This window comes from Lytechinus variegatus, chromosome 10, assembly GCF_018143015.1.
Source record: "Lytechinus variegatus isolate NC3 chromosome 10, Lvar_3.0, whole genome shotgun sequence".
NCBI lineage: Eukaryota > Metazoa > Echinodermata > Echinoidea > Temnopleuroida > Toxopneustidae > Lytechinus > Lytechinus variegatus.
The window spans coordinates 30,699,967-30,766,840 of NC_054749.1; the positions used below are offsets into that span (position 1 = coordinate 30,699,967).

Below are 66,874 nucleotides of genomic sequence, written 5' to 3' on the forward strand. Positions count from 1 at the left end.
AGTGAAGTATTTAATAAAATGCACGGGACCCTAGCGCTAGGCAATGATTTTGTGCAAATTAATTTTCCCAGTAAGCTCTAATATCCATGTGACCTGATAATTGAAATGGCTGAATAATTTTGCATAATTTATCTTTGGACAGTGTTGTACGTAAAAGAGGTCAAAACATCTGGAGGCAGGCTGCTATAATATCAAACGAAGGGACCCTTACGACATCACTTCTCTACTAACTAGTCCAGGTGCAAAAACCAATTATACCTTGTCATGATGCGTAATGAGAGGCATGTATATGGACTATGCAATGATTTCACAATGATGATACATAATCTACTAGATATCATAGCCAGAGTTTTAGAGTATCTTTTCTATGTTGATTAGTAGGTACATCTTAAGGAAATCATAATTCTACCTCACAACAGAAATACCCTACTTGCAAAGAAACCTTAATATGCAACCTTGTTAATTCTATAATGACAAGGTAATGTCAAGGATTTACAAACACCATAAATTTGGCACACAATGTTTACGCCCGGTTAATTCATATGAAAATTGATGAACAGTGATTCTGAAAAAATTTACATTTCAAAAAGATCTTACACGGACATGACGACTTTGACATCATAATGTTAAAGATATCAAATTTCTGTGCTACGACTAAGAAAAGAAGAAATAGTGTATTTATCCTTCTCACATAAATGCCAAATGTTTGAATTCTATCTTTATTTCCTCAAAAAATGATCAAACTTTTCAAAGATTGTCAATTTTTTTATGTTATTTGAGTCCTCAATTAGTGACAGCAAATAATTCTATTTTTGCTTTCAATTATTGAGATCATATCAGATGAAAGAGCAATTTTGAGATGTTGAATTGAAATTTGCTTCTATGCCTTTTCTTAGGCTCGACTACGCTAAGTAGTTGAAAAATCACTTTTGTATGGGATTTGAAAATGATTAACATTACCCTGTCAAGGTTTCATCCTGAATAAAAACTAATATCCTAGCATTCATAGATAACAGTGCATTCACTAAGAGGGATACTAATGAAGTAATGTTTGTATACAGGTTCAAAATTACTCTACTAAAATTACCATTCAAAATTTATGAAAGTGGGTTACAAGAGATCTCATTCCAGACTTCAGAATAAACAGCGAGCCTTCCGTGGCCTTTTTTATTTTTCATTTGATAATTGTTTTAACATACATATTCCATGTGAGATATAAGAAAAGTAAGCTATACTCAAGGGCACTAAGAGTGCACATTACTACATACTCATACTCACCTGTAACATATAGATTTCTATCATCTGGTGAATCGGTTGATTGTAATGCATGTTTGATGTATTATTTTGTTGCTGTTCTTTTCCCTTAAAACAGTTATGGCAATACTTACCAGTCCTAAGTTTAAATTACATTAAGAAATTGGAATTTTAATAATTGCATCAATTTACTTTAATATTTATTTCTCATTACAATTAATTGGAGTGGTATAAATGTATACATATAAAAATAATGATGGAGTATAGGTAAATAGAACTTTGTCTTTTCTTAAATCATGCATTAAAATGTAAATGAGCTAAGCTTATAAATATTTAATGACTTTAAAAGAAATGAACGACATGCTTTTATCAAACATGGAATATGTTATCTTTAAACCCGAAAATGAAAATGAAAGTACAAGGCAGGCCGTTTCCTTGTTGGAAATAAACAAACAATGCAAAAGACCACAGTCATAAATTTTGAAGGTGTACATGTAACTCTAAACGTACACAACATTAATTCCAGGACTAAGTAACATGTAATAAACATCTGATATTTTGTAGTATTACCTAAACATCTTATTTAAAGTTTTGAATACTGACAAGGGTGGAAAAAAATCCTGAACGGCATTATTGACCTGGAAGTTAATATTCTTATACAACATTTTGTGCAGTATAGCAGGGGAAAAATTACAAATAGATAAAAAACAGATATATATCTACATGGAGATTGAACAACATTTATACGCTATGAAATATCAAAAGGATAAAAGGAAGAGAAAAGAGAAATGTTACAATAAATATCTTTATCTTTATTTCTTTTCTGCATAAATGGAAATATGATTTCATTTCATACCAAATGAAGGTGATGGATCTCTTGTTTCTTGAAAAAGGGCAAACATTTGATCATATCCTATCCGATACTATTGTATGGAAAGTTCATAAAATATATAAGCAAATGATTATGCATTGAACTATATCAGTGAAATAAGGAAGTATCCTAGTCCTTACCAAACTAGGAAATGTCATGAAGCATCAAACAGAATCCCAAATGACAATAAAGTTCTAAAATTGTTAGAAATCATCTGCTAAATTGTATGGACAATGTTCTACTGATCATGTCTTTGCATAAGGGGGAATCATGACATGTGGCCACTTTTTATTTCAGCAATTTAGTTTTCTTTTTTTCAACCCATATACTACTGAAATCTGTAAATCCCATGGGTTTTGCACAGGGTCCATCCCCATTTCCTATCCACTGAGACAATCTGCTAACTACTGACATTTGAGATTAAACATCTGTGATTCAACTTCTGATACATCTTTTCATAATGTAATAGAATGGCTATGATACATATAATGCCCATTGGCTGATGTTTCCTCTCAAAAAGTTCTCCAAACATCAAGATGTCAGTGGCCAGTCATCTCTACCAACAACTTTTTCTTCAATTCAATTTTTGGTTTGATAGATCAATGTTAAAGTCTTTGGATTTTGTGTTCTATCACACTATGCTGTATTTCTAACTAGCTGCAGCAGCGGTCATGGCTGTGGTGCTCTGTTTGCAGTCCACTTTAGTCCTATCTGCATTCAAAACTATAGTGCCCAGTTCGGTGAGGAATTCAATGCATTCCTCGTTGCTGTCAAAAGCTAGACTGTTCGCCACATACTCTACTGACACCATTGGCCGAAACCTACACCGACATATCCAACAGAGACATTTAGCACCCGGACCATCAAGACAGGAGAGGCAGGTTTGCAGAGGGAGAAAAAGGGGGAAAATTCTTGATTAGATTCAACAATGTAAAATGCTACATAATAGCAAGTGATGTGAATGTTTGCACATAAACATGCCTACCTTTGCAGTATCTTAAAAGATATGTTTCATCATAAATGCTGACTTTGATGTTAAGAATAATCTGTCAACAATGGATCTTGGAAATTGTAAGTGCTCATTTGTAGTAAAATTGAAAATTGGTAACTCTTAATGCAAAGTAAAGATTTGAGGGAACAAATTTATCCCAAACCTTATCTGTTTCAATCTAAATATCCATTAACAATATAACTAACATACCTAACACAACTAACTCTAAAAACACTTACCTTGTTCTGTAGGTTTACAAAATCATCAGATAAACAAAATTTTAGGCTTAATGATAAACTAAGTAATCTTAAATATCTGTAAATAATTCAAGACATTCATCGCTTCTTAAACATGAGAGCTTAAGATATTGATGCTCTTAAATATACAACAAAATAAAAACATATGGATTGATACTTACCAAAACTATAAAATTCAAATATTCAGTTAATAGCACAAATAATAGTCAATAATAAAATTTTATTACTAAATTTAGAAATATATACACAAGGTAAGTAGATGGCAATACACTTTGAGAAATAAAGTTTTGTAAACAGGAGTATGTACTTGGATGATTCTATAAATCATCTGTGAATGATTAGAGCTTTTTAAAAATATTTCTTTAAATAATTCACTATTTGATATATTTTGATAACAGAAATTTCCCCCAATCATCTACAACCTGTAAAGCTTTAACATTTAAGAATGGGCAGTATTTCAATAGTACACTATTATTCTTCTTAAAAAAGATAATAAAGGAGAGGCATACGTACGATTTGACAATGGTCTTGATTGCCGCCTTCCGCTCGCGTGCTATAAACATATCAATGACATAAGACCCCATGCGTGGGGCAGTACGATATAACTTGAAAAACTTATGATAGTCTGACATGGCCCAGGCGGAGCGTAGCTCCAGGGCGTGCTTTACCAGGGGATCCTGTCGGGATTCAGGTTTGAGGGTCGCGAGGGCAGTGTTCATTTCTGGTAGAGGGGAAGGAATTAAGGAAAACAAATTATGGAATCGTGTTAACATTTTGATTACTACGTTAATTCAACATATACAATGGTGGACTTTGCACACAGCTTACCAGATCACCAATAGTATTGAACATGCAGGAAAGGGAAGAATGGAAAGTAAAAGGCGCCCAATTTGATTCCAGACAAGAGACGAGGCCTCTGGTTCCTCAAACTTTTGCCTTATTTGATTGGGTAGAATAGGCATGATGCAATACATTCATTTATAAGAACTATTATTAGAAATCAGAAAAGAGCAGGTAGTATTCTAAGGACTGTAAGTTGAAGAGAGCAAATCAAACATGGCAAGGATCGGGAGGTGGCAGGTGGGGGGAAACAGAAGGGAATGGTGGTCGAGAAAGTTCACAAGAGAAAATGAAAGGAGAGCAGGAGGGAGGAAGAGGACAGCGAAGGAGGAGGAGGGTGGAGAAGCAGGAGGGAGGAGCAGGGAAGGGAGGAGCGAGGGAGGAGAGAGAAATATACACAACAAAAAAAGTAAGTCCCCCCCTAAACAAACATCAATGATTTCCGAACCAATGCGAGTTTGTGATATATTTTTACATGAGCGTGTAGGTAATTTTATAAGCTACCCTCTGAGTAAATGTTGTGGACGTATCTTACGTCATGCTTCAGTGAGCACCGTCAAAAGGCAAAAATGTCACTTTTCAAAAGTCACAAGCAAAATATCATGACTTTGATTCCATTTTATTGGAACTAATTCCACATTCTCATCATGAAAAATAGTCAGAAGGCTTGTAAAAGGTACTTTCTAAAAGACGATACAACTTTTTTAGCTAAATTTCACGGTTGAATAAACTCAAGTCCAAATTTGCTATAATTGGATTTTTACGCATTTCTATCAATAGAAATGCTAGAATATGATGACAGTTATTTTGGTGAAGACTATCTTAAACAATTTTCATCGTTTCACGGTTCAATAAACATTTATTGGAAACAAAAAATGCGATTTTTAAATATCGTAGGCAAGTATTGCTTAAGTTTGGTAATTGAAAATGATCTTTTCTCAACTTTTTCGTTATGTTCATGACCAATTAACATGCTTCAATGATTCAAAGGTGTCAAATTAAACATTTACGCTTGAATGAACATGTGGAATGCGATTACCTTTTTTTTACGTTATCGGAAAAAATGCAATTTGTTACTATGGATATCTGTCACAAAACTCCTTGCACAGTTCATTAGATTTGATTTTTATGAAAATCCCGATGTTTAATGCATCAGTGAGCACACAATATTCGAAAATTATGCAAATGAGAAGAAAGTTCAAGGCCTTGGCCCCACTCTGTACCGTATCGAATGGTTATTTTGGTGTGCGCACCTTTTGGATAGTGTTACCCTGAAGCCTTGTGCAAAGTTTCATGAAATTACTGTTGGCAGAAGTAACAAAAACCGTCCATGAAACAAACCCTCATTTCATATTTGTTAAAATTTTGACTTCCTCTCCATAGACTTGTGTACATTATGGCTGCATATGTTTAAGCATACGTAACCCCTTATTCAATATGGTGGAACTTTTTTTCAAGGCTGTCGTTAGCAATGTCATTTTGGCAGTAATGTTTATCAACCTATGGGCAGAATTCTGTGCAAAAATGAAATCAATTTGTTCATTCATGGATGAGTGAGCACGCATAAAAGTGGGAAATTGGTATTTTCAATGTCACAGACTCATTTCAAAGGGTAATAAAGTGAGTATTGGGGGCAAATTTGGTTTCAAATATGTCTTTAATTGCTGTTGATTTTATCATCCATCATTTCTATCACCAAACACTTTCCAAACTTTAACCATTTTCATGGTTGAGCGAGCACATTCAAAAACTTAGGAATGAATACTCTTTATACTGCATAAATGTATTCTTTTCCTAACAATTTCTCAGGATCAGTTGAATGTATGGACAGATCAGTGGTAGATCCAGAATTTTAAATGGGGGAGGGGCCTATAATCGGGGGAGCCATCAACATTTCAAAATTTTAACATGATCTAACAAGTTGTAGAAGATAATACCAAAAAACCTATGATGATACGTCACAATATAGGGGCTGCAGAGCAGTTTTCAAAGTGGGGGGGGGGCTGACCATGCCAAAAATCACAATCGTATTACATTTTTGTATTTGCTTATGGAAAAAAGTGGAAGCTGAAGCCCCCAGTGCCCCCCCCCCCTTCCCGCTTCCGCGGCCCTTGCAATACATCGTTCTCACTCAACCATGAACATACGATATCAAAATTTGGTCTGAAGTGGTTAAATGATGGATAGTAAAACAGCATAACACCATAAAATTCACCTAAAAACAATTTTTGCCCAACTTTGTATTTGCACAATCTGAAAAACGACTCTTGTGACTTTCCAAAATGGTCATTTTAAATTCAATCTTTAATTACTCATGCATGACTCAACTGATCAATCTCATTTTCCCCCAGGAGTTGCCTAATGAGTATAGAAAACCACCCATGAATTATCATATCTCAAAATAATTCGGTTCAAAAGTTACAGCAATTCGATTTAGGGGGGACTTACTTTTTTTGTTGTGTATATATTACATAGTGGAAGACAATACTTAGGCTAAGACGGAAGATTAGAAAGATGACGAAGAGAAAGGAGACAAGAAGGATATGGTGGAAAATAACGAGAAAATCGAAAAATGAAAGTGGAACTTAAAGTAAGAGAAAGAGTAGGAAGAGGAGAAACCTGCCTCTGCTGAATACACTAGGAATTATCAAGGAAACCTTCAAAAGTTACAAGGAATTATCTCAGTGATGTGTCAAAATTTAGATATGTAAACTAGACAATAATCAAAATACATTTATTCTCAGGCATTGTCATTATCATAAAGGATACCCATAGTATTCTCCATACTGATGTAATACAGTATACGGTACGCCTGGAACTCATGGATGTTGCCTGGAATCCCTTCACTGTAGAGAGCTTTCAGCTGGGTCTGGCACTGGTTGAATTCAGGTACATCTCTCTGAATACATAATAAATAACAATGTTATTGATTGATTTTTTAATGTTCAGCCAGATGCAAGGAAAACCAATTTCATAGAAATACAAAGAAACACTAAAAAAAAAAAAAAAAATACAAATGATAATGACATCATTCTGTATTGCATAATATTCATGATGGCTTGAATGCACAAATGTAATGTAAAAGAATTATTTAATTGTTATTTCAACAGAACAATTGATCATGAACGTTTATCCACACATATATGAATTCAAATTGGTTCATAAGACACTAGCTAATAAAAAACCCAAAAGATATACAATTCTGATGGATTCAACCCTATCTATGCCAGGGTATTTTTGGAGATCATATGGCCTGAAGGAGCTAGGGGGGGGGGTGCCTCACAGCCATACACTTCCAAAAATATTGCGTGAAAAGTTGAGGGGGGTCTCTGAGTATTTTAGTATAGATTACGTTGATACCTGCAGCATTAATCAAGCCACTGCAAATAATTTGTAACCTTAGAAATATATTTTTAACTTTGAAGAAGTTCTTATATTCTTGAATAAAGGTTACCAGACTGAAGGTAACATTGGGATTCTTTCTCACCTTCTCGAGTGCTATCCTTCCATGGGTTTCATACACTTCAACTGAGAATTCATTCCTGATGCACTGGATCTGTAATTGAAAGAAAGCTTGCGATTTAATGCCTGTAATCATATCAGGAGAGAACCAAAAGATTTTTTGAATACCACGCAATTGAGTAATGTCACCAAAGTCAATTACATTCATGCAGTTAAAATTTCATATTTTTGGCAAAGACACTAGACTGTTTCAGGACAAAGGGACAGGTGGTGTTCTTCATGGTTTGCCAATAAAATTTGATGAAAACCCCCATAAAAAAAGAAAATAGTGAGAGAAAAAAAAATCATATTAATTGGCAAGGTACTTGTTAAATAGCAAAAAAAAATGGTTATTTCAAAGGATTTAGGAGAAAATATACAAAATCTGACAAACTCAATCACTTTTCCATTGCATTCTGCCAAAAACATCTTGAAGTGTAACCTTTCACAGTATACAAGAATTTGTTCAAGACTATTTTTCGTTTTTGGCAGGGGGGAGGCTGAGTCTATTTTTAGCCTGAAAACCATCTTAATCTCTCTTTGAATCTTTCCCGGAAATTCTCCCACATCCAATTAAGTTGCTATAAATATTTGAAGTGAAAACTTTGGACAAAATCAAGTATCGTTTTGAAGCTTAGAATCTGGCTTTCCAAACAACACATGTATTGAAACATCAGAATTCATTTGTGCCGATTTATTACAGGATTTGAGCTTGTTGGTAACATTCATATCGGGGAAGCAGTCGAATGGATGAGAACTGTGCCTTGGGTTTTCACTCTGTACTTACCGTTAGATCCTGCCTAATAGATTTGAGTTGCTCGCAGACGAATGGATAGTCCTGCTTCTCCTTCCATCGGTCTTTGACCTTCACCAAAGACTTGCGGAGGACTGAGATTGGTCTTACCTGAGATGGGTCTGGGGCCTGGTTTATGAAAGGAGAGATGAAAAAAGAGAAGACGAATGGGAAAAAAAGTGATGGTTATACATTTCATAACACTGATGACCTGAAATGACCTTTTTAGATTTAAAATTTTAGAGTTAGGTATAGATTTGGTAATATTTATACAAGCAACAGATATAAGATAAAGACCAAGACACAACAGAATAGCATGTGAACCAGAGTACACTTTCTGGAAGATGATTATATCAAAATAATATTGCACAATAACCATAAAATGATCAAAGTATCAAGTATAGGAGCGAATACATTTTAAAATTCAACAGAATACATATAATAAATATTTATAAGTGCAATGGACAGAACACTTCATGAGGTGAAAGAAGAAAAGATCCATTCAACGAGGCGTAGCCGAGTCAAATGGATCATTCATTTAATCTTTCACCGAATTAATTATTCTGTCCATTGCATGAATGAATGAACATTTATTATTTGGTTTATATGACACTTAAAACAAGATTTTTTTCATAGGAAATTCAACCCAATTTGATGGTTGTCATTATTCATGAAGATAATGCCTTTAATAATGTACGTGCATGGCAAGGGTTTGCAATGCAGAGCAAATATTTGCATGGCAAGGGTTTGCAATGCAGAGCAAATATTTGCTTTGATGGCGTGACAAATACAATGGGACATTTTGGCATACTTTTGGCATATTTTGGCATTTCCATACGATCACTTTACAAAAATAAGTTGCAAAGGCATATTCTGTTCACCAAGCATAAACACTAATTGCCTATAGAAATGGTCTAAACATTAACCCCATTTAAAATTAATCTTTTTCAGACAAAGTTCTTATGATGGAGGGGTGAGATAAAGTCATACTGACTAGAATGGGACTAATTAGGCATTCTGGAGACCAACATGAACCAATTCATCTTAAATTTGTTGTGTGAAGGTTTTGATCAAACGCTCCTTAAAGGTCAAGTCCACCCCAGTAAAATGTTGATTTGAATCAATAGAGAAAAATCAGACAAGCACAATGCTGAAAATTTCATCAAAATCGGATGTAAAATAAGAAAGTTATGACATTTCAAAGTTTCGCTTATTTTCAACAAAATAGTTATATGAACGAGCCAGTTACATGCAAATGAGAGAGTCGATGATGTCACTCACTCACTATTTCTTTTGTTTTTTATTGTTTGAATTATACAATATTTCAATTTTTTACAAATTTGACAATTAGGACCTCCTTGCCTGAAGCACAAATTGTTAAAATAATGGAATTCCGTGTGTTCAGGGAGGAATGAAACTTCATTCCACAAGACAATGACAAGAAAATGAAAATATTTCATATTTCATATAATAAATTACAAAAGAAATAGTGAGTGAGTGATGTCATCAACTCTCTCATTTGGATGTAACTGGCTCGTTCATATAACTATTTTGTTGAAAATAAGCGAAACTTTAAAATGCCATAACTTTCTTATTTTACATAGAAATTTGATGAAATTTTCAGCATTGTGCTTGCCTGATTTTTCTCTATGGATTCAAATCAACATTTTTCTGGGGTGGACTTGACCTTTGAGTATGGTCATGAGAATGCTGAAACGACTGTATCCTAGACTTACTGTAGTGAGCCTGAGGTACTGTTTCCACTCTTCTTGACTAGTCCCTACGATGGGTTCCATTGACCATTCAACATCATCACCTTCTCCAGTCTGTAGGAATAGAACAATAACAAATAATTGTTTGGGGAAAATCTACTATTAAATGGGATTTAAGAGCATATTTCAATAACTTTCTTTAACATGACCAAGTTGTGTAGGGATACAACAACAATTTAAACACTTTGAAAAGATATCTACCATGCTAGAATGGAGAATATGGAGGACTAAAAGATCTCTTTCAGACCCCCACCTCCCCCCCCCCCCAAATTTTGCATGAATGTTTCTCACCTGTTGATCTCACATGATCTTACTGATATAGAAATTAGATCAAGACTTTCTTCAATTAACCGTAAACTTGATTTATTCTAATTCTTGCAAATAAATTCAAAAGCAAGACTGCTACTAGATGGATGAAAAAATTCTGCAAGTTTGCAAAGATGAATTTCAACTCCGGGGGTATTTCACAAAAGATTTCACCCTAAAAGGCCAGGGGGGGGGCAGATTCTGTTCATGATACCCTGTGCAAGATATGGTGTATATTAATACATTCATAGTTTTCTTGAAAATTCAGTGTACTTCTCTTTGTTTACAAAGGACATTGTGCAAATTTCCAAAAGAAAAAAAATAATGACATCGATGGATTTCCATATACTTGAGGTTGATCGGATCAATCATAACTCTTTGCAAGACGAGACCCAGGTCTACCATTCGGTTACTCAAAACTGGGACTATAGGGCAATCACTGGGATGAAAGGACAATAAATAAGACTAACAGAAGTATTTCGAGGATTATATAATTATCATCTTACCAAGTCTTCATTTATCTGGAGGGAAAGTTTCTGAGTTCTTTGTTTCTTGCCACTTGCAGGACTGTCATCTTCACCAAGCATATCCTGGAATCTTGCTGCACGCTTCTGCATGCGCATCGTACGCTCTCTATCATCTGCATAGTTTACATTACCTACATTCCTGCAGAAATCATAAAAAGTACCGTCCAAACAAGATTATTAAATGACACAAGTCCTTTTCCACTCCGGCAGCTCACTCTTATCATACATACATCCACATATTATAAAAAGTAAGTATCAGGTGCAATATTTACACATGACTACTGTAGAGTCCAAAATGAAAAATCTTCAACAGTTTCTTAACTATTGTGCATCGATATCCTTATACAATATACTTATGTTATACTCAGGTTTTCCCCCTAAAACTGAATACAATAGAATATTTCACACACAAAAATTATCTTGGTTAAGTATCTTAACCGAGAAAATCATAACTGTTTTATAGATTTGTACTATGAATATGAAACACAGTACGACCATCATGGAAATGAGATAACAAAGTATAACAATGAAAGATATTTTTAAAGGATTGAGAATAGAAAAGAAAGCCCATTTAATATTAAGTCTGTAATAAACATAATGGATCCAAACAATAAGAAACCCCATACTAACCCCAATAGCTTAGAAAAGATTAATACTGTTCAATTCTTACTTATTCTTCCCTTTCTGTCCTTTCTTTCCTGGTGTTCTTTCATTCTTTCTGTTAACTTCTGGCTCTTCACTCTTCCTTCCCCGACCTCTGCCCCTACCACGACCGCGACCTTTGCCCTTCTCCTTTCTATCAGCAGACAGCGGAACATAGTCTCTCTCACGGCTCCTATCCCTAGGGCTTCTTTCCCTTTCACTGTAAAAATCAGGGGAAAAAATTATTCAATATTCATTTCTTTATTAACTTGATTAGGATGCTAATTATTAATTTCATATAAACAATTTTTCTTCAAACATACTGATACTCAATTATAGGATGCTCATACCAAAATCTGGATTAATGTAATTCATGAACTTTTGATTATTCAACTATTTAATTATTCAAATCATCCAATTCCTTTTTATCACCCAATAGAAACTAAAGGATTCTATGATCTCATAAAAGGTCAAACACAAATTATAAGAATGCAAGAAATACCTGAATATCATTCATTAAAAAATGCCCAATAGTAATATGATGGGAAATCAAACATTCAAAGATGTAATTCAGTAATGAGAAATCTGTGATCTGTATTTTGTGAATTTCTAATCAGTTCCTACTCTCTGTATCTCCGGTTTCTCCTACGGGAACGTGAAGGGGGAGACCTGTGACGTCCGGGACTTCTTGACCTAGACCTAGACCTGGACCTGGACCTGCTGAAAGAGCTATCACTGTCACTGCTGTAGTCTCTGGAGAATCCAAAGATCTTACGGCCATGGCGACCCTTAGCGGGAGAGGCCACACGGGCAGGATACCTACAGAAGTCAAGTAAATGTGGAGGATCTAACATTAATATTTGGGCAATTCCATAGAATATCCATATATTGGATGCAATTGTGTGGTATGTCGAATTTATTGTATTCACGCTGATGAATAAGATATATCTGAAATACCACAACAGAAATCTAATATTGTTATTATCATACAAACCGCTTTCCATGACAACAGCAATTCAGTTTAAACAAAAATATAACCAAAAATTATCTCGATCAATGAAATGTGATTTTAATGTAGCTCTTCATGACATCATATAGTATCATTGCACATTGAACTGCACTGCTCTTTGCCTGTGTTGTCATTTCGAGCATGTGAGTTAGGTAATAGCCTCGCACAGTTGAATATTGTAACAATATTGCACTTTATTTTTCTCTCTTTTGATATGGATCACGTAATATAAGACTGGTAACAATATGGCATGCCGGCAAGCAAACATCTGGAAGGATGATAAATATACAAAAGGTTTTATTGTATTTTAAAAAAAAAAACAAGGTTGTGAGTGATGATCAAGTTGATTTTCCATCCTACCCTAAAATGTTTTACTTCACCTCATGAAGTACTCAAGCTATGACATTTGAGCACATCACACCTTTTTATATAAAGCAAAAGCAAAGAAAAACATTTTAGTAAGGTTTCCCATTATAGTGGGTTCTATGTACATAGTTTATGGAAAGGTGTTTCTTTATCTGTCAGAAAGAATTTTCTGAAAAATCAGGAGGGTCATCCTCAATTACTAGGGACAGTGATTTTTTGCGATCGCGGAAACAGCCTTTTGAAATGGAAAGTGGCTTTTCAAACAGAAAATCACGGAAAACGTATTTTCCCTAAAAATGCATGAAACAGCAACAGAAATTACTCCAAAATCTCGACAAAATACAAATTCTAAGTGGCCGTAAAACACAAACTCACTTCGCTACAATCATGACAATCTACACATCATGACTGCACGACTCCATCATTGGATCGTATCAAAAATCATTCACAAGCGCAGCGCAAGCACTAGGCGACCAAACATCGTTTGATCATAACCAACGGGAAGGCAGCAACAAGGCCGTGTGTTGCTGCCCTCTACGTTCAGTGATCTGTAACAGCAAGATTGGGGGGACTCCCAATAACCAAAATGGCGGATAGGTGAAAGTCGTCAACTGCTCAAATCGATGTCCAAATTATTGATAAAATTGTATTCAACCCTAAAATAATGCTGATAATGTGAAAGGTAAGGATATATATTTATGTTAAATGTGTTTCTTTCAAAAATTTTCGTGCTCGTATAGATCCGATGAAAGTGGATTGTAAAGTGTTATCAGTACAGTGGTAGATACAAATTTTGACCAGCGCGAGAACATCGCTACTCATTGCGTATTGATTTTATATGTAAACAAATCTTCTGAAACGGAAAAGGCAGTATTTTTATAATGGAAAATGACTGTCCCTCAATTACCCATAATTCAATACAGTTAATCAATTAATCAATCAGGAAGATACCGAGGATTAGTACGGGCAAATCCAGGGAAGCTGATTTTTGCAAATTTTCTTTGTGATTTTCTCTTTTTTCTGTTTTTACACATATAATTTCACAACCAAGGTCGGATCACCCTTTATTTACAGTTTTCCCTACCTGCTCTGTTGGTTCTCCTGATTCTTATTCCACTGGCCACGCCCTCGTCCACGCCCCCGACCCAACCCCTGCTGCGACATGTCAGCATAATTACTGCTGCCGTAGCGGGGAGAGTTCTCCTGGTTGCGGCTTGCGCTCCAGGGAGCTTCGGGGTGGTCATTGGGAGACTTGGGAGAAGGACTGGGGTGCGGGGACAGTGGGAGGGGCTCAAGACTCCAATCCTTGGTCATGACTGTACCCTGACTGTGAGCCTCTGTCAGGATCTTCTTAAGGTGGGACTCCACTTTGTCCTTCTCTGATTCATTCTGGCAAGAATTAAACGCTCTCTGGACATAATCCCTGTTGACAAAATGTGGTAATGGCATGGCATAAATAGAAACATCAAATATCAAAACCCATACTCTCTTTATGAAATAAATTCCATCAAAAGTCTGCTAGTACACCGGATGCAGAAGTTACAGAATGTGAGCGTTGGTTGATCAAGATTAAATTTCAGGTCTTTATTTTTCAAACTGTGAAAAGAGAAACAATAATTTGACTGGACATTTAAACTGGCCAGTTACAGCACATTACCCTATATATGAACTCAGCAAGTAAAGACCTGATGAATTTGAATACCTACTAAATGAATTTGAATACTGACCACATGAATTTGAAGACTGACTGAATAATATGAATACTGACTTGCTGAATTTGAATACTTACTTTAAACTTGGGGGCCAATCAGCAGGACTGACACTGCAAGATAAAAAGGGAAAATGGGAAAAAATTGTAATTTTGAAGACACCTAGAAAACTAATTTTCAAAGTGTGGATTCATTGTCATGTGAAAAAAAGAATACAAGTACATATACATTGGATTTCATAAGGTACATGCTGCATATAGGATGCAATCTACCCCTGCCCCTCCAGATAAATATATAAAAACAAATAGTTAGATAGATATAGATAGATAGATATTAAATACACGCAGCTGACTCCCATACATGTATATGGTAGCTACAAGTAATCCAGGTGCGTAATCTATTATAGCAAGCCTACACGGACAGTATTCACTGCAGTGTCAGTGCAAATTATAGGCATTTTTACGGAAATTAAATCAATTGGTTAACAAAACTGTTGGATAATTTACCTGCTGAAATGATTGAGGTATACATTGAGCATACCTCAAAAGAAAGAGAATGATAAGATGAAACTTAAAACTAGATCGTCGCGGCAAGCATCGCAGCTTCGCAAAGTCAGCCACTGTTATGACTGTAGGCTCAAACGTGATAGATGGTGCTGTACGTATTGAATAATTATAAAATTTTCGGACCGGATTTGATAGAAGTCTTTGTGTCATGAAAATGATATTTTTTCCCTTTCTTCGTGTCAGGGGGCAGTATTCTTGCAAATGTACATTATGCTTTCATCACAGATTTGAAAATATGTTATCAACTTTAAATATCAAGTATCTCTTTTAAAAAATTGAAAAAATTGCAATTTTAACCCAGCATCATATTGGAATATAATGAAAGGAAAAGCCAAAGAAGAATATTTTAATTTTGTTTAATAGCACGATCAAGTGGCATGACTCAAACATGCCCAAACAGTAAAAAGGAAAAGAAAACAAAACGTACTGGAGAATATTTCTATTGTTAATCTTATTGCCTAGTTCAAATAGAATTGTGAAATATATTAATACAGAGCTCCCTAAAAATAAATATCACTAGATCAATATTCCAACAACAAAGGTGGTGGGATGGTGGGAATTCCCAATTTCTAAATTCATATAGTACAAGGTATCCCAACAAATTGAGGGTGGAGGGTTTTGTCCATTTCAATGTTGCATACCAACACATCACTTCAATATCTCATATTTTTCCTTAGTTTACACTGTAGATAAAATATATATTAAAAACACAACAAGTGAGGAGAAACCAAGAGAGAGAGATAGAGGGAGAGAGGAAAAGACTATTGAAAGATAAAGACAAGGAAACAAAGAGAGGTAGAGACAAGAGAGAGAGAGAATACAGATCAGATGTAAAACACATTCATTCACAAAGAGGAAAAATATTTTCGCCATGGAATTAATATCAAAGTCTTACAATGATCTATCATTGATGATCTCCTCCACATGATGAAAAATTTCACGCCTGTCTTCATCTTTGGTGCCATCTTCCTGACATCTGTTGGCTCCAACAAAATTTGATCTTCTCTTCTTTCTACCTCTACCTCCTCTTCTCCTACATCTGCCTAGAATGCCTTTATTTTTTATTTTACTACCACACTGCTGAGCCATACGCCCTTTAAGAGGGCCACTCTGACCACCTACAGGGTGTATCTGTTGACGCTTGCCACCTCTGAGCTTACAAATTTGTCCCACTCTTCTTCCATTATTTTGTTTGACTTCTCTAAGTCTCTGAAGAACACTAAACTCTTCCTTCCCCCTTTCTTTATTTCTCCTAAGATCATGACATGGTATCATAGGTTGGGAATGCTGTAGCAGATTCCTTTCTGAGCTTTGTCCAGGACTAGCCCCTGATTTCAATGATTGTAGGTTGGGTCCATGAACTGTTAATTGGCTCATCTGAAATCTTTCAGGCTGTTGCCAGTCTTCAGAAAAGGAAGCGGCATTTGTGGAGTCTTCAGGTCCTAGGCGCCTTGGTAAAATTTCACTCAATGATAGATGCTCACCTACTCCTAAAGAATAACACTGATGTTGAGGCAAAATCTCAACCCTATGTTTACTTCCAGGGTCAATAAAAGAATCATTGTGCAGCAAAGGACCTTTGACAAAAGATGAATCACCATGTCCAGACCTTCTTCTAGTCTCAAAACTGTCGAGGTTCTGAGTGGAAAGGTGTCCCATCTGTTGATCTTGAAAATTTGGGGCAACAGTGAACCTATCTTCATAGAAAGCTGGTGCCTTTTCCAAACTTAGATTTGGATTTGGTCCAAGCCGTGATTTTAAGTTAAGAGGAAGACGTTTAAAGGCTTCACTTCTTCCGTCAGAGTTGCGGGGTGTAAGGAATTGTCTCAAATCATTTTCTTTTTCCTTGTTTTGATGATCAACTGTTGTGTTCTTGTTCTGCTCATGAGAAGCTTCAGCATTACAGCTCTTGCCCTCCATGACAGTCTCATCATCTTGATGCACTTTATGAGGCCCAAGTTTTATTACTCCAGATTTCCTTCTGTAAATGATGCCAACTTCTGTTGGTAAATTTATATGACTCCCCATTTTAGGGACACAGCAAGTGCTGGTGTTAAGTGGTTGACCAAATTGCTGTTCTGTTTGTGAAGGCTCAGTGTCGATGGCATGACCGTCCTGTACCAGACCATCCTGGGAAGTTTGTTCCTTCTCGCTAGTAAACCTGCTGTACCTTGACTTTCTCTTCTTATCTTGTTCCTCATTACTGCTGTCATCGCAAGTTTTATTTCTTCTTTGGGATAGCTCAACAACATCTCGCATGTTATGTTTTGCAACATGTTGGGATGGTATTCCAAAATTCCCTACCAGGGTAGATCTACTCGCTGGCAGAGTCTGTTCTTGAATTCCAAGATCACTTGAGATGCCTGTCGATGAGCAAGAGGCAACATCCTGATGAAGATTGTGTTTGGTCGAGTCATAGAATTCTTGTTGCTGAGCTAAACTCTGAAGAGGAAGTTTTATTTTAGTAACAAATTTCATCAGGTCTTCATGGTGTGAACTCTCAAACCTAGGGCCCACAGGAGCAGCATGTTTAGAATAATCTTCACCTGCACTTTCCCTTTTATCTGCAGACTGAATTTCTAGCATACTTTCCCTTTCAATGTTCTGTTTCTCTCCAATTTTCTCTGTGCTTTCATATTCCTCTCCACTGCTGGAATAATCAGTACTAATGTATATGATCTCATCTTCAGCTTTAGTTCCACTTTCATCATGAATTCCACTATCATCTATATCTACAACTGAAAGTTCATCAGCACGCCTAATGTTGTCCTCACGTTCAGCTTTGTTGACACCTCTTTCTTCTATTTCTTGATTTCCAAAGGAATCATAATTTTCATCAACTGGTCTTGCCTCCCTTTCTTTACCAGTTTCTTCCATGTCCTTTGAGTTGTCTGATCTTTCTGTATAACTCCGGACTTGGCTTTCATTTTCATCCTCTTCTTTTACTTTACAACTTTCATCTTCTTTCCTAATTAGATCAGGCATTGTCATATAATCTTCTTCTATTCCTCCTTCATCTTCTCCATTTTCATCTGCTCTCCCAAGATTGTTACTTTCTCTCATTTTGTATGAGTTATCAGTTTCGGATCTTTTGCCTATTCCATCTGGTTGTCCAATTTCATTTCCTCTTATTTCATCAGTTCCCTCTGTTTCGCTTCCCTTTGTAAATACTTCTACTCTTCCAATCTCATCTGCATTTTCTATTTCAGTTGTTTCGCCTGCTACTTTTCCAATTTTGTCTGCTTCAACACTTCCTGTTTCAGTTCCTGTTCTGATTTCCTCTGCCCCTCCTACTGCGTCTGTGGATCCATTTTCATTACATGTAGGTATTTTTGTTTCAGTTTCCCTTCCAGTGCCTTCTGTTCTTTCATTTTCATCAATTCTTCTTATTTCATCTTCTCTTTCATTATTGGCTTCTTCTTGTCTTGCAGTTCTACCTTCAGCTGGCTCCTCACCTCTCCTTATCTGTTCCCTATCCATAGCAGCGTTCAACATGCAGCACTGCATTACCTGCTGAGCCACCTCACCAGTGATACCAAAGCTCCTCTCAACCCAAGTAAAGAAATCTCTTGTATCTGCTTCACTGTAAGATAAAGGCATCCATACTGTTTGCACAAGAAGCAGCCATCTTCCTAACAAAAGAATTGCTTTCTGCAAGTGGTTGCTGATCACCTCAAAGGAAGTTTCACAATCTCGTAGATTCGCAACGCAGTCTTCCAGTGAAACTACAGTCAAGAGATGATTTACAGAGCTTGATGGGTCAGCAACATCCTCAGGTATTTCTCTGATGCCTCTAAGCAGGTTTGAATCCTGATATCGTTCATAGAGAAATAAATGATTCCAAGCTTGTTCAACATCAATCCGAGAGTTCTGTACGATCCAAGCAGAGAATCTGTCTCTGATATCATCGCTGTCCAGACTAACATCTAGATCCAAGAGCTTCCTGGCAATATGGAGCCATCCACCAAATAAGAACGCATTCTGCAATGACTGGCTCTTAAAGGTTTCCAAAAGAGATCCACAATGGCGTATGTTCAGTTCTATTGAATGCAAAAGGTGCTCATGAACCTCTGTATGTTCCATACCAAAGCTCAGAGTACACATCAGTAAATAGTAAATATGGACTATAACTTGGCAAAAGTTGCCATTAATATCATCAGCTCACTCACAGTATTCAACGGCACCATTAATGATTTCTAAATTACAAAATTCATTTTTCGTGAACAATTTACACGGAGCACTGATGTGGTGTCAAAATGCTTATAATTTTGTAATATTTCCTTCTTCTTTTCCTGCTGAGTTTATCTTCTTTGCAGAATATTGCTGTATGCCACTGAATGTTCAAGCCAAATAAATGACAAAAGACATTGGTTGGTTGGCAATCTGTACCATCAAGTGCCAATGTACATGTAATAACATGCCTTTACACTGCACATGGGGATTCCCCAGTTATTTTTTGGAAATGTGCCAAAAAAGAGGCTATAATGTATTAGAATTTCTATTACCGGTATTTAAATTTTAATTCAAACCTCCCATCAACCCACTATGCTGGAAATACCCAAAGTTGGGTCTGGATTCAATTGTGGACAACATACAATGAAGTAATTAACATAAATTTAGTTCCATCAATTAACATCAGTAAAACATGACTCCCTCCCCCACCCTGGAAACTGTCTTCCAAATGATCAAAAGAAACAAGAAAACACTATAAAATGTAATGCAAAACTATAAAAAGAAAAAAAAGTGTTTCCCGCCATTACAATGAAGACTAGAAACAAAAGGCAACAAATGGAGCGCCTCTGGCAGTCTCACCTGCATTACACAATTCAATATACATGTAGCAGCAGTGCTGACTTTGAAAACTACTAAAAATTCATTCATAACAAACACAATTCATATAATGATATAATACTAAGTTCATTGGCCCTAAGACCTTAGACTTGTGCAAGACAATCAGTGATATTTTATTACCCATATGTCCGAATTTCATGAATTAGGTCCATATACATGTACTTTCTAATTACTTTCTGATTACATTAAAGTAGAAATATATTGAAAATCTTAAAAATGGAGACCGATGAAACTCAGTTAATTGATAGTTTAAAGTTCTCTCTCTGAATGCTTCAAACACGCAGAATTACGTCCGCGAAATTGGGGGTTTTTATGACGTCACTGTCTGTACGAGAGGCGTGATTGGCTCCACTTGCATGCAAAACCTGTTGCAAGGGTACATTTTCTCCATATTGTCACTGAATACTTCGATCCCGAAATGAAAGAAATCCAGAATTTTATCTAGATTTGGATTTTCAAATTGATGATTTTGAGATGAAAAGAATGATGATGAAGTGAACAACACAGTGACGTAGTTAGAGGTAAATTGGGGGAATTACGCCGATGATGATGATGAAAATTCAACTTGCAACACGATCACAAGTGAAGTCATGTACATGCCGATTCGCTACCAATTAATGCTGCTGGAAGTGCTAGCAACACCGCACGGGCCAAATTGAATTCATGCTGAACATGAATAACCACAACCAGACAGAGTCTATCATAAGAAGTAAAATAATGATATAACTGTACTTACAATCAAGTGAATAATCCGAACCTGAAGGCAAATAAACTCAACGAATAGTAGCAGACGATATGGCATATGCACTGACGATAAGTGGCTGGGATAGATTGTCACTCGTTCTGTTAGATGCAACTTTTATCTCATTAATTTGACAAAATTACGAAACTCGAGGAATTATTTATCTCTATAATAAAATGTAGTAACATCTCTTATCATTTTTTGAATTACGATAAAACCTGTTTTGAAGGAAAACGTTGAGGTGAATTAAAATTAGATGTAAAAGATCATCCCATCATGGTAGCATTATGTGATCGTAAACAAACCATCACAACAACACATGCCGTACGTTTGCTCGCCTTGGCTGAGACTGAGAGAATAGATCTATGCACGTGTTGCACAACTCTCAATCAGCAAGGCGAGTAAGGAAGGAATACGTGCTTGTTTGAGATGGTTTGTTTGCAATGACATACAAGCTATGCATGTTGGGGGATGATCTTTTACATATAATTTAGTTTACCTCAACGTTTTCCTTAAAAACAGGTTTTATCCTAATACAAAAAAAATAGGAGATGTTACTATATATTATTTTCCTTCTTATGATAGACTCTGTCTGGATGTGGTTATTCATTTTCATGGATTTACTTTGGCCCGCGCGGTGTAGCTAGCACTTGTAGCAGCAGCTACATGAGTTGGTAGCGAATCGGCATGTACATGACTTGTGATCATCAGACAAGTTGAATTTTCATCATCATCATCATCATCGGCATAGTTCCCCCAATTTACCTCCAACTACGTCACTGTGTTGTTCACTTCATCATTCTCTTCATCTTTAAAATCATCAATTTGAAAATCCAAATCTAGATAAAATTCTGGGTTTTCTTTCATTTCGTGATAGAAGTATTCAGTGACAGTGTGGAGAAAACGTACCCACGCAACAGGTTTTGCATACAAGTGGAGCTTCACGTGGGAGAGCCAATCACGCCTCTCGTACAGACAGTGACGTCATCAAATTCCAGTCAATTCAGAGAACGATGCGAGGCATATTTCGGAGGGGCATTTTAGCGTTTTTTAATCGGCGATTTTCACCTTTTTGTATTATTTTCTGTATTTTTGAATGACCCACTGATGATCCCCACATCATTACCTTTCCATTCATATATAATAAGTCCACATTCATAATCAATATATTTCTCCTTTAAAAAAAAAACTTAAGCTTAGCCTTAGGTCAATATTTTGATGATGATTCCCCTAACACAGTCCAAGTTTACTGAGGCTAAATGAACTCTGACCTTGGTCAGAGTTCAATAATACTTGAATATCCTTATGTCCAACATTTATGAATTATGTCCATATGCTTTCAAAGTTATGATGTTATTTCAAAAACTCAACCTTCGATTCAGTTAAGATTTAATATTGATGTCGCTGACACCGATGTTGGAAAAGCGGCGCAAATACCGGTAGTCTCGCTCTGCTATATGCAGGCAAGACAAAAATAGGTTAATATTGTTGTGTTGGGATCGTTTATATCTTAGTTGGGAGCATCAATAACCACGCAGGAACGTTCGATGTACATTTCAATCAAGAAACTTTATTAATCATCAATCTTCAGCAATATTACATGTAGAGTTGAAAGGCATATCACAACGTACGACGATGTAGATCTTAACTCTGTGATGATCTTAAGTTCTCTCCTCTCAAGCCTTGGGTGTACACTCAATATATACATGTACCCAAATTATAATCCAAGGGTTTGGATATAGGACTAGAGGGGGTTTAATTATTGGGAAGGGGAAGGCAGTTCTTTGTTCTCTGATTGGAGTTTGTTTGACTATGAACGATAAAGGTTTTAATGGCTTGGATTAAATTAATGAATAAGGGTTCTGAGAAGGGGGTTGAAAGGATGGTTCTGAGCATATACATTATGAAGTCTAGACTGTGTATATGTAGTGATTCATACAATCACTACATTACATCCCCTTTCTTTGGAAAATTGAGGCTCCCCTCCTTGTGGAAAAAAAATTCAAAGTAAGCAAAATCAGAGGAATAGATACCCTGGGGTCAATGAACTATATACATTATAAAGACAATACAAAGAAATAAAAAAGAGAATATATACAACATAGAGTAAATACAGAAAAATAGAAAAGAAAACGATAAGTGAAACATTGACCATTGTTCCGTGTTCTCTTACGCTCATTCTCTCTCCCAAACAAATACTTCAAACCTATATACATATTTACAGTAAATTCATATTAAAAATTAGCATAAATCTTTCCATTATTGTGGTAATGATAAACTGAGACATAATGCTAACCTTACTCAAAATTTCACAACATAAATTTCATTTTTCAGAAACCAGTGCAGGTTTATGCACTTAAACTAAACAAAATTAATCACAAATTGTGCAGACTTATGCACTTAAAAGACAAAGTAAAATGCAGGGAAAAGGAAAATTAGATTAACAATCAAGTATCAATAACATAATGTATCAAATATCCTTATTACTATATAGCTAAGGAAATTCAGTAATGGATAACAAATGTTTTTATAATGTAAGTGAAACAAATCTGGTACAGTTGTAGGTTGAAGATATGTAGATACCAATGTCCTGTATATGTAATAATTTACCATCAATATATAAGCCAAGTTTGCTAGTGTGTCTTTCTCTACACCGCTATCTACCATTAATTAATAAATTCCCATCATACTCGGATGATAGACAAACCAAAGATACAAATGTGATATTCCAACATGATTATATATAAGAAAAACAGGTGCGCTCTAGGTATTGAAAGTGTGTCAAATGTTCAAATAGGCCATATTATACTTCATACGAAGCATCAACATAGAAACCTGAGTCACTAACAACCTAACCTGTCAAATATCTCTTTTTACAATCATATTTAATGAAAAAAAAGTTTAACAAGTAATTCAAACTTGTTCAGTATCACTAACAAGAGTATGTTTAAACCTTGTTATGTCATTAAAATGATGATCTTTGATATATAACTTTGTTCATGAACAAAATGCATTCTAACACGTTTTCAATTTAACACATCAACAAACATACCGTCATCAAGATTTTAACTACAAACTGCTTGCAGGTCTTATTCAAACCATTGTGACTTAAAACATTATCTAGGAAGTAAACTCTTCCAGGAATAACAAAGGTACAATATATCTATAAAATTACAATAGGGTATACACTATTATAAAGAGATTAAAGCTTACGCATACAAAGATTTGTAAAATCTTGCTGGGGACCCTGTTATTGGTATTTGTCTATTAGTCAATACGTCATTAATTAAATCATCCATGCCCTTATACAAATCGACATTCCACCAAAATCTTACTTGTTTGGTGGTGTTATTAAAGCTTTGGTCGAATGAGGTCAGTAATTGTAAATGTCCATTCTTAAAACGTCCTCTATGTAGAGTCATGTTCTTATCAATGGGGGCATTTACAAGCATTTCAAACTGTTTTTCCAGGTCGGTCTTTGTCAAAGGTCTGGGGGCAGCTATACCATTGTTGTCCGCTAATGCATGCAAGTAATCTGAATCATGGATTGGGTCTGATAATTGGGTACACATAATTTGCTCAGCATTGAACTCTGGAAGTTTCTCATCATTCTCATTGATGAAGTTCACTGATGGTTTTTCAGTGTTTTGTTTCCCTTGTTCTTGAGCAGTTGTGTTCTTCCCTAAAGCTTCCTTCAGCTTTTGTATGTGTGTAATATGTTTCCTCTCATCAGATGCTTTCATGAAGCAAGGTTTTAATCTATTGAAATTAAACACATCTCGCAAGACTTCTCCTTTTAATGTAGCCAAAATGTAATGTGTTCGATCTAACACATCATGAACAACTAATGGCCCAACCCATTCAGCTGCAATCTTTTTAGAGTTTGCAGTCAATGAAGATGAGGTAGGCTTATACAAATAGACTAATTGTCCTCTGGAGTAAATGGGTGATTTTCCCAGTTTGTTTCCAATTTCTGCATTTTGTTTATCTTGCTGCTTTCTCTGTAAAGAGAGCATTGTCTTCGAGATATGGTCAAATTTCTTTTTCAAATGGTCAACATATTCACTGTATGACCGTGATAGACCAGACATAGGATTGAAAGACAAAGCAGTCAAGTTTGGGGGCTCCCTACCAAAAACAAGCTGATATGGACTGTGGTCACCGAGGTGTGGGGAAGAAAATGAATTGTAGGCATATGATGTAGTAGAAATGTATCGAACCCAATCGGTGCCAAACTGATTTAAGTTGACCTTGAGGAAATTCGAAAGGGTGCGAATGTGCCGTTCTACGTGCAAACTCCCATGATTCTCTACACTAATGACCTTCTGGTCAATATTCAAAGCTGAACACAAAGTCGTCAGTAGTTTGCTAGTCAGTGAGGATGCTGCGTCAGTCACTAGACATGATGGTGGTCCAAAAATGCAAACCACTTTCTGGATCAATGCCTCACATATCGTCTCTGCGTCAAGAGATTTCAGAGGCGCACAGATGACAAAGCGAGATATTTCATCGCATATCACCATCAGATGTCTAAATCCAGTCCCAGAAGTCGGCATAGTCTTAAAGTCGAGACTAATGCGGTCAAATGGTCTGTACGAGTCTGGTACCCTTGCATGAAATGGTCTAGTCTTATCAGGCTTGCCGCGGAATTGTTGGCAACGTAGGCATGCCTTAACGTAGTTATTAATTCGTTCGAACATATTTGGCATAAAGAAGTTGCGTCTTATTGTCAAGTATGTACGTTGGGTCCCTTGGTGATTACTTAGTAGGTTGTCATGGTATTGAGATATAATAGTGTCAGTCAAAGTCTCAGGTATTGCAAGTTGCAGTCTAAAGTCCTCATCCTTAACAAAGAATAACCTAAAAAGAACACCATCACAAAGGATATATTCTTCTGCCTTTAATTTTATAGCCTTTGCTGCCTTCTTGTCATTAGGCAGAATATCATGGGCTAAGAAATCATATACAGGCTTGAAGAATGGTGATGACTGCTGTTCTGTTTTAAGTTCTCTCAAGTCAATGGGAAGGTTGTAATCTCTGATTATCTTTCGTTTTATGATGTCAGTAATCCTATCTAGCTCCTGTTGTTTAGGAATATGTCCAGCTATTATGTTTTCTACCTTTGTGGTCAGTGGCTTAGGTGGGGTGTAAAGATTAGGAGGTACATCTCTGTAGTGGTCATTATTGTTTTTCTTAGTCTCATTGTGCCTGTCAACTAGTCTAGGCTCATGTGTAGTGTTGGAAAAGGGGGGAATTTGTCTAGAATGTGAACTTGCACTGTCTAGGCCATCAAATATTGGCGCCTGTCCGGTGGATATGGTAGGTGCTGGCCTGTGATTGGTTAGTCGTTGGGGTTGACTGATAGGCCTGTTAGGAGGTGTTGGGTTATCTGGTGTTGTGGGCGGACCCACGCGTGTGTTTGTGTTAATGGGGCTCTGAGATTTGTTAGGGAAAATCTCAGGAATATCTATCCCCATTTTCTTAGCATAAGCTCGCGTTACCCTCCTATCACAAGATTGAACTGGGTGGAGAGTGTCCACCTGAACTAAATCACTCTCATCAAACAGGCAGTAAGAAATGGGGACAACCCTGTCAATCTCATCATGGTCCCCACAAGGGGCCCGAGAAAGAAAATCTGCCAAAACAATGTCAGTTCCCTTTTTGTATCCAATTTGAAAGGAGTATTCTGATAATTTCATAATCAACTTCTGCAACCGTGTTGTGCACGGTGCTTCTTTTGATTTCAAAATCTGAACAATTGAGCTGTGATCGACAAAAGCATTAAATTCACATCCCTTAAGCAAATGCTTAAAGGCAGAAATATTGATCAACAACCCAAATAACTCTAGCTCTGTCACACTATACCTTTCACATGCGCTTGGTAGTACTTTTGAGTAATAACCAATGATTCGTTCCTTACCATTGATAAGTTGAGTTAAGTACGAGCCAGTAGCAGTCCGAGAAGTGTCACTATATAAGGAGAATCGTCCTGTACTTTGGGGCATATGTAAGATAGGGGGGTTGGTCATTAGCTCTTTTACTTTATTGAAGGCAGTTTCATGTTGGTCAGTCCAAACAAACTTGTTTTTCTTCCTAGTCAGTTGATGTAGTGGTTTTAGAACAGATTGTATATTTGGGAAAAATCCAGCAACATAGTTAACTGCTCCCACTAGTCTCCTAACTTGTCTTGGGGTCTTTGGTCTGGGCATGGTATGAATGGCAGCGCACCTATCACGTAGGGGCTGAAAACATGCCTCTCCTGTTTCATTAATGGTGATTCTGTGTCCCATATAATCAACATCAGTGCGGAAAAGTTTGCACTTCTTTGGGCTAACCTTAAGACCATTGTCAGAAAGGGCCTTCAATACATCTACTAAATGTGACCGATGGGTGGTCTTGTCACGGCTAAATAGTATAATGTCGTCATGATGAGCTATGCAAAATTGTCGAGAATTGGGGATCGACCCCAAAATATCATCAATCTTTGCCTGAAAGATAGCAGGGGAAACATTCAAGCCTTGAGCTAATCGCTTATAAAAGTAATGTTTACCACCATGATATGAGGCGATGCCTGTGTATTTTTGAGCTGATTTGGATAAGGGAATACAATGGAAAGCTGACTTCAAATCAATCACACTAAGAACTCGTGTATTAGCATTGCCAATGCGTTTGAGTGTTTCAGAAAGTAGGGGGAATGGGTGATTTATTCGCTTGATTCTCGAATTGAGATAGCGAAAGTCTGTCACAACCCTTTTGTCAGTGGTGTTTTTCTTAGAAAGAAGGAGTACAGGTGAAGTATATGATTGATGTCCTACTTCCAAAATTCCCAATTTGACAAGTTTGCTTAGCTCATACTCTATCTTAGTCTTGTCAGTTTCAGTTGCAAAGTAAGGTCGTATGAAAAATGGTTCATTGTCAGTCAGTTCAATATCTACCTCAAAATTTGGACAACTAGATAGCTCGCCATAGAGAGAAAATGCATCCCTATTATCCATCAAAATGCGAACTATTTCTTGCCTTTCATTTTGAGACAGAATGCTTCCAGTCAGGTCAATGTGTTTCTTTATTATTTCTTCTTCTGTCATGTCAACAATGGGATCATTTGGGTCAAGGTGGGGGTATCTCTCCAAGTTATTAATTCTAACAGCATCTGTGTTGGAATTCGTCTGTGTCACATTCAAATTGTCCATGGAGTTTAAAGTCATGTTAATGTCATTAATTGGCAAGTCATGGGTCACATTTATAAGATCGCTAGTATCCAAATATGCAATGGGTCTACCCTTTGCCAAATGGAGTGGTTTGTCTGTTGAATTAGTCACAAGTAGCTGTGTCTGTCCCTTAACCAACTTAACTATCATTGTAGATGGACAATGCCTGCCTAAGTAACTGTTTGCTGTCAATATGATATCAGAATTGCGCAAGTGGGGTGGGGCTTTGCCATGTATTGTCACAAATTTAGAGGTGCCAGGGTCTATGGTCATTTTGCTAGTGGGGGAAAATGAGACCTTCTTAGATTTAATTTTGAATACATGATTCCTAAAATGGAGTGTACCGTCTAAATCAGAAAGGGAATTGTTGCCCAAAATCATGTCTACTCCCACAAGATTGTTCACAACCAAAGCAGATATTTCAAACTTGTGACCTTGAATGAAGACATGTAGTTTGATAGCAGAAAACGCCGTTAGGAACTGACCGTTTCCGATTTTAAACCTAACTGGTCTTACTTTCTGTTTAGGGAGGCTAGAAAGATAGGAAGACGATTGGACATAATTAGTGGAAATTATAGTCTTGGTTGCTCCACTATCGAACAAAATGAACACATTCTTGCCATTTGGTAAGCGACCTTTCACAAAGTTCCTATCTGTCAACTTAAGTTCTACGTCTTCGGTACCTAAATGAGTCGAAGTCAAGTCAATGTCAGGCCTGGTTTGATTTTTAGATCGGGAAGGAAGATAACGAGCGCTGTTGACTCCTTCCCGTCTTAAAAATCCTGTTGCTGTTGGCCGTAGCCCGTCCGTTGTCTGTAGAATTGTCGCTGACCATTGTAGTCACGTCGTGGCTGTGTCTCAATGTCCCTAAGTCGTCGTCGGCATTCTCGCCAGACATGTCCTGGTATGCGACAATAGTTACATGTCAGTCTTGGTTGCCGGTCATTAAAGTTACGGTTATTGCGGTATGGGCTCTTACCGCGTCTAGTATCATGATGATAGTCACGATACCGATCACGACTTCGGTCTTGTCGTCGTTGGGGGAAACCACGGTCGATACTCCTACTATGGTTGTTTCGTCGTGGTGTTGGAGATCGTCGGTTAGGAGCTCTGCCGCGGTCTCTGTCGTTACTGGGGGTGTCGGTCATTTTCATTGAATTGATCTCCTCCCTGAGAAGATCAATTTCTGCCTGGGCAGAAAAGGTCAGTTCTTTTGTCTGTGGAGTCGAATCCTTTCGTAAGTCAAGAAATAGTTGCGCCTTAGCTGCTATTTCATCACAAGTTATGTCAGAGGCTGAGGCAGACATCAATATTGTTGCACGGCATTCATTAGGCAGAGAATCAAGCAATCTGTGCTTAATCTGTGCCTCGCCGTAATTGATGTAAGACGCAGTCTGTCGAAGTCGTTGGAGATACGCCTCTGCGCTCTCCCCGTCAGTCATCGTCATTGTGTTAAAGTCCCTAACATGACTATATGAAGATTTAGCTGGGCTAAACCTCCTTACAAATCCGTCTTTCAAGTCGTCATATGAATTAAAAGTCAGTCCGTCTATCCATAGCCTAGCCTGTCCCTGCAATGTGCGACGGAAAGATCGGAGTATAGTCTGGAATTGGTTGGGGTCGGTTGAGTCTATATTGTGTGCGTCTAGGTAATCATCAAAAGTCAGACAATGTGCGGTCGAGTTGTCCCTATCTAATTGATCGCCAGAAAAACGGGATGGAAGAAAGTCTGTCTGTCGTAGTGTATGTCGTGGCATATTCGATGTTGATGTTGTGGTAGTCATATTAATGGTCAAATTATTCCTGTTCAATAACTTTAAGAACTTTAAGAGGGGAAATCTTCTAGTACACTGTTAATACAAATATAGCGAAATTTAAATTCTAGGATAAGGAATTAAATCTAACATTTGCGTGTAATTGTTGAAATCAATAAATAAACCATATAAGGAATACTTAATATCATCTCTCACTCTCACTCATGGGATGGAACAATGAAGTGTTTCACTTACCAAAGTAACGGAGCAAAGGCAGAAGAATATCGAAATGAAATAATTAAACTGGTTTCATAAAAGTTATTAAAAGTCATATGGCCGAATAACATTCACATCCATCCAACAAAGTAGTCGAGCATCAAAGTCCCTCAGTTCTGAGAATGGTCCGTCCGTTGATGTTAAGGGTGTCGTCGTGCAGTTGCAGTGTCATATATGGTTTTTGTCTGTTGCAGTCATCGTAGCTGTCGAGGTCCTTCTGGTCATCTGTCGTCCTTCTGATCATCTGTCATCCTTCCAGTCATCCGTCGTTGGTGTTTTATCTATTTTTGGCCGTAACTCTCAGCATTAAGAAGTAGTTTGGCTGAAGATCAGTTCATTGTAACTGTAGTCTTGGAGGTTCCTAAATTGGTTCAAACAAGCTCTCTGTCTTTCCTCCTATTTCATTATTAACTTGTGAAGATATTGATGAACATATATGCGTTAAGATGACAAGTCCTTTTACACACAACGCTATAGGCTTTCGACACCTACTTTAAGGGTAAATAAGTGTCAGTCCTCTATTGCTCTATCGAGTAAAAGCCGGGTTCTCCGCCATGTTGTGTTGGGATCGTTTATATCTTAGTTGGGAGCATCAATAACCACGCAGGAACGTTCGATGTACATTTGAAAGGATGGTTCTGAGCATATACATTATGAAGTCTAGACTGTGTATATGTAGTGATTCATACTATCACTAGATTTCGTTAATATATGTACATGTACATAGTGAATAAAAATATGTGCCATCGTACAAAATAATGCACGATGTGAAAGAGTGACTGTTCTCCATGTATTCAACAAGCGTAAGTAGAGTTGTGTAGAATGGCTCTCTTTCAATGAATCCAAAATTTCATGCCACTTTGCCAGTTTATAGAATGTTAAACATTCTACATGTATATCTGTGAGGTACAGCACTACAAAAAATGAAACCTTTATGATAATCAGGAAAATTCTTGTTTTTAATAAAAAGGAGAAAGGATTCCAAAATTCATATTAAAAATGTCAAGAAGGTCAGATTTACATGCATGACCTGTAATACATGTAAGTGCTTATTTTACCACTCTACAAACAACAAAACAAGCAAATATGAACAATTCTATCACAGGCGCAGTTACAAGTATACAAATAACGACATGTAGGCAGGAGCATGATGGTGCGAGATTACGCATAAGGTGAAAGACAGAAATTCAACGAGGCATTAGCGAAATGCAGCACCATGCACGAATAATAATATTTGCTATTTGTGTTCTACAAAACCTCGGAAGTTGGCCAAAATATGAAGAAAAAAAATGATTTTCCTATGTTAATCTATGATAATAAGAAAGAAAATTTTGAAAGGGAAAGGAAAATCCTTCAAACGTGCATCAGGGTACCGTCTTACAAAGAGTTACGATTAAGCCTGAGTCATATCGATTATTTTGAAAACCGGTGTTTGACATCTTTAATTCGATTGCAAATCAATGCATCAATTTTGAAGGCGGGAGTATCAAGTCATTTTTTTTGCTCCGGCCGTCGCGCTGCATGCACTGACCGTATGCTGGCTGGGGGAGTGCGCAAGCAGATGACAGAGCAAAGTTTGTATGCATTTTCCATGATCACAAAACACAAAAAAAGCTGCGGACCAATGCAAAATTCTTCCCAAAATATCTTCAACAATGATATTTGCAGATGACAACATATAAGTTTAAAATGAAACAATATTACAGACATGAATCATGCAGAGTCGATCCGAATGATTTTTGGTCAACTAGCATTCGCAGTCCAGACTCGCACATACCAGCCCCGTCCGCAGCCCCGTACACTCACTCTCCCGAAACGTCAGGCGTGCTTGCCAGCGCCAGCCAGTGGAGAGCGCTGTAACTTGCCTGAGATTGTGTAGTTGGTGGGGTTGTTGGATCCAAAACGAGCTCCAAATTGATGGGAATAAATACGTAATTTTCTCCGGATGGTCATTTGAATTTGTATTCGATGATAATATAACGATTCTGAGCTGTAGCTCGGATTGTTTACCGGGCTGAATCCTGCCGAGTTGGCATTGACCGGCTCGGAGCTTTACGGGCCGGGTTTCACTTTGAATCCCTCGAACCCGGAAAATAAACCCGGATTGTTTGATAATATTTGAGGTGTCATTTGTCACCGCAATAAAAGTTGTGAAACTATTTTTAACAAGCAATCCATCCACCTAGTGTGATGGTCGAGGGGACAGGTCAAAGGCCAACCATCCCTACTTTTTTCATTTTTTCCCCATCATGATCGGACCTCCTGTCTGAGTTATGGCCTTGTGTGTGAGGGATCGAGATGATATAGCTAACGGCGCACATGCACACAGTACCTGCCATGTGATATCGTCTGACTGGTCATGTGATTGGCTGAGAGTAATGGTTTCACTGGGTGAGAATGTCCAATTTGTTTACAAGTAAAGGCCAGTTGGTCCATTAGGCATGGTCATAACTCAAGAAGTTTTCCTTTTGATATTATGACTGTGATGACATGCAGAATATTTCTCTCTTTTTTTGTAAAATAATCTGTCCGGTTTATTGAGATATCTTTTATACCAGTTTTTTCTGCTAACCATAAAAGCCCTCCCTCCCCCAAAAACCCTGTTGTGTTGACATTTTCCACAAAGTCGGTGATCCGAAAATAATAGCTCAGCTGGGAGTGGGTGCAAAACAATTTAATTCCCATTTAAAGGATACATTAAAGAGGGTGGACGAGACGGACGAGAAGAGGAGGGTGCCGTTACCGGGAGAGAGAGAAGGGGGGGGGTATGTGTACAAGAGCAAAAAAACAAAAAACAAAAAAAAAACGTGAGAGATGACTAAATGGATGATATGGATGACCGATTGTCAAAGTTTAATATGAAATAAAAATGTATTTTGATTCAATTTTTCTTATTAAAAATATTTTCATTAAAAATATTATTACCGGTAGCTGAAGGCTAGAATAAGACAGATAAAAATAAATCATACACAAAAAATAGTTTGATTAAAATATTCTATTGCTTCAAAGCAAATATGAAGAATGAAATACGCTCAGAAATTAACTCTTTCTGCCACCTCCACCCCTCCGAAAAAAATCTGCCCTATGATAGACAGAAACAATCTCTGTGAGAGCCTGTTTGAAAATTGGGTCACCAGAATGATAACATAATAAACAATGTGGTTTGTAATCTGCCTCTTGATTTCACACACACACACACACACAAAAAAAAAATCATCTCAAAGCACATGTTTCGTAGTAAATCACTAGCGGTGCACAGACTGTGCTGTTGACCGCTGCACTGGTGATGTGAGGAATTGCGATTTGGCCTTGTATCGTCTCAAACTCTCAATTCCTCTCTACATTACTTCTGGATGATATAAACAATGAATTAAATATTTTGGGGGTTTGTATCGTCTTTTGAGAACAAGGTCAGAAGGTGATGTCGGTCACAGATAAGAGTCAAGTAGGTCAAAACTTTGTACTTTTGCATGGACATAAATCAATTTTAGCCGGACCGGGTTACCGGGCCTCTCCGGGTCGAGCTATGATTCTGATAAGATTTACGAGCCGGGTTCGGACCGAGTTGAAGGAACCGAGCTACAGCACTATAACGATTGTGAGGAAAGATTGTGGAATATGAGTTATGACGATGTTCGAGAATTAATCTTGATGTCATAATGCATCTTTTATTTTTAGACACAGGAGCATGCGATCGAAACAAATACGAATGTCTCAGTTGAGCTCTAAATTCATATAAGTTATTATTGGATGTTAAACAATTACGATTTAATAAGATTTTATGGCCATACTCATATGCAAGTATTAAAACTGTCATTATCTCGCATTATCTTTGTTTTTATTCCATCAAGACGTCTCCGAGCTCCGAGAAAAGAAACACAATGCGCATGCGCGTTCGATGACATATGACATATTTTCCATTCCTAAAATCAGAGCCCAAAGTTGGTCACAAACAGCTTCAAAAGTAATGGGAAAAAATATCAAACACAATTTTCTCTGTTTTGTCATGTAAAATGTTATCATATGGTGATATTACGCTCTTGAAAAGAGTTTCTGCATGTTGACAATGTTCAAGAATCAATCCTAACGTGAATCATTTTTTAGACAAGTGCACTCACTCAAGTCGATCGTCATGTGATGTCCGTCATTGAAACGAAATACATATGTTCACATCAAGCTCTACATTCATATTAATGATTATCATATGCAATTTATTGTTAAATATTACGATTAAATAATGTTCTATGGTCATATTGATATTGTTCATGAAAGCAAGGTTTATTTTACGTTAATCGCATCAATTTTCCAGCCATTTGCTGGTTTGATTAAAGCACAGTACTGCGCATGCACGATAGATGACTTCCATTCATGAATTCCTCGTGCATAAATTATCATGAGCAGACGGGTTAGACTCAAACTATGATCAAAATAAACTTCAAATTAATGGCGAATACATGTAGGCATCATAATTACACAATTGGTTTCATTTTGGGGGCAATATAAATCAAGTACCGTATTTGCCGGCGTATAGGCCGCACTTTTTTTTTATGAGAAAAAGTTGGGGTGCGGCCTATACGTGACGATAGTCAAAAGCCGCGTCCAGCGAACGCTGAACACGTGGTCAAAACATCGCGTGTGCGTACGTATGGGACTACAGTGATGCTTTCATTGTAATGGTAGTTAAAACAGCGCGTTTATAGGATGAAACAGTAAAAATCTTGAATTATTTAATCAAACATTTTCAGTACCGGTACGTGATATCTTACTTGTCAAATTTAATTCTGCTTAGGTGTAAATTTGTTTCCATAAACGCAGTAGAACTCAGAGACCGTGCCAGCGATCTGACTCTGTCTGGGGCTGGCAATGTCATGTTTAATACGTTTGCAATGCATAGCTTCCGCGCTCTAGCGCTAGCTAGCGCTCGCACCGTATACTGCGGGGTACTTAACTTGCCAATTGCAGGCAGCTTGTTCGCGTCGATCCAAGACATGTACATGTATTGGTAGACTTTTGTCGACAAAAAGCATTGTAATTGTAATGAATGTCATTACTATTTATTTATGAAATTATGTGGAACATTGATTTAACATGTTTTCATTTCTATCTTCCTTGCAGGAGCCAGGAAGATTAGCAGCACCAGCACCTCGCTCTACATTTTTCAAATTTATTTTTACATCGTCATCGATCGTAATGGAAAATAAAATGAAAATATTTACCTTTTGATTTTTTTTTTTTTTGCATCTCCAAGTCTCATCGGCCAATAAATACCTACCTTGGTCTGCTGCGGGAAATGGCGGTAGCGGTGATGATCTGATTAGGCTGGTTGGTTGTGAATATTTTGGATGAATTATGTGATGATAATGGTGACAATAATGATATAAGTACGATTGTGTCAATGAATTGCTATTTGAAAATGATAATTAAAGTTACAACATTGAGATGAGTGATTTAGATTTTAACTTGTTAGGCATTCTGGATTATGATGATGATGACGACGAGGATGATGATCGAGCATGTTTATGTTGACAATAGTAAATGATGATGCACGATTTGCGTGCGATAATAATGATGACACGGTGATACACGATGTTTGCATGCAATTTAATATTCTATTGCAGGTGGAAAAATAGCGTAAGTATTAAAAAAAAATATCATGCCGCCTTCAATATTTTCCCGCTCAGGAAGAGATCGAGGGAACATGACAAGGTATGTCATTTGAAATTGCTTTGTGCGTGAATTAATAACGGTCTTTTTCAAGACCACAAACTTCCAAGAAAGAATCAGTGTTCATCTTTATTCATAGGCGGCGGAAGCGGGGGGGGGGCATGCAGGTCCCCAAAAAAAATTGAGATGGGGGGACGATCCCCCCTAAATTTTTAGTTGATAACCTTTTTTTTTTTGCTTGTCAATTTTGTTTCCTGCGTCCCCCCCTAAATTCTGGTGGACCCCCCTTAAAATGTCACTTGTCCCCCCCCCCCTTAAATTTAGGTTGACCTTTTTTTTTTTTGCTTGTCAAATTATTTCACATTTGTTTCATTGTTACAATTTGAGATGAGGACGATCCCCCCTAAATTGATAATTTTTTTTGCTTGTCAATTTTGTTTCCTGCGTCCCCCCCTAAATTCTGGTGGACCCCCCCTTAAAATGTCTCTTGCCCCCCCTAAAATTTAGGTTGATGACCTTTTTTTATTGTTTTTATTATTTTTTTTTTGCTTGTCAATTTTGTTTCCTGCGTCCCCCCTAAATTCTGGTGGACCCCCTTTAAAATGTCTCTTGCCCCCCCCTAAAATTTAGGTTGATGACCTTTTTTTCTTGTTTTTATTATTTTTTTTTGCTTGTCAATTTTGTTTCCTGCGTCCCCCCCTAAATTCTGGTGGACCCCCCCCCCTTAAAATGTCTCTTGCCCCCCCTAAAATTTAGGTTGATGACCTTTTTTATTGTTTTTTTTGCTTGTCAATTTTGTTTCCTGCGTCCCCCCCTAAATTCTGATGGACCCCCCTTAAAATGTCTCTTGCCCCCCCCCCCTAAAATTTAGGTTGATGACCTTTTTTTATTGTTTTTATCATTTTTTTTTGCTTGTCAAATTATTTAACATTTGTCCATCACAAAATTTCAGGTAGACCCCCTCTAATTTTTGGGGCTTCCGCCGCCAATGTCTTTATTTCACTCAGTCTTTACCTCTCTCTCAGTCTTTATTTCTCTCATACGACATCGCCGACTTCAATAAAAAAAAACATTGAGACACCGCCCATGCTTGTGTATTTATTCAACTTTATTTGTAAGAAAAGAAGACGTTAATTGAAAGAAATAAAACATTCGCCGCGCTTGTTTACCGTCGCAGCGCTTGTTTATCTCCGCCACGCTTGTTTACCTCCGCAGCGCTTGTTTATCTCCGCCACGCTTGTTTACCTCCGCAGCGCTTATACCTCCGCAGCTCTTGTTTACCTCTGCAGCGCTTGATTACCACGGCCGCTTCTTCACGTCGATGGTGGATTATTTTCCTTGCGTCGCCTTCCGAAAAAGATGAAATACGGTAGTAAGTTAGAAGAATTAAAGCATGCGTGTTTATTATTTCCCATTCCGCGGCGATTGTTGAACAGTTTTCCAACCAAGATTTTGTCCGACTTCGCCGGGAATTCTGTCATGCATTTTTTTTTTTCAAAGATGATTAGCAAAATCGGGGGTGCGGCTTATACTCCGCCGCAGCCTTTACGCCGGCAAATATGGTAATAGTCAAGTTGGACATTACTGTTTATTTTGATGATTGTGTGAACCAAAGAATAGGCTGGCCGACGTATTTTTTTATTTTTACGATGCACCGATTTTGCAAAATCTGCACGGGCGCTCGATGACATCGATCGAACATCAATTTTAAAATCAATTAGACTCAGGATTAGTTATGATTGATCCGATCAATCTCAAGTATATGGAAACCCAACATTGTCATAATCTTTTCTTTAGAAAATTTGTTCAATGTCCTTTGAAAACAAAGAGAAGCCAACTTAATTGTCAAGAAAACAGTAAATGTATGAACATACATCATTTCTAGTAAATATTTTGAACAAACTTTTTTTTAATGTTGACGTTGCTGGCTTTCCATAGTTGCAATTGATCGGATCAATCGTAATTCTTTGTAAGACAGGGCCAATCTGCAGTGCACGTGCAATGCACTTTCAGCCAGCAAGCCCTACGCATATTGCATCTGCATTTACTAAGTGCATGCAATGCGGTGATTTGTAATTTTTATGACATCACCTTTTGCTACATTTGGGACAGCACATGTGCAACGGTATGAATGTTTGACATTCAGCCTCCCATTTGCTCGTGTACAACGAGCTAAGTTGTACAACACAAAATAATAAATTGTGCAGCTTCAATATTATAATACAGGATGTGGACAGTCAATAGTATGTTGGGAAGGTGCATATATGTGCAATTTGATAAAAGACTGTTTCACGTTTCAGCTCTAATAGGCTTGCATATGACAATCTACAATTTACTTGTCTTTTAACCCTAACCTACAATTTACTTGGCCTTTAACCCCCGGGGGATCATTCCCCCCCCCCCTTTCAAATCCAACTGCACCTTCTTGTAGTTTACATCATCATTATATATCATTACCTTATAGCATAATATTTAACTCAATTTATCTTCAACTTTTTATTTTCTTTTCATACCTGCTACCCTTGAATACATCACATGTGCAGCTTCTCCCTGTCTCATTTTGTGTCTTTGAGAAAACATGAAAATTGAAGAAGCCAATAAGAAAGTAATGATAGAGAACTTACGCAGCACCAGGTTTCTTTGTTTGTTGGCCTCCTGTATTGTCCTGTTTTCCCCCTTTCTTTTTGTTATTGTTAAACTGGTTGTTCTGCTGTCCCTGTCCCCTATTCCCGGGGGTATCGCCCATCGGGGAGGGGTGCATACCAGAGCGCTTGCTGGGTAGATTGAAGCGTATGCCCTGGGTGTCTGAAGGCTCTGTAAATGAGTGGTGATTGAAAGTCAGCTTCATGGAGTGATTACGATATTCGATGGTTATTGTTTGGGCAAAAATTGCTTTAAATGTTCAGATGAGCCAAACCTATGGCATAACCTCAAACCTAACCCCAACCTTTATCCAATTCCCCACATCATTCTGAACCAATATAATATCACAACTCTAATAATAATCATGTGAGTTCCAAGGGATTTAGATGAGAAAGATTGTCAAAGTAGAAAATGTCAGGTCATTCATTAACCCTAAAAGGACTGTGCTCTTTGAGATGTACTGAGGACGAGGGGCATGATATCCCCCCTTTTGATCTTGGCCGCCATTCACGCGATTGCGCCAAAATTTGGCAAACACATTAGATACCACAGCTACAAGCCAGTATAAAAAAAAAAATTCTGAAATAATTTTTTTTCATTCATTATGAATGAAATATGCAAATTTATGCATGAAAAACATTATTTGCTAATTTTTTTCCGGATGTCATCTTTTTAGGTTTTAGGTATCCACAAAGAAAAATAGCTAAAGCTAATTTTTTCTGTACGTATTTCTTTGTTTTTAGAATTTCTTATGTATTTCTTTGTATCAAAATTTATGTATAGATCTTGGCTGATATTGAAGCTTTCTACAGAAATCTTGTTCACATCTGACAGGATGTGATGGCTTTAGCAAAGCTACAAGCATTAAAATTCAATTTTCAGTAGAAATCAAAGAAATCTGTCTTAACCATACACAACCCTGAAACAGTAAATAAAGCAATCACAATAAAATAATAGTTTACATGCTAAACTCCTTTAGCGTTCAGAAAATCTCCCTAACAATCACGACACTGATCGACAACCATTAAGTTTGATTCCTCCGACATTGGCAACTATCGATTCCGTAATATCTATAAAAAAAAAGCGGTGATTGATTACTTAAATACTCACGGTTGAGATTTTTGTTCCATCGCGAGCCCGTGTGCAGCTGCTGAGCTTCCTGCCTGAACTTCATGGTCTCTGGAAAGCCTCGCTTCTCTCCCCCTCTTCCTGCTCCTCCTCCTCCACCTGCATCACTCTCTCCACTTACCTGTGATTTAGACTGGTGTGATGGGTTGGTGGAGGAGGAGGCCTTGGATGAGGGGGATGGCAATGGGGGTGGGGGTGAAGGGTCAGGTTTGCCCAGCAGTGAATGGGGTGGGTTGGGAGGAGGTGGTGGGGGCGGTGCTGGGCCCTGGGACATGGGTCCTCTGGGGCGCTGAGGGGGGAAGCCTGGTCCTCTGTGTTCACCAAATGTCGGACGGGGCCCGTACGGTGGATACATACCCTGATGCAAAAAAAAAAAATTGAAAAAAAAGGAAAAATAATGTAAAGTTTTGAGGCAGACCTACATGTACATTCAAATACGAAAGATGGACAATGATCAGCTTTAATAATTTCAACAACTTTAATCCACTCTGCCTCTCTTATCTGGATCTTTCTATTATCTGGATGCACACTTGCTGGTAATTGTTTTTCAATCAAGTACGCAGGGAAATGACATTTCAATCTCAAATCAAAATTCCTATGCAAACTCACTTTACGAAGCTGCGATGATCCAATTTTCAAACTTAGTTTCATTGAGTCATTCTCTTTCTTTAGAGGTATGCTCAATGTATTCCTCAATTACTTCAACATTTAAATTATCCCAGGGTTTTGGCAACCAATCGATTTCATTTCCGTAAAAAAATGCCTATAATTTGCAATGACATTAGTGAAATACTGTCTGTGTAAGCCCACGACAATAGATTACGAGTTGCTACCATAGGGGAGGCAGCTGCGTGTATTTAATATTGGGTCTCCCAGATTGGGATAAATCCTTTTTCCGGATTGGTGCTGGTCCCAACACGTGCGGATAAGAGAGGTCGAACTGTAGCTGTTTTTTTACTCAGTAAAACAAACAATTCCCTTTCTCAGTCTCAGCATGTAAGGCAAAACGTCATGTAATACTCTCCACAACAAATGGCCAATAAGTTAGATTTTATCATACTAACCAAAACAGACAAGTTGGTGGAATTTTTCAACATTTCCTATTTATATTCAATTAATGTATTCTGCCAACATTTCAGATACCATAACCTGTTAGACCAAAATATTATCTCATGTCTCATTTGCATCATCAATTTGACAGCTGTTGAGTATGGCTCGAAGTGTGTGTAATGTGTCTGTAATGAGGGTGTCATACTTATAAACACAGACAGGGGATTACACTGTGCATGTATTCAAGCATTGCCAGTTACAACATCTTTTGTCTACCTCCATGCCATGAAGATACTAATCCCTTCATAATGGAGTAAGACATTGAATTCAACCTCTTTTGTGCATGGAACAATTAATCTCCATCAACTTCATACTTGAATAGATCCTCCCTATCACATACATGTACATGGCAAGTTATCATTCCCTTCCTGGTTAATCAGCCAGTCTGGGTGTCTAACTTTATGAAGATATTTTAATGATTCTGTTATTTTCATAAAGATATGGCAAGCCAAAATATCAATTTGAATATTACAACCTGCTTTCTTTGACTCTATTTGAGAGCAAAGTATTCAAATAACCTCCCAGTACTTAAAGGTTGTGCTGGGTGAAATGTAATATTAAAGATGAGAGTAAGCCTATCACGAATGTAACTTATTTTCTTTCTTGTTCATTCTTTCTTATTCATAAAGAAAAACAATTACATGTATATCTTTAAATTAAAGGTCAAGTCCACCCCAGGAAGATGCTCAATTGAATACAAATCAAATTAGCATAGTGCTGAAAATTTCATCAAAATCGGATGTAAAATAAGAAAGTTATGACATTTTAAAGTTTCGCTTATTTTTTACAAAACAGTGATATGCATAACTAGGTGAGTCAGTTGATGATGTCCATCACTCACTATTTCTTTTGTTTTTTATTGTTTGAATTATACAATATTTCATTTTTTATAGATTTGACAATAAGGACCAAGTTGACTGAACCATAGTATTTAACAATGCTAATTCCACATATTCAGGGAGGAATTAATAGTTGTATCACTTGACAATGAGAAAATTAGAATATTTCATATAATGAAATAGAAAAGAAATAATGAGTGGATGATGTCATAGTCTCCTCATTTGCATACTAGCCAGGATGTGCATATAGCTGTTTTTTTTTTAATTAAGCGAAACTTTAAAATGCCACAACTTTCTTATTTTACATCCAATTTTGATTAAATTTTCAGCGCTATGCTTCTTGGATTTTTCCTCTTTTTAGACAAATCAACTTTTTGTTGGGGTGGACTTGTCCTTTAAAATTCTTAGAGGAAAAAATTATTATTATTGCTTACAGATACCAAAGTACAGCTGTACTTTAATTCTCTGATAAATATTTGTGTGTATTAAGTACTTACCCCTGGTGGTGGATGGTAGCCATGCATGCCTTGGTAGGGGCCTCCTCTCATATGGGGTGGTGGCATGCCATAACCTTGGCCGTATCCAGAGTAGGGGTACATTCCTCCTCCTCCACCTCTTCCTCCATACGGCGGACCGTAATAATTACCTGTCAAGGAAAAATGAGGGGGAGGGGGGGGAGAAAAGTTTGATTCTTTGTTAAAATAAATACCAACACAACAAACTCTCAATATTGCATCATGGAATGAAGAAGAAAAAATGTAAATAAATTACAGTGGAACCTGTAGAGTCTACATTAACAACCCAAAGGAATTGCTAAATGTGGTCTTTATACTACATGTATAGACAGGTGGCTGCTATCTACAGTTTCTTATCCAGATATTTTGCCTCCCAGAGGAATCAGTTTTAGTGGTCTTTTTACATGTACATGTAGATAGGTGGTTACTTCAGATAGAGCTGCTAACACAGATTGCCTGCAGATGGATACCATTTTCAGAGCCTTACCATGCATTTAAAGCCCTGCCAAGGACTTCTCTCAAAGTCTTATCAATTTGTAAAATGTGAAGCTTTGATTTGCTACCCAACTTCTGTGACAGGGTTATATGGGTTAAAATATTGTTATACCCTTGCTTTGGACAGCCATTTGTAGAGGTGCATACTGTATTTTTGGCAAGCAAGCATGCCTTACAAGTTGCATTGCAAAACTAAGTTTATATCTGTATTCATCACTGCTCACACAACATGTCAACAAAACATGAATTTTAATACAAACTTTAACAGAGTGGACTAGCAGTCAGGAAACACAATCTACACCGGACTTCTCAAAACATATGAAGTCCAAGAAAACCCTGCTCTGTTTAGAGTAAGGCTCCGTCACTCTCTTATCCGCATCGATCACTTACCATACATATTCATCTGATGTTGACTCATGAAATCTGGTCCTTCCTGGGGTTTAGAATCTGATTGCTTCCCACTCCTGTTCTCCACATCCACCGCCTTCTTCTCTGGTGAGCCTTTGCTTTCCTTCCCGCTGCCCTCGCCAGAAGACCCAGCCTCCCCTGAACTGTCCCCAAGCTTTTCCAGTGCCTTACGGGCTATCTCCCAACTAGGGTTGGCTGCACTAGGTACTGAGGCTGCTCCATACTGCTGTGACCTGAAATTGGGATACAGCACAAATCGAAATAGACAGACAATTCAATCAATGCAATGAACAAAATCCTTCCATTTTTACGAGATAGACTGAAACATGGTTCTGAAAGAGATTTAATTGGACGCTTTGACCACAGATCATAGCAAGTTAGAAGGGTATTCAAGGAGAAGGCAATTCAACAGAGTTGAGTTCATTTTACCAGAGTCATTTTCATTTTTCATGAGCCATCTTTTTTTCATGATCAGTCAGCGCATGGTTCCACATCGCGAAATACATGATCTACTGATAGATGTGATAAGAGGCAGTTTAATCCTAAAGAGCCGGGTTATTTTGGACCCATCCCCCCCCCCAGATCTTGGCCTTCGATCCCGCGAGCGCTGTGAAAATTTACACAGTGGTAGTGTGCGATATAATCTACAAGGCTGTAGGCCTACAGTTAATTTTTTTGAAATATGATTTTTATTTAATAAATTATGCTAATTTATGCATGAAATAAAATATATGCTCTAATCAACTATCATACTGCCTAAAAACTTTTTATTCACAGACTTTGTAGGATCCTGATCAAATGTACTCTAAAAAAATTTGGTATCAAATTTTTTTTCTGATGTACATGTATTTTAATGTTTTATGAATTTGTTTTATAACTTTCTTATGTATTTCTTTTACTTTTTGTTTTTTCCATGGAAATTGTTGCAGACTTAATTCTGATCATAAACAAGACAAAATTAATTAAGTTTAATCAGTGAAAGTAGAAATAATAATACGTTCATAAATTTTGGTTAAATACACAATTTCAATTGCATAATACTGTAGGAGCTGTTATTTTCGCGGGGGTTTTATTTTCGCGGATTTCGCGAATTGCCGATCGGCCGCGAATTTAACAACACGCGAAAATATTGACACATTTCTTAGCCAGCGCCAATGCCCCCAACAGCAAAGCTTTGCTATTGAAAACATCCAGCATATTGAGAAAATGGAGATATGCACCTATATATGTACAAAAAATAGGCGTAGAAAGTACAGTTAGTGATTCAAAAAGTTAGCTAGAATTTCACTTTTTTTAATTTCTCAAACAAAATCAGGGCCTAAACTATTTTCTAACATTATTTTATCAATATTTATACACTCACTGTAATATTAAAATGTATTTTCCATGAAACAATTTGATTTTATTGTCATCTGATTGACTCTATACACACGTAATGGTAGCTATTTGCATACTCATTAATATTCATAAGTCACATGACCAGAATTTTGAAGGTGAACATTCTGTTCACAAAATTCCACAATTTTGCACTTTTTACCAACTTTTTGAAAAATGAATCGAATCAAACACAAATTCCAAAGATTGCTTAACCCTATAGATCCTGTGGCATGATGAATTTTTAGATCTAAAGGTTAAAAAAAGTGAAATTTAAGCCACTTTTTCCACAATTTGTAACTGTTTTTACAGGGACATATTTGTGTACAAAAGACATATAAGCTAGGTGACTTTGAGAAGTGTAGATTTGCACATGAATTGCACTTGTTTTGCTTCTTTGAAATGCTGTGGAAATGTATCATACATCTTCCGATCGCGAATTTAACAACCCGCGAAAATGTCGGGACCCCCGCGATTCGCGAAAAATTCTGTACGCGAAAATAACAACTTTTACAGTAAATAACTTTCTGTGCGATCACCTTTAAGGAGACCGCACACCTAGCCTGGAGGCGTCTGGGGAGTAAAAGTCATCTACTCTAGGTAGGCTTACTCCCCACTGACGTAGTCTTGAGGAAGCAATGATGATTACTTTTGACAAACTGACATGTATACTTCTTCATCATTGACGTCTTGACACTTTACTAATACTGTCCTAAGCGAAGCACCATAATAAAGATGGATTCCCCTTGGAAATCCATCTTTTTTATAAAAAATCACGTAATTGCTTGAGATTTTATTTAACTTTACACCTTCCTTCACCTTATGCGTAGGAAGGTTTAAAAAAACATTGGAAAAAAGGGGAAAAAATAAAGGATTCTTACCAGACCGATGTCGCGTAGACCCCTCGATCCACATGTAATACCGATGTAAACAACGCAAATACAATGGCGTCGACCCTTGAACCGCTTATGTATTACGTACTTCCGGTTAGCAATGCCGTTCTAAAAATTAATTTACATCGGTACATCGGTATTACATGTGGATCGAAGGGTCTACGCGACATTGGTCTGGTAAGAATCCTTTATTTTTTCCCTTTTTTCCAATGTTTTTTTAAACCTTCCTACGCTTTAGGTGTAGGATGGTGTAAAGTTAAATAAAATCACGAGCAATTATGGTGCTTCGCTCAGGACAGTATTAGTAAAGTGTCAAGATGTCAATGATGAAGAAGTATACATGTCAGTTTGTCAAAAGTAATCATCATTGCGTCCTCAAGACTACACTGACGCCTGAGATGCCAAGCTATATTCATCCACGTACGGGTACAAAACCTGAAACTTTCGCCCCCAAGATTTCTATTTTGCCTCTAAAACATCTAGCACCAAAACACGTACATGGGGTTCAACTTCATTTCCAACATTTCTGCGATATTGTCTTCATTTTTAAAGAATTCATTAAAACAACAAGAAAAAAAATGAAAATATGGGAAGAGCTTACGGCCGTGTTTACATCACCATCTTGATTTCTTTGTCTTCCACTTGGCGACAGCACGCAAATCGCGCAAGCGTCCGTATCGTAGGTGAAGAACAATAGAAAACAAGATGGCAGCGTAAACATCGGGCAAGTCTCTTCCGTCTTTTCATGACCTTTTTCTCATTTTTTTTATGAATACTTGTTTAGAAATAAAATTCATAGTGTAGAAATGTTGGAAATGAAGTTGTATCCCATGTATGGTAGGGGGTCCTAAAGCTGCGCGGGTCCTAAAGCTACGCACCACTCATCGCGCATGCAGTTTTCAATGGCAAACGCGCACTCTGTGTGTGGAACTGTGACTGCAGAGTGATGAACAATTCCTATTAATTTTTTTCTACAGAGGCTGCAGTAAATCTCTAAATGCAGAGAAAACCAACAACTGTTAGGAAGTTTGGAGTTATATTCGCTTTAATTTTATTTTATCCTATAATAATTTGAATATATTTTAGAAATTGAGGCACAGGAAATACTATTTTTTTGCATGATAAATCGAGTGCGTAGCTTTAGGACCCCTTCTACATCGGGCGGCGAAATCAAGAGGTGTTCGAAAAACACGACAGGATTTTCGTATTAGTGAGTTTTGTGATATTTTCTACTTGGCTAATGATCTTTAGAATGTTTGCCACAAATAAGTGAAATATAATTTGTTGAGATATTAAAATTGGGACAGTTTTTATTGTTTGAAAACAAAGTGCGTAGCTTTAGGTCCCCCCATCATACATGATTTAGGGCTGGGCTAGATCTTTTAGAAAGAAAGTAGAAATCTCGGAGGCGAAAGTTTCAGGTTTTTTGGTGGTAGATCTACACGCGAATGGATAGAATTTAGAAAGGAAGATCTGGCTTCGTTTACATGGTTGAGACTATGAGAGTATTAAACCTTACGTTAGTTGTTCTAATATGATATTTACTCTCTAGTCTCTAGAAGCCTCCTGGCTAATTGAGTCCCCTGTATGGATCGCACTAGAACTTATGCCTCTGGCTCTGTATTTTGGTGAGTGGAGCCAACGTAGTTCACCGGCCAACCATTACCAGACACAGAAGTTTTGGTTTATAGTGCAGTGGACAGTAGAGGCGCACAGCCAATATAATATTGGAGACTGTCTCCAATGTGGGAGATTATCTCCAATATCAGAGACTTTTGTAAAGAATTTGGGTATCCAATTTCAGAGTCTCCAGTTTCGGAGACCAATTTCCTTTGTTTACATTTGCGGCAAAAGGATTACCTTGGCGGCAAATAAAAATATGATAAGCAGATTCCTCATGAAAAATTACCCCTTTTCCCCGTCTACTTTAAAAATTCACCGTCTAGGCCTACTCTTGTTTTGATAAGGATTTTTGTTGTCGATCACACACAAAACAAATGGGCTTCTGACCACAGTGAGACAAAATTTGGGGTGGAAAAATCATGCTTTTGTTGGTGTTGTTTCTTTTATCCTTCTGCAAAGCAAATCTCCAATATGGGAGATTGTCTCCCATATTGGAGAGAGGCCGTGCGCCTCTAGTCTAGGCTCTACTGCCTGCCTGAGTACTGGTGGAGGCACGAACTTCGCTCGGGGTACACACGACTCACCATTGAGCAGCCTGAGCTGCAGGCGAAATTGTCCAAGGGTTGGTCGTCATCGATTGCTTGGCAAAATGTATTCAATTCACTTGGCTATTCCACGTTTTTCCAATTTGACTGAGGATTTTTTTTCTCGTTAAAACAGCAGGGCAAACCACAAATGAAGTACAGTATCCGTTTGTTTTTCTCGCGAATTTGCAACTTAGATGAGCCGGTGATGCGCCGATGAGGCAACGCATTGCGAATCGTCCAACAATGAAAATGCCCAGTATAAAGTGCGGTAGTAGAGATTTTCGCCGCGAACCTCAAAATGAATGTGGTATCTTTCACCAGTTTATTGTGTGCAAAATAAGAGGTACAACTGGCTGAAAACAACGCTAATAAAATGTGGATATTTACGTTATTGGGACTCCTTTATTCCGAATTTTCCTCCTTTTCCTCCTTTATTTATTTTCCTCCTTTTTTTGCTTTTCACCACTCTGTTCCTTCAACACAAACACTTATATGCACTCTATTTTTAAAAAAAATACGAAGCATTCTGATACAATACAGAAATATTTAACATTTTTTTATTTTCAGTTTACTATGTGGAATTCTAATCATCTATAACTTTAACAGATTTTTTCTTTAGTAGTCTCGCTATACGTTCTCTGTTGTTCTATTTTTGTTTGTATATTTACGTAGGTTGTATCCCCAATTAAGTTGTTTTCACTATTGATCAGCCTTACTCCATCTCGTTTATTATGCTATTGTTCTTGTTTTTTTTCTTTTGCCTTCAATTTTAATTGCTGCTTCGTTTCTTTATCTTTTTGTCTCTTTTCTCCTCACCCTTGTTATTCATATTTTCTCATTATCCTTCATCTCTTGTGTATTCATTTATTTAATTTAATCCTTAATTGTACACGATTTTTTTTGCATACCCAGAAGGAAAAACCAGTTATACCAGTAATTTTTTTTACTGGTTTCCAGTATAATTTTACTGGTTTCCAGTATATTTTTACTGGGCCAGTTGATTTTTATCTGGACCAGTAAAAATCAACTGGAGACCAGTTCCAACAATAGCATTCCAGTTGAAGCAATTAGTAATACCAGTTAAATTGTTTTTCATTAAACTGGTGTTACTGGTCCAAAATGGCCCTTCCAGTAGATTTTTACTGGTTTCCAGTATTTTACTGGACCAATTAATTTTTAACTGGAGCAGTAAAAATGAACTAGAGACCAGTTCAAACATGTCAAACAATTGCATTCTGGTTACTGGTCCAATAAATAATGACTTTCAAGTCGGATCATTTAACAAATTATGAAAAATGAATCTTGCAATTCAGAGAAACTTATTATCGTTATCATTTATTATTATTATTATTATGCTCATTGTTGTAATCATTCTTATTACTGTTATTATTGTTATTGATATTGTAATTATTATTATTAATATTATCATAATTATCAAGTATTGATATTAACATTAAAATAATTATTTCCTCTAATTATGATTAAGATCAAAGCAAGATGTATTCCTCTGATATATAGTCAACTGGTCTAAAGTAATTCAATGTTTGAAATTAAACTGGTCAAGACCAGTAATACCAGTAATTCTGATGATGCTGATCAAGTGGTTTACCTCATTTGCATATTTCCTGTTTTTTAAAGAAAAATCAGGATTTATAATGGAATATCCTTGCAATAGCACTCATTGTTGTTTGAAAACCTTCAAAATAAGTGTGTGAACTAATTCACACAATGAAAATGTGTAATTTCATACATCACATTCAAAATAACAGCAGAAAGATTAATTTACTAATTTTTCCATCACATTTCACTGGCCATGGTATATAACAAACCAAATGCAGGTAATAAACTGATCCAGTAAGACCAGTACGAGGACCAGTTCGACCAGTTTGAGGACCAGTTAGACCAGTATATGAAGACCAGTGAGACCAGTAACAACCACCAGAAACAAGACCAGTATAAAATTCCAGTACTTTTGACCAGTTTAATTTTAACTGGACCAGTAAAATTTTAACTGGACCAGTATGACCAGTTAAACCAGTAAACCGATGTTCCAATTTCCAGAGTTACCAGTTAAAATTATACTGGTCTAACTGGTCCAGTGGAACTGGTTTTTCCTTCTGGGTAATTTCTATGTCTCATCCTTTATCTCATGCACATTGATTCTCTGACTTTGTATTTTTTGTTTTAGTTCTGTGATTCTTGTTTGGCGTTAACGTCATATTGAACACATTCTGTCTCGTGATAAGTTTATTTTATGTTTTGTACCATATATTTTGTAGCTTAATTGTATTATGTTTTCGTTGTTATATATTCCACACTATATGCTTATTCCTTATGATTTCAATCTTTTATATTGTAAAAACTTTTTGTAATTCGGCGCTGTGCTGCGATGGCCAGAAGTTTTCATCTAAACAAATCATTTTTGATGATTGAATTCTATACAAATACATAATAGCACGATGATGTCATATTCCTCTATTCAACTCAAATGTAACACGATGTATTTTTTCTTCTTATTTCTTCCTTGTTTCTCCCTACAGTGTGAGTCAGAAAAAATGTTACCATTTTTAAATTAAGTACGTATTTTTCAAGAAAATGTGGAATTCAGAGAGAAATTCTAGCATGTATAAGAATAGAGTAAATATTCCTTTGTCACTTGGTAATTTTTTTCAGTGTTGTTTTAATGGTTGAGTGCACAGCAGCCATTGTTTGAAAAGTATCAAAACCCATTTACGCCAAGTCAGGTGATTATACACGCACCTGCTGAAACAGAGACAAAAGAATTCACACAAACAATGAGCGTAAAGTTTATGCGTATGTTTATTAATCAAGAAAAATAAACAAGAGAACCAGTAATACAATAAATCATCTTCACTTAAAAGTTCCTTTTCATTGTCATTTCGGCCACAACTTGGACAAAGCTTCCCACCTTCAATCTTCCACATGTTGTCCATTTCTCTTGATGCACTTCTGAGCTCGATGGAGCATTGCTGCCATGGCCCTGCAGTGCGAAGTGTCTATAATTCAAATCAGTCGACAAGAAGAATAAGTATTTTGTGTGATTGAAGTCAAAAGTGTACAGCACCCCACCTGCAGATCTGGATGACTTGCAGCAGCGCATCATCAGAGCAACATGTGGAAGATTGAACATGTTGAAGGCGGGAAGCTTTATCCAAGTTGTGGCCAAAATGACAATGAAAAGGAACTTTTCGGTGAAGATAATTTATTGATTTACTGGTTCTCTTGTTTATTTTTCTTGATTAATAAACATACGCATAATCTTAACGCTTATTTGTTTGTGTGAATACTTTATTGTCTCTGTTTCAGCGGGTATGTATATCACGGTACCTGACCGTGGCGCAAATGAATTTTGACACTTTTTCAAACAATGGCTGTTGTGCACTCAACCATAACAACAACACTGAAACAAATTTACCAAGTGACAAAGGAAAATCTACTCTATCCATACATGCTAAAAATTCTCTCTGAATCCCACATTTTCTTGAAAAATACTTAATTTAAAAAGTGTAACATTTTTCTGCCTCGCACTGTATATCCCTCCTCCTATTTCTTCTCTCTTTGATTTTTTCTTCTTCTTCATCTTATTTTTCTTCAAATGTTTTCCACTCCTTAATTCGCTCTCTGACTTACTTTGATTGTCTTAAGGTGTTGATTAAATTCTACTTTATATAAAGCAATGTATGAACATATTCCGCATATATACCGTATTGAGATTAGGGGATATAACAGCGTATACAGTGCGTATCAAAAAAAAGTTTACACTTTGAAAAAATCCTGTAAAATTATACATTTGTAATATCCAGAAGATTTTTCCACATTTTAACATTGGTACAGATCAATTTCAGCAAATGACGATATAACTATCGAAAAATATTTCCGCTTGAGTGAGCACCACTTACTTTTGAAAAGTTAGTGAAAAATGATTTGCGCAGAACTTTGAAATAGCTATGCGAATAAAAGTAAACCTTTATCATGAAGAACACGTAGAATTTAGCAAGTAAAATTGATTTGAAGATATCTTGGACCTCTTTTAACTTGTTTCCTTGCCCAATACACTTCGAAGAGTGCATTGTGCCCCGCCCCACTCCCCCACTCACCAAGGCCATCAAGACGATATTTGATTTACACTGAGCTGTGATTTGCATAAAATGAATTAGGCTTGATTTTCATTATGTTAATCATTGTCAAGCTTTGGAAAAGTGTTGAGAAACAAGTATTAAATGAAAAATTTAATGTCAACCCACTTTCAATAATAAAAACTTAGTGAAAAGGTGCTGGAGATGTCTGATGTAAACTTTTGTTCAGATTCAGTTAAGTCATCAGATCCAGCTGGCACAAAAAGGGTAAAAGTTGTGCTTACTAAGTGTTGAAATTTCAATTTGGGTGGCAAATTTGTTTAAAAATGCTTGAATGTATCTGTTTTATCTTAATTGACTAAAAGTGCAAGGGAAATGTAGGAAAATGTATCGCAGGGTAAGTTTGATTTCACCCTTTCCCCTTGACACTGCGTGAAAACGAGCCTTTCTGCGCAAACAGATTTCTGTGAGCTTTACAAAAATGGACAGTGCTCACTCCAGTGTAGCATTCTGTCAAAACTTTTACTTTCATTGGATAGATGAGACCCAAACCCAAGATTATATGTGAAAAAATTACCCACATGTTGTATATTTTTAAATTCCCAGAGCTTTTTCAAAGTGTAAACTTTTTTTTGATACGCACTGTATATACCTTTTATCTTTACATGTGGATAGTGGTATGAAGGAATTGCAGACAGTTATTAATATTGTATACTGTATTGATTGTTCATGTGAATCATATAAATGCTGTTACAATATACTTACTTATTAAAGCCATTAAAAACCAAATTTCTTTGTATGCGAATACATTGACCAATAAAAGAATCATGAAATAAAGATTAAATATGAAAAGAAAAAAGGAAAAGAAAAAAAGACAAGAAAATAATAAAGGAGCAAAACAAAAAATGTTACGCCAAAAGAAGCTGTTAAAAATGATTATTTTCATAGGTTTGGCAGTTAAATGAATTCAATTCTGACACCAAAGAGTGCGAGAATACAAAATTTTGAACTCAAATAATGCGGTGTGGCTGGATTGGATTGAACTTATTACAAGTAGGTTAATCTTTCGGGTCTCGGGCCTCTTACCGAAAATACACCTATAGGAGGGAGATGAGAGAAAGGAATACAAAAAATTCACAGACGCCCGTAGATCGGAATAGCGGGGAGTGTCGTCCAGGCGCGGATCAAGGAGGGGGCCGAGCCGGCCCTGCCCCCCCCCCTATTTTTTGACAACCTGCAGAAAAAAGTTTACTCTTTACCTTGATATATAGAAACTACGAAAAACAGAAAGAAAAGTAAGAAAGAGGTATTTTACCCATGATGTGTAATTTACAGCCTCGTAACGACCGGCCCGACCCCGAAAGGAAACAAAAAAAAAAGGTGAGGGGAAGAATTGGAAAATAGACTTTATATAAAAATTTTCGCTCGCGCTTCGCGCTCGCATTGCCTGTGTAATGAATCCCATTCAAGAGGGTTAAATGACACTAATATATAACCAACATATCAGTTCTGATATCAATTTGCACACAATTCTCTAGCACATCAAGAATTTATTATTTTGTTTGATTTACACAAATTGTTAATGTGTATCAAAATGTTCGGCTCGCTCTGCGCGCTCGCATTGTTTAATTTGTGAGATACCTATGCTCTTTGGAAATTCTTACCAAAATTTGTCAAAATGCTCCTTTATCATGTCAGTATATCAAAAAATTAAGCTCATGCTTCGCGCTCGCATTTAATTGAGACGCACAGCTTGTTCATTTAAATAAAAACGCGCTTAGACTGTTCTTTTTTTTTAGGTCGGAATATCAGAAATTTTGAGCTCGCGCTTCGCACTCTCATTATTTATTTGGTGATACTTGTATCCTCTTCAATAATCACCAAAAACAGTCCTAATTGAGTCACTTTTCACGTTACTATATGATAAAATTTCGGCTCGCGCTTCGCGCTCGCATTGTTTAGTTGGATCCTTATCTTTGTTCATGATTATAAAGACTGCTCTGAATCTTCAGTTCTAAGGACATAAAATATCAAAGATTTTTAGCTCGCTTCGCGCTCGCATTATATTTTAAGACCACACGAGATACCTAATATTGTTTATAGCAATATACTTAAAACTTCAGTCTTTAGTTAGGACTACCCCGTGAAAAACCAACAACAAAAAAGCCAGATTGTAGCGGCCAATCGAGAAAAATGTTGATCAAAATATTTTTCGGCCCCCCCCCCATTGGCGAAAGCTGGATCCGCCCCCTGTCGTCTGTCCCGTTGGCATATTCTCACGCAGCGTGGGCGGATCCATTCCAAGGGGGGTGGGGGGGGGGCACCACAGAAAAAAAACTTATTCAAAAGGTGTGTTTGTTTAACATATAGGGCCTACATATTCGAATTCAATTAATGTAAATCATGTAAAATATGGAGGATAGCCCATTCTGGCGGTAAAAAATACTACAAAAAAAAGGGTTGGGCAAAAAAAGGCCCAATTTTTAACCATCACTGGGCAACATATCACTGTCCACACATTGGAAAATCTGTCCAAATTTGGTTATAAACACTAACAATTGGGTCATAAATTTGTATAATTGGATAATGATTGCCCCAAATATATTACCCAACACAGTGGACAGTATTGCCACACAGTTTAATGTGCAGTAGGCTTACTATTGTTCTTCCATTAAAATTTCAATTGAAATTTTAAACAGCATTAAAGTGTTAAAACCCGGGGGGATGGCAGAGCAGGAACAAAGTGCCCCCTGGAGAATTTATGCAGATCAATGTCAAAATTAATAAAATTAATCATAATGGGCATAAGTTATGTGAAAAGAAAGGAAATGAAAGCAACAAGGGAGAAAGGGAAAGAAAGGAGAAGAAGGGAGAGAGAGAGAGAGAAACAAAGACCCGAAATTTTTGAGAATCTGTCATAAAAGGGGGCTTATAGAATTAGTATTTAAAGAATCTTATGGAATAAACAAAGACAATAATTAGGCCTACGGCTTGGCAAATAAAATAATGCATAATTTGTATAAATCAAACAAATAAAAGCTCGATGTCCGAGCTGAAATATATTTTGTATGTTGACTTCAAAACTTGAAATATTAAGCTACATATCAGCCTATTGAGCAAGATATGTATCTCATCGACCAGGCTATGCGAGCGCGAAGCGCGAGCGAAAATTTAATAAAGTGATTTGGTTGTGAGACGGCCGATGCATGTTCTCAACTGAGCCAAAACGGCAACACACCCAGCGGCGATCGGGGGGGGCACACATATCTGACCCGTGCCGCCCCCCCCCCTTGAGAGCCATAATCAAAATTACGTAACATATGCCGGTCTTTATATAGTCCCCCCCTGTTGAAAGTCACAATATATATTTTTAATGGGAATGTGTCGTTGAATACAAGAGAGGACCACGTCCTTCATACGCCGGGCTTCGAGACAATTAAGTTGCTAACTGAGCAGGAATTTATACCTTGGTCACATTTGTTCTACGGCGGCCTTACGGCGAGTCGAAAATAGTCGTTTTATTCATTTTTATTCAAACCACCTAAGTATGTAGCTGGTAATAAAATTGAAGAGGCTGTTTTCGACTCGCCGTACGGCCGCCGTAGAACAAAATGTGGCCATGTTATTAGCTATAAGTTACTCAGGCCGTACAATCTTCTCCGAAATTGACATGAACCACCATAGACGATTTACTGGCAGTATTAAATTGTGACCCTTGGGAACGGATGAGGCGGGGTGCGATGAAAATTGTGATTCATCTATTGATGCGCATGAACAAGTCTATGTGGTGATAAGACCTTTCTCACATATTAAATAATATGTCAATTCATAATCAATACTTCATAATTCTACAGGAAGCGTATACTGTATATTGTATCGTGGAACGTTGTGGCCCAGTGGATTAGTCTCCGAACTCTGAAACAGAGGGTCGTGGGTTCGAATCCCAACCATGGCGTAATTTCCTTCAGCAAGAATTGATCCACAATGTGCTGCACTCAACCCAGGTGATCGGTATAAATGCAAAAATGGGTATGGGCAGCGAAACGCAGCGCGCGTATAACAGCTGCGCTGCTAATAAGCGCTAAGAGACTTCTGACAAAGTAAGTAGCGCTATAATAAAGCAAGTATAATAATTATTATTATGTTTCCCAATTCCACGGCTTTTAGTAAGTATTACTCATTCTTCTTCCAGCTATCCGGGGGTGGATGTCCGGGGGGCAGATGTCCTAGGGGTAATTGTCCTAGAGGGAACTTGGATGTCGGCGGGGGTGGATGTCCATGGGGGTAGATGACTGATACGACTCCCCAAATTTAGAGTAAAGTTATGGTCCGAATTAACTTGTAGCATACATGATCCTCAGGCATAGGCGGCGGAAGCGGGGGGGGGGGGGGACAGGGGGGACGTGTCCCCCCCTAAATTTGGCGAGGGGGGGGGACGATCCCCCCTAAATTTGTAGTTGATGACCTTTTTTTTTGTTTTTTTTTTTGCTTGTCAATTTATTTTCCTACGCCCTCCCTAAAATTTTTGGGTTGAGAACTTTTTTTTTTTTTGGCTCGTTAAAAAATTTTTGGTTGTCCCCTCCTAAATTTTTTTGCTTCCGCCGCCGTACAATTATTCTTCGAAATTAACAGTATCCACGGTTGTAGCATGGAGCTAACATAATTTATAGGAGCTAACCATTGTTGCGTTTGGGGTTGGATCGATTGCACTTTAACTTTCAACCAGACTTAAATGAGACGAAGCAATACAAAGCCTATACAGTTCATATATACATTTATTGAATATGATAACTAAGTTGATGATAACAAATAATACAGGAACATGAGCAAGTCTGATGGTGACTATACCATACTCTCTAAACTCCAATCTCTAATCTATCTGTATGCTGCATCTCTATAGTAATCTGCAATCTGTAATAATCTCTAACAATCTGATTTGGGTTCAGAAGTGAACCCCTTATATATTGGTCTGGTCTAGACTCTTTACGATCAAACAGGTGTTGATCAACCTTGGACGCTTGACCAAAACAATCTGTACGTCATAACTTTACTCTGAATTGGGGGAGTTGACCTTTTAGGGAGAACATGAAATGTAGTGAATAAGAAACTCATAAAATGCATGTGCGTCAGAAGTTTAGCTGGAAGGAGAATGAGTAATACTTTCTAATGAAAGTTGTAGCTGGTATACTTCCTGTAGAAGTATTGATTAAGTATCGATTATGTATTGATATAATATTGAATATGTGAGATATGTCTTATCATCACATAACACCATGACCAGACCAATATAAAAGGAATGGCTTCTGAACCGTCAACTCAGATTGCAGATTGGAGTTTGAATTGCCTACAGATTGGTTCCAGCATTGAGTTTTACTACAGCTATGTATACAGAAGAGTTTTCATTCTATACTTCATCTGATACAGTCACCATATTAACTTACTCGAGTATGATGATCATCATCATCAGTTATGATCATGCATGATGATGATGATCATCATCATCATCATCAAGTTATGATCATCTTTAATAAAAAAAAAATTAAAAAAAACTTTCGCCCCACCCATCCACTTCCCATGCAGCTCTCGCCAGGTTCACTCTGACGGTTGTCGGCGCGAAGCGACGCAAGCCGCGCAGCGGCCTCGGTGCGTGCGAAGCACGCACGGGGGGAGGGTTCGGGAGGGGGGTGTCCCCCCTGCCGCGCGAAGCGCGGTAGCTATCGAAAATATCAATATCGACGAGCTTAGATTGCTGCTAAATGCACCACATTTTATGTTTCTTTAATGCTTCTCCGGCCACACAGCCGTAACAGTTGCGCGAATTGCGATTGAAGCAGAAAGGCAATTACTTAGATCTATAACTTAAAAAGGTGAAAGGAAATGTCAATCTCATTTCATACTTACAGTTCATTGATTTATTCACATTGATGGCATCGATAAATAAGTCCATTATTTCAATGTTTAGACCGCTACATCCTTGTAAAAGTGTGATTAATTTTGTGAATGCGTGTTGCTTTTGTCAATGACCAACTACATCTACGGACCGCATGCGTAGCCCTTTGAGCTTGCGCCGTGTCACGCCCTTACGAAATCCAAGGATTGTTCCGACTAGACTTTGTTTGGAAGCCTCGGAAGATTTCTTCCGAAGCTTCCAAGTAATGGACATCGGTATTCATGAGACGGGGTCCCCAGTTAACTTATATAATTTGCATGAATTTTTGTTTTGTTTATTCAGATACTCACTGAATCTAACTCTCATAAGACTTCTGTTGATGATGTTTACACTTATAGGCCTACTCTTAGCTCTTTTATCAAGATTCTTTTATCACTGTCAATTATTGCTGTGTTTGTTCGTTACTCACCTATAAAATAATGAATGTGCTCATCACGAGCGTGAGAATTATTTTTAGTCATTCATAAAACTTTAATATTACGATTTTGTTATTAATTGCGATTTATAATGTTTTGAAAGTATAGGTTAATTGATAGGAAAAATATTTTTAGGTAACACACTATGTAGGCCTACAAATACAGCGTACAAATAAAAAAAGAGAGGAAGAGGGGGTGGGGGTGTAGACGGGAAAGAGCGATAGGGGAGGGGTCGTGGCGTGGACAATGACAAGGGGATATGGAGATCGTGTGTGTGGGATTGGTGAAAGTGTCAATATTCGAAGCAAATATATTTTTTTAGAATTCTACTGAATAATCTTTCTTTACATGTATATTTTGGTGATTTTAAATTTTGAAATATTTTCTTGCATCATGAGTGGGAAGATCGAGGTACGTGATTCAATAAATTGCATCACAATATCACTTTATATAGGTGAGTAGTTATAAATTTACAGAAATTCACGTTTTAACAGTTTATTAAAAGTAAAAAGATTTTCTTAATTGTAGTATAGCACTCATCCAGCGTAAACAACATGAAGAATATTTGGGGTCACGAAATCAGCTGATTCGCACTCAAACAACAGGTTAAAAGGTCACACACGTGGCACACATTCCAGGGTGGGAAATCAGGAAAGTCCGTTCAAGCACAATGATTGGTGATTGGCTCAAGCCCAAGATAATGAATACTAATTAGATCACGTGCCATTGGCTTTGGGGGCGTCTCGTTAACATTCCAACTCATTTCATGAATATCATCCACTCGCAGTAATCAGGCTAACGACGTTGTAAAGCTAACTGTATAAAAGCACAATTCCGATAGAAAATATAACATCAGTGAAATTGAAAAATTCATCCAATTCCAATATCCGATATTCAAATTATACTAGCAACTCATTGTGGGCGTAAACAACGAAATACATATCATCTAAATTCTAAAACGTTCACACAATTCGTGAATGAATTGTCAATCCACTTCGTTGAATGTGTACTTCTATCGAAATCTATTGAATCACGTACCCCTCCCGACCCAAGGTGGATTTTTCAATCGCCATAAAGATTATGCAGCCACAATGATCAATCACAGTAGACACATCCATAAATGAATATTAATTTCATTCGCTCCGAACATTGACTTCTTTTCGCCAATCCACCCTCCATAAAATCACAAACATCCCATCTTTTTCCCACGACCACCCCCCTCCTTTATTCTTTCTTTCTCCTTCACAGAAATCAATTTCAAATATTATATTTTAAAACGTAATTGTTATTAAGCAATTGTACAACAAATTCATAAAGCATTCACTGTGATGATTAAAAACATTTCTCAGGACCGTGCGCTCATTATTCAATTGGCAGGCCATGAGCAATAAAGAACAATACAAATGAAAATACACTGTATGTACGTATAAGTCACATTAAAAAGATGAGTTGTAATGATGTGAATGATATTAATAAAGAACATTACTTATGAAAATTGTAACAGATTCAATGAATATCTGAAAAAACATTCAAACTGAATTAGTTTTGGATCCCATCTAATTCTGGAAGACTTGGATCCCCAGATCAAGGATTTTGATGCCATGTGCGATCTTTTTTTCCTGAATGTGGTCGTTGCGAGCGCTAGTGCAGTGATACAGAACTTGGTAGACACACCGTCGCGAAATTAATCAACACTTTGAAAAGATCGATGTAGAGATCAAGACTTTGGAAATTATGGAGTAAAATCGGAATATAAATGTGAATAAATCATTATGCTGTAAGTAAATGAGTTGGACATTATGTCAATCCATTCCTTTGGCTTTGTCATTATCAACGTGATCTTTGAATAATTTTCTCAATTCGCTCGATCTACGGGAGTGTCATCAGAAAAGCATTCAATGAATTCATGTAGTCGATGTAGCCCCGATGTAGCAAAGGCTGGGACGAGATGAAATTAAAAATCCGATCGAATTTTGATATTATTTTTGACCTTTTATTTTTGACAAAATAGGTGATAATATCCGGGGATAATATCAACTGAAATTCGTAATCTAATAATTACATTGTCCAACCCAGTAACCTACGGTACCCCTCTCAACTCACTTTATTTTTGAGCGTATTTACTACCATTTTAAAGACGTACCGGTAAATAATGTGAGCAATGCGATACGCAAATGCGAGATAAACATCTTCGCGCTTCCCACAAAAGAGATTGGGCCTCGAGTCGAGGTCGTATCGTATAGCATAGAAATCCCGGGAAGAAATCTTGTACGAAATATTCGTCAAGTTTATTTTAGGATCTGAATAGCAGATTGTGTTATTGAATATATTCAGGTTTTTTTTGTAGATCTAGGCCTGTTTTACAGTTGTCGGCCACGGTTGTCGGGGAAGTTCACGGTTGTCGGATTTCCCCTGAAAATTTTCAGGGTTGTCGGCGCCCGACAACCGTGACGCGTGGTAGCGAGAACCCCCATTATCGACGAGTGACGAACAGACCCGAGTCGAGTTCGAATTTGAAAACGTTCGAAAATTTTCTGACGAGTCTAAAAATGATTTTGGACTTATATGACGTCACAATTATGCTAGCCTTTTCAAAATCTTTTAGTTGAAATAAATATATTTTATTCATTTTAAGAGCAATTATTCCAAGAGAGAGAGATCAAAGAAATATATATGTTTAAATGACCAATCGAAAGTAAAACAAAATAATTTTACTATCTTCAGTCATGTAATCATTCATATTTAAAGAAAAAAAAACATTAATTTAGTTTTTGTTGAAGATAATTTGACGTCACTAAAAATGCTGAAGATACCGATTGCTTTTAAAACAGTCTGCGTTTCGCTAATGTGGAGGAGCTCTGTACTTTGCGTACTACTATAGAAATTGTCGGTTTCTTCATTCTGGTAAAGAATTGCATGTAGTTTGTGTACATGTCTAACGTACTGCGTCAATCTCGTTTTGTGCACCACAGACATTCGACAAACTTGGTGAAAACTTTTCGTTGTCAGGCCAAGTGAAGAAACATTTTAAGCCTTTTTTACTCTCGAGAATAATGGCGTCACACATGGAAGATGAACAGAGTTTAAAAGAATGCGAGGCGTATGTTCAGAAGCATAACATCCAGCAATTGCTGAAGGATTCTATCGTGCAGCTCTGCATCCATCGCCCTGATGAGCCGGTCAACTTTCTGTGGGAGTATTTCGGGAAACTGGTCACGGTAAATATTGAAAATAAATCATAAAAAGGAGGCGAGGTGGGGATAGTCATCATATGGTGTTGGTATTAAAATGATGTGTGGAGGGACCAAAAAGAAGTTCAGAACATGAAATGATGAATGAAAATAAAAGTTATAAAACAAGACTCAAGTCAGACAGTCACAGTGAGGTTAGGCAGGACAACAAGAATTTCAAAATGTGTTTGTTGTCCCCAAGAATGATATCAAAAAATTTCTTAATATCTAATTTGTCATGTGAAACCACTTAAAACTTACGTAAAATTCATTTAAACTGCAAATAAGAGCAATTTCATAGCACCAACATGGGTCGAAAAAGTCATAGACATCGCGGGTCCCTGTTAATGCACTGTCCTTACTATCGATAGTTTAAACGATCACGATGTGCTCGCTAAATGCGCGCGCCCGTCGGCGTCTGCTAGCCGTCCTCTGCTGTGACTCTCAAATTGCCCCGCATGTGCGATTTTTAGTCAGATCGTCCCATATGCTGTTTTTCATGTTAGTACATAGATGCGTGCCCGTTTTTTGCGGACGCAGATCATGTACCCATCTCCGTCGTCTGCTATGGCTCTCTATATCAGTCCCAACTTGTGAAATGCGTTTTCATAGTGTATTTTCATTTGGTCTACATGCAGTTTACCCACTTGTCATTTGGTCTAATGCCAAATGGGCTAAACCCATTTGGTCTACTAAATTGCCATTTGGTCTACACTTGGTCTAATTCTCATTTAGCGAAATGTCCAGTTGGTCTAATTTCAGCATAACCTACATATAATTATATATTTTTTTTACTTTGTCAAATACTGGTACATAAAATTGGCTTTATCATGTTTATATCATGCAGTTCCACATTGTAAATATGTATATTCATTGGTTCACATGCAATTTGCCCACTTCTCATTTAGTCTAATGCCGAATGGGCTAAACCCATTTGGTCTACACTTGGTCTAATTGTCATTTTGTGAAATGTCCAGTTGGTCTAATTTCAGCACAACCTAGGCTACTTAATTATATTTTTTTAACTTATATACATATATTTTAGTCTATATACATATACCAAATGGGCTTGACCCATTTGGTTTAAAAAAATTATAATTGCCATTTTGGTCTACAATTTGTCTAATTTACATTTGGTCTACACTTGAACTAATTTTGAGTCCAGTCCAGGGTCTAATTTCAACATGACCTACATCATTGTGATTTTATACTTTGTGAAATATATATTTTTTTCTTTATATAATTTCATTTCACCTTATAGTTTTAGCATTGGTTTCCAAATAAATAATACTTGAACAGTGGCATAATCATGATAATGGAGCCAAAAGTTTTGAAAGGTGTATCGGGTAAATTTATAAAGTTGTAAGCAGAAGCAAACAACAAAAAATTGTTGAAGCGGGGGGGGGGGCGGTGTTGATTAATTTCCTTTTATTTTCCAATGCCAGATCAATCTTTGTTTTTGCTTGCTAGTTTTTTTAAAAATGATATGTTCTGTTCTCTACAATTTTTACTAATGATCCTTTTTTTACTTATCATTTTTTTTCAGGCACATTCGCACCCGAACCGACTCTACAAGGGAAGAGAAGGAATTATTGAACCCCTTGAGAATATACAGGTCAAGGGCTGTAATAGTATACAGGGGCACTTCCTGGGAGTTTAATTTCATTTTAATTATGTGTTTTCAGGATTTTTTTATAGGATATCTAACATTGCAGTGAATTTTTGGAAAAAAAAACATATATCATATATAAAATAGATATAGTTATTGCATATCAGAATGTTATTTTTTCTTGATGTTTTCTCAATAACTCTAAGCTGTTATTGATGAATTCTTTCTTGAAACAAAAATAAGCAATTTATCCAAACATGTCAGTTTCATTTTGTAGACATATGCATTGAATTTACCAATTCAGAATATAAGGTATGCAATCTTTCATAAATGTTGATTTTTATCACTAGTGGATCTGGGGAGGGCACATCTAGCTCAACCCCACCCCCCTTTGAGAGCTACAGTCAAGATGTAATGAAAATGTGAAATTTTCATCAAAGAATGCCCCCCCCCATAAGGCCCTTTTTTGCTTGACAAATTTTCATCCTGAAAATGTGCCCCCCCAGGAAAAATCCTGGATCCACCACCCCTGGTTTTGATTTAGTTTACATGTATTTTTATTTTGAAAAAAAAATATTCCTAGAGATTTATAAACAGCATGATTTACACTGAGCATTTCATACACTTTGTGCAGAAGAAATATTATCTTGAGAAATTTGGTTATTAAATTATGGAAGATATCTTTTGGAAATGAAATTACTTTATTGCAGTTATTTCTTACATTGTATTGTCATTTTACTTGATAGAAATTCATTATTTTTTATAACCATGACAGTGTTATAAATTCATATTTGCTAAATTGTAATAATCATTTTGATGTTCCTTCATCTTCATGAAAGTATGAATTCTACCGTAGTCATCTGCTTCAGTCTGCCCAATGCAATGGTTACAAAGGGCCTAAGCATCCCTTGTCATTTTTCAATAATTAAGTCAGTAGTCAAGTAAGGGGTCAGACAGTTTGCTGTATTATATTTGTTTGTCTTACTAGTGTCAATTTACTAAACTTTTTCTGCTTGTGATTGAACCACCAAATTGCCAGATAGTACCATTTTGTTGGGCATGCGCAGACATTAACATTGACTAGAGGACTTACTTTCCAAACCAACCTAAAGATATGATACTTCATGTATTACAGGGGTATACTGCCTTCATTCCATTGTTGGGATGTATGCCATGGGCTGGCTAATATCATCTAACTTGTCCTGGAATAATCATTCTCTATAACAAGTTCACAGACAAACGGAGATTCCACTTCAGCCACTCTCATTTGAACATCCTGGCATTGGTGGGGGAAGCCAAAAATTTTAGGGGGGAACCGCCAAAATCTTTTGACCCCCCCCAAAAAAAAAGATAGTGACCAAATAATATCTTCGGGGGGGGGGATACAGGAAACAAAATTGAAAATTGACAAGCCAAAAAAAATTAAAAAATAATGTTATCAACAAAAAATTGGGGGGGGGGGGGGGGGGAATCGTCCCTCCCCACCTCAAATTTAGGGGGATACGTCCCCCCCCCCCACTTCCACCGCCTATGATTCCTGGTGCTTGGAGATCTGCAAAAGGCATGCTATAACATCCACTTAAGTTCCATTTCCTTTCATGTTTTTTCCTCTTCTTAGTGAGCATCTCCAAGTGTTCATATTTTTTCAGTGTCCTTTTTTAGATTTATCAAACTCAGTTTTATTACCTGATAAAATTCTATCCCAAGAATTAAACACTTTGATCAAATTTGGTTACTTCAACTTAATGTTAAAGGAGAATGAAACCATTGGAACAAGATAGCTTGTGTGAAAACAGAAAAATCAAAGAAAGAGATCAACAAAAGTTTGAGAAAAATCGGACAAATAATGAGAAAGTTATGAGCATTTGAATATTGCAATCACTATTGCTATGGAGACAGCAAATTGGCAAAGCGACAAAGATGTGTGATGTCACTTGTGAACAACTCTCCCCATTACTTTAGTATATATTTTACTTGAATTGCCTCTTTTATCACATCTATCCATAGATCATGTGTTCTTTCTACACGAGGGCATGTAATACATATTTTTTAAGAATACATCATGGATAAAGAGTTTGTATCATCATAAGAAAAAGCAAAAGAGATATTTTGAGGGTATTTTATAGTCCACCAAAGGGAAAGTTGTTCATCAGTGACATCACACATCCTTGTCGCATTGCCAATGGGAGGATATCCATAGCATTAGTGATTGCAATATTCAAATGCTCATAACTTTCTCATTATTTGTCTGATTTTCCTCAAACTTTCTTTATTCTTATTCTTTGATTTTTCTGTTTCTATACAAGCCTATTTGTTCCAAAGGTTTCATTCCCCTTTAAATAAACTGACAATATATAACTGAAAATATATAATAAAAGGCAAAATAATAATTATGAGAAAAATAATAAAGAAAAACAGTTACTCAAATCAAATTCACTCAAAACCATACACTAATGTACTCTCCTCAAAAATCAGTTCTCACTTTTAGGTATTGATCATTCATTCAGTCCATAAAATAATAAAAAGAGACAGGAGGTCCTCCTCAAAATAAACAGTGTCTCACATGCACACTACACATTAAGAGTAAAATCAGTTTGTATCTTTCGTGGGATTTGTTTTTATGTAAATCTGGATTCTTCTTGTTAGTAGGGCCTTAGGTCACTCTGACTTGAACTTAAAACTTCCAATCTCAAGAAGGCAAGATATATCTCAGTAGATAGTCATTATCAAGATGTTTAGGAGTTCAATCTGGTGGTGAGGTTATTCATGATGGCATCTGATATTCTGGCAGAAAGAAGAGAAATAAAAAAGTGCATAAATACAATTATTTATTTTTTCAATGCAAATTAAATTAACGAGTCATTCAAGATAGTGTGTATTTTTTAGAGGGGGGGGGGGGGGGGTGATGGCATGACAAGTTTTTAGTCCAAATTATTTTTATCTTCATTTTTTTTTCCACTTTGTATTACCATTTATTCAAAAATTGCAATAAACATATTAATGAGTTTTAATCTATTTAGCAAAAGAAAAACCAGTGGCGGCGGCAGTGCAAAGAAAATGCCAGTAAAAGGCAGTAAAGCACTGCATGTGTCTGAGTGACTGACTGACACCACGGCACTGACAGTGAGGTGAATGTTCATTTTCCAGTGCATGCACATTATTGCCCCATCATATTCACTCGTTTTCAGAAAATATTTAGTTATTCCTCATTTGACCATGATTATCTCCTTCATGTCATTACTCTGGTGTTTATTCATGATTTTAAATTCAGGAAATCATTTAGCAAACAAAGAAAACAAAGCATTTCTTGACTGTGATTCCGTGTGATTCAAGTTCAATTTCATTTCTGTGTATCACACGTACGCACGTACGTGACGTAATCTTGATCTCTAATCTGCTAATTGTTATGTTAATTAATCATCCCGTGCGCGCGATTAAAATGGCTCGAAATTCGACCAAATTCAAGGGCAGCTCAGCTTGTAAACCTCACTGAGAAGGGCTTCCACAGCCCTTGCGATTCCCCGCGCTGCAATTTAACTGCAAGACACAGAAAGGAAATCAATTCAAGTTTCACAATCAACGGAAAATCCAGAACACTTCGAGACCCATTTTGCAAGAAATACAACTAAATAAGGTAAGAATTTAGAGCAACTCAAGACATTTTTGACTTACCGACACTTTCATGGTTATTTTTGGAAGATTTCATGGAATTTGGGGCACGAAAATGACTTCGGTAGCTCGCGAAAGTCCTATGCATTACGATGACATATTTTTCATCGCACGGGAGGACAATCACAAAGAGAAAATATCATATTCATCCGCGCTGACAGGGGCTTAATTTTGACGATATCGCATCGCTATGCGATTTCACTCATTGACAAGCGGACCAAACTTACGTACAAATTTTGAGCACTTCCGCGACAGCGCCATCTAGTGACTACGGCCGTGCCTAGTGAGGTATCGGACACTTAACTTTATTGGACCACAACAAAAAGACAATCATTGAATCAAATAAAAAATCCACTCACACGTATTGCGAGAACGTATTTAGGCAATGG

General features: G+C 37.0%; 2 protein-coding genes across 3 annotated transcripts; both read right to left on the reverse strand.

Annotated features, from left to right (window-relative positions):
• Positions 1-2,067: 2,067 nt before the first annotated feature.
• LOC121422938 (leukocyte receptor cluster member 8 homolog) lies at positions 2,068-47,768 on the reverse strand. 2 transcript variants are annotated; one of them, XM_041618178.1, is made up of 16 exons: positions 47,512-47,768; positions 43,020-43,270; positions 42,117-42,265; positions 39,653-40,028; positions 38,524-38,713; positions 14,919-14,951; positions 14,214-14,552; positions 12,379-12,573; positions 11,783-11,974; positions 11,092-11,251; positions 10,244-10,333; positions 8,502-8,636; positions 7,701-7,769; positions 6,983-7,112; positions 3,887-4,094; positions 2,068-2,946 (listed from the first exon to the last, which is right to left on the reverse strand). In XM_041618178.1, exons 1-16 carry the CDS (start codon positions 47,559-47,561, stop codon positions 2,775-2,777), a joined length of 2,739 nt encoding a protein of 912 aa, XP_041474112.1. In that variant the 5' UTR covers positions 47,562-47,768; the 3' UTR covers positions 2,068-2,774. The 2 variants fall into 2 exon arrangements, with proteins under 2 accessions (XP_041474112.1, XP_041474111.1); XM_041618177.1 differs by lacking the exons at positions 38,524-38,713; positions 39,653-40,028; positions 42,117-42,265; positions 43,020-43,270; positions 47,512-47,768 and adding an exon at positions 16,300-19,845.
• On the reverse strand, positions 28,484-30,083 carry LOC121422939. The gene has a single exon (XM_041618179.1). It carries the CDS (start codon positions 29,987-29,989, stop codon positions 28,979-28,981), a length of 1,011 nt encoding a protein of 336 aa, XP_041474113.1. The 5' UTR covers positions 29,990-30,083; the 3' UTR covers positions 28,484-28,978.
• Positions 47,769-66,874: the final 19,106 nt, after the last annotated feature.

Bases quoted from the DNA above. Each gene is read 5' to 3' on its own strand.
- LOC121422938 (XM_041618177.1), bottom strand. From the start codon at position 19,508: ATGTGTACTCTGAGCTTTGGTATGGAACATACAGAGGTTCATGAGCAC. The intron at 8,637-10,243 runs GTAAGTCTAGGA...TTCATAAACCAG, and splicing joins AGTACCTCAGGCTCACTACA to GCCCCAGACCCATCTCAGGT. The intron at 4,095-6,982 runs GTATCCTTTATG...CCCCTCTACCAG, and splicing joins CAGTATGGAGAATACTATGG to AAATGAACACTGCCCTCGCG.
- LOC121422939 (XM_041618179.1), bottom strand. From the start codon at position 29,989: ATGACTACCACAACATCAACATCGAATATGCCACGACATACACTACGA.